Raw genomic sequence first — 71,796 nt, 5'->3', positions numbered from 1 at the left:
CACTTAAGGGACCGTTCATTTTTTATGAGGGAGGGGGGGCTGTTGGGATTTGGGAAGCACCATTTAAAAATCACATGACCCCCCCTCAGCTTAACAATTTTTTCACATGGCCCCCCCTTATAGCGGTCATTTTTTGGGATGACCCCCCGCCAAAAAAAAAATGAACAAACAATATTTAGATTTCAACTTTTTTAATATTTCTCTATTATCCCCCTACTTCAAGTTATTGTGCTCACTATGAAGACAATATTTACAATCCCTATACTACAGAGAGCTGTTGCTTGAAAAACAAATCAAAAGAAAGAGAAGTCAATTTCGGATCTCCTAGTTACGGCTCGCCCTGAGGGTGTGGCATTTGGCCTCTCATTGGCATCTTCCTCATCTGAATTGATGAATGCAAGAATGACGTCACTTGAGTCATCTTCTCCCCCAGAGTCAATGGCATCAATGTCATATTCATCATTGTCACTTTCATCCGTTTCACTGCTGTCAGCACTTGCCCTGTTGTCATTTTGTGTCAATGTCCTGGCATTTCTCAGTGTTGGTTGGCCAGCTCTGAGAGGACTCTTCTGAAAGCATGAATGTCTTACAATTGCCTTTACTTTCTCACTCTTGCTGCTTTTCAAATGCTGCTTCAGCCCATGGTGGTTCAGGTACTTGTTTAGTTCTGGAACACGTAGCTTTTTAAGCTTGGTTAGATCTTCGCACAACTCAGTCCAAGGATAATCCTCATATGATGAGTGCCAGTGAAAGTTGCATTCGAAAATAACAGTGTTAAATACTTCTTTTCAGTAGCTACAAATGCTTTTTGTCGCCAAACGTTTTTTTAAAGCAGAAGGAAAGTTTTTAATATATAAATTTGTATCCTGCCTTCATGTTTATTCTATAGCAATTTTTTTGATAGTCAAACATTATGCCATTTTAAAGTTTTACTATAATATTTCACGTGACCCCCCCTTTTTCCCTTATTTTTTTGGGATGGCCCCCCCTCGAAAGCCATTTTTTTTCGCATGCCCCCCCCCCCCAAATCCCACCAGCCCCCCTACCTTATAAAAAACGAATGGTCCCTAAACACCGGAAAGTAGCTGAGATTGAACTACGCGGACCTTGACTTTGACCTACTTAGGCTTGATTTCCAAGAACTTGGACGATATTTTCGAGTCCCAGGGACTGTAAACTAACTCGAGAAGACCTTGATTTTTAGTGAAATCGACAGGGAACAAATAATTGAACGCTTGGTTATGAGCATGCTGGCGGAAATATAGCCCCTGTTAAACTTACTTAAGGTGGCTGAACACAGTTTTTGATACCTGTGTTTCATTCACTTTTTTCTCTAAAACCCTGGATCCCTCGGTCGTCAAAAATGGCAGCAAGCAAGTTAACAACACAAACTTTTGTTTTTTGATGGTTAAGCTGACGTATGTGCCGTTTCCATGGCAACACGAGCAAATATAACCAGGCCTTTAAAATCGGTTTTGTTTATTTGTAGAAAATCTAGTCATTAGATTTTCTTTACAATTTGCATGCAGCAAGCTTGTAACGATTCTCACAAGTTAACACCATTTTGCTAATAATTTAACAAAGAGATCTTTAATTATGCCTTGTTGAAGGTTAACTGTAATATCTAGAATTTCCTTTGTTAAAGTTCAATTATTTTCAATACTCCAGTTACTTATTTCCTAAAGTATTTTCGTGCCAAATTTCGTGAAATTTTAATGAGTGGTTCTCGAGAAATAAGCGTATTTCCGAGAGTGCAATTTTTCATTCAATCGCAATTTTGTGACTTACTACGTATGCGCTGCATTTAACTGGGTTCTTTCGGCAACAAAGAAAAAGCTGAGAATTGCTGGGTTCTTTGCATCGTTACCTTTTCTAACATATCTTCGTAATAAAATACTAAGACCATCAATACACTCCGTTCAGTTATAGAGAAAAATAGCACAGATAGTGCGGGTGTTGAGTAAATAAAATGATCGCTCTATTGACGGCATGTTTGTTTTTTCCAATCCTTGTACGCGGCTGAATTGCATCAGCAAAAGCACGCGCGAAAACTGTGTTCAGCCACCTTAAACGTAAACACTGGAAAGTAGCAGAGACCGGGCTACGCACACCATGATTTTAACCTACTTAGGCATGATTTCCAAGAGTTTGGACGATATATCAGAGTCCCAGGGACTCTAAACTCACTCGAGAAGACTTTGTCTCTTAGTGAGATCACGAGAGGGGTAAAAATAATCGAAAGCTTGGTTATATTAGCAGTCTGGCCGGAATATAGCCCCTGTTAAACTTACACAGACACTGAAAATAAGCAGCGACTGGGGTGCACAAACTTTGATTTTGACTTACTTAGGGATGATTTCCAAGACCTTAGAAGATATTTTCGTGGTTCAGGGACTTTAAACTAACTCGAGAAGACATTGTCCTTTAGTAAAATCGACAATGGAAAAATATTCCAAAGCTTGGTTATGTGCATGCTGGCCGAAATATAACCACTGTTAGAGAGAAATAGTTTGAAGTCTTTGGGTCTCGGAAATATCGTCCAAGCTTTTGGAAATCAAGCCTAAGTAGGTCAAAATCAAAGTTTGCAAGTCCCGGTCTCTTCTTCTTTTCAATGTCCGAGTAAGTCCAACAGGGGCTAAATTTCCGCCACCATGCACAGAAGAAAGCTTTCGATTATTTTTTGCTTTTTAATTTCTCTGAAAAGCGAGGTCGTTAGGAGTTAGTTTGAAGTCCCTGGTACTCGGAAACTTCATCCAAGCTCTTGGAAATTAAGCCTAAGTAGGTCAAAATGAAGGTTTGCGTCAGCCGGTCTCTGCTTCTTTCCACTGTTTAAGTAAGCTAATTTCGGCCACCATGGACATAACCAAGCTTTGAATTATTTTTCGCATGTCGATCTCAGTAGAGGACAAGTTTTTTCCCAGTCATTTCAAAGTCCCTGGGCCTGGGAAAACCAAGGTCATCACCGGTTAGTTTAGAGTCCCTGGGAATTGGAAATATTGTCCAAGTTTTTGGAAATCAATATTAAGTTGGTGAAAATCAAAGTTTTAGCCGCCCGGTGTCTGCATTTTTTCCAGTGTCTATATGTCGGCCACTATGCACATAACCTAGCTTTTGATTATTTTTCCTTTTTTTTAATTCCACTGAAGCACAAGGTCTCGGCGAGTTACTTGGAAGTCACTGGGACTCGAAAATATTGTCCAAGCTCTTGGAAATCAAGCCTAAGTTGGTCAAACTCAAGATGTCCGCAGCGCGGTCTCTGGTTCTTTCCAGTGTCTTAGTTAGCTATATTTTTGCCATCATGCACATAACGAGGCTTTCGATTATTTTTTTGCTTGGCGATTTCACTAAAGACAAGGTGTTCACGAAATAATTTGAGGTCTCTTGGTTTTGGAAATATCGTCCAAGCTCTTAGAGATTAACCCTAAGGTGGTTAAAATCAAGTTGTGCGTAGCCCTGTCTCTGTTTCTTTCCAGTGAGTAAACAAGTTTAACAGGGGCTGCATTAGCTTATATCATAATCCAGGCGAAAACTTAGCGGGCATGTTTTTTCGAAATCGCTGAGATCTCAAGGCCAAAAATGCTCCAGGAAGCCAAATTGCTTTAACCTTGGTCTAAACATGCAGCCCCAGTGGCATCTTGTCCTTTTGGGTCCCTGCCAGGTGCGTTTTGCCCTCAAGAATGGCCAAAAAGGTTCCAGGAAGCCAAGATAAGATAAGAAATAAAATACATAGAATACTAATATAGACGAATCGCAACCAAAATAAGTCATTAGAAAACTAGAAAATTTTCTCCTTATTTAAGTTAAATTTATTAATATAAAACTGATTCACTTTCTTACTAAACAATGATAGATAATTGATCAATTGACCTGATGGCTACAGGGAGGCCGTTCCATAAATCCACAATGCGATTAAAAAATGAGAATTTAAAGACGTCAGAGTGGTTCTAAAACGACCCAAGTATGGCTTCTGTATTTTTCAAATCGTACTTATATGATTCGAAGCTTACATACGATGGGACGTCAAATTCAGTGTGCCCTTTAGACATTTAAAAAAGAAACATAAATCTAAAACCTCTCTTCTAAACTCGAGAGCCAAAGACCTAATTTTTGTACTAATTCGTCAAACTCCGAATTGGCCTATAGTAATTTGTCCTAAAAATGGCCGCGCGAAATCCCGGTTTCTAGATTCCAGGATTTCGCGCGGCCATTTTTCCTTCCAGGTTTATTTACGGTCACGCTCGACAGACTAAGCGAAAAAGGGACTACTCGTAGTCTATCATTGTCATTGTCATTGTCATTGTCATTATCATCGTTATCGTTATCATTATTGTAAATCTCCCGTTGGCTCCACTTAGATTTTCTAAATCACGGGAGGAAAAACCGACACAGACTCATTTTGAAATATAATGATTGCCTCCGATCGCTTTTCCTTTTATTAGCTTCTACTGGTCTCAAGGAAGACGAAAAAGATTTTTTTGTAGACAATGAGGAAAATTAATTCACATCCTGTTTGAATTTTAACAGAAAATCAATTGAGAGATGTGGTACAGAATCTGAAAAAAGTCCTGTGAGAGTTAAGATTGTAGCAATGTCAGTCAAGGCCACCCGCACATTCGTCACCTGTTCCAGCTGCCATTGGTCTCCACCTTTAAACCACAAGCTATGAACAACAATAGTCCATGAACGTGCCACTTCATCTGTTCTCGTTGTGAAAACAAAACAATTAAGCCGTAACCTGTTCACATTTGCAAGCCGCGCGTAGTTTTCAAAAAAGCAAGAAAAGAATGGGTTTTGTTAAAATAGTACTACTCTTTTTAACGGTGGTAGTGATCTCTTTGGCTTCCCAAGATGGACAACACCACAGAAGATCGTATACCATAAATCCAGGAAAGGTAGGCGATAGATGAACACTAGAACAAAATATCTAAATGTTGTCTTTTTCCTTGCCCATTATATTTTCGTAGGTATTGCGTGATTTAATATACTTTATTTCACAGCCTCAACAACAGTGAAAAAATAAAGTTTATTAACTTTCGTTATCGTTTTTTTTTATGTTATTGAACGAAACGTTGCTGCCTTAAAATGGAACCTTTTCTCACTAGGAATACTGTTTTCATGTTTATCAACTCGAGTGGCGAAAAAGCTGTTTCTTTGTTAGGACTATCTGAATTGCAGGCTGAAACAGTGCTAGCTACTTAGCTGATCTCACCCCATCCGCTAAGCAGAAAGATATTTTACAGCTTGTACTACTTCTACTTATTTTCTCAAATTACCTGACGATATGCTTTCCTTTAAAGTCGAGGGCACAGGTTGCATGCTCTCTCTGATATCAATCATAGAAGTTTAAGGACACATACGGTTTATTCAGTATCAATCATAGACTGAGTGTAAGGACACTTTATACGTACAGTTTATTCAATAGTAACAATTCAATTAGTGAGATCAAGATTCCATGTTTTTCTTCAGATTTTGTTTTGTCCTTCGGCTCGGGCTGGACCGCCGGGTCCTCCCGGGCCTCCGGGTCTCCCTGGAAGAGACGGAAGAGATGGGCGAGACTGTCCCCCTTGCAACTGTGGAGGGTCCGTACTGCCGCCAACATCACCTCCCGTTGAAAGCCCGTGTCCCGGGTCTCCGCCACCTTTGCCCCAAGGCCCAGCAACAGGAGGGTAAGTACAACCATTCTCGGACTCAGTTCCCCAGGATTTGTGTTACAGAGAGCGGTTACTAAGTTACTCCCTACCAGTGGTGAAGAGTTGATGACTTCAGTTTGAGTATATCCTGATCAACTAACGAATAAATCGATAACCCAGCAAATTTTCTTCTACGCTCTCTTTTCAACTTCAACACAGACTCAGGTGGACCAGAGGTTATTCTCTTTTGCCCGTCTAACCTAATCTATATGTTTACTCCACCATTGAGAGGTTATCTGGTGATAATTACTTCGTCCATCAAAATTAAAATCAATTGCGTTCTTGGGCGTATAGCTCTTTCTACCAGATTTATCGGATAAATGAGTAGCTGGAAACTTTGCAAGAAGCATGGAATTATGCTAGAGGGTTGTCAAGAGTGTATCAATACATCTTAGCTAACTAACTTCATATTACAAAGCCAGGTAGTAAGCTAAGCAAACTAGGTGCAACTAGTCGGCTGGGTAACTGTGCTTTGTGTTATCCTTCCCGAACCGGACAAACAGCACGCTTTAACAACTTAAACAATTGTTTTACTTTATCTATTCCTGATGATGACTGGGTATTGTGCTGCTGTCATTGCAGAGAAGTCCCGCATGTTCACATTACAGGACAAGCACGTGACCTTGGGGATCACACGGAGTTAAGTGGCAGTGGGGACAGCAGCCAATAACTTATCGCGATTAGTTTAAAATACACTTTGACGAAAAAAGGCGTAATTGATAAGTTAGCGGAAGACCACGACTGGGCATTTAACAGTCAGTTATATCCACTGTAACGAACTACAAGGTCATTTTGCTGTTTGTCCGGAGCAAGGTCACAATTACCCAGCAACCCGGTAGATCGCGTTTTGGGAGATCACTTTCTTCAATATTAGCCCATGTTTTTAGACAAACAACTTCGTGAGCGGTGTAACTTTTGTCGGACAAACAACAAGCGGGCCATTTATTATTTGAACACTCTCGCTGATTTTGGTTTTGTTTGGTACTATCTGGTTGTAAAGTGTAACAAAGATTTTCGGTTCACTATTGATTATTTAGACAAGGATAAGAAACCTTTCCGTGCAGATTTGTCCAGGAATTAGTTCGCTAGCTAAAGAAATTGCTGGAAGAAAGGAAAATTCCTACACTGTTTAAGTGTTTTTCCTGATAACTTTAAATCAGTTACGAACTTTTAACATTGTCATGATCATATAGGAGATCTACAACATAGACAAAACGTAAATACAGTAGGCTGAAATATTTTCGTTTTTGTCGTCTTACTAGTCTAACAAATCCCCTCGAGTTGAAATGAATCGTTGTATAGACCACGATGATTTTCTTGCCTAATAAAAGGTTCTTGTAAAAGCATTTGACTTTCATTGTGGTATCTTAAGTACGCTACACTCTACAGATCTAATATTATTTAGATTCACAGCAACCATAGATTTTCAGAGAAAAATCATTTTCACGAAAAGCCACAGGTAGTTTTGTTATACCGTCGTTTGTTACAAGTACAAATACACTTTCTAGTGTTAACCGTGAGACTGCTGTTTGTCTTTTTTTTTCTAGCAACAATATTAGCACGACGGGAATGTTCTTGCAGCTACATATATCTTGGTGAAACTAAACGAATTTGAATTTACTCTTTTCTCAAAGCATGAAGACTGAAAGTTACACAATTTAGGACCTGCTAGACATTTCAACAAGACCCTGGCCACACTTTTACTTAGAGTACTTCAGGATATCGGCAATATTGTTATTTCATTTTATTTTATTTTAAACTTTAACGACTCCTCGCAATTATTCTCCAGTGCTATTGACCCCAAAAAAGCCCTTCCTGACTATGCGAGTCCACAGTTACATGTACATTGTTATTCCGAAGCAAAATAACTTACATATCGTATAAATCAAGGAACGTGAATATTCCTACCATTTTTTTTACCATTCGTCCGTAAGAACACCAGAGAATCGAAAAATTCCGGCGTTCAGGGGACTCTGTTTTTAAATTAATAAAGATAAAGTAAATAAAATCTTATGACAAAGTCATTTGTTTTTAAGCCTCTTCGAAATAAGTTAGGAAGGTATAGTTTTTTATATATTATGTAGTATAATCTTTGCCTCTTGCCATTTCTTGCTGCGATCATTAGCCATTGAGCTTACCGCGCCACCCTGCTCCAAACCCAGTTTTCTATGACTAACTTACTGAAAGGTAACCAGGTAGAATGAAATTCACAATATCAACTTTTACTTGATGTTCACACTCAAGCTGATTCGGACGTAGCAATTCCAGAAAGTCGGGGATTTTCCAGATTGGTTTTGTAAGTCCTTCAATTCACTTCCAGCGCGGACGCGTGTAGAAACGTTTTTTGTGTAATTACCTTGCTCTCACAACGAGGAGGCAGCGTGGCCGAAAGGTTAGGACAAGTTCTGCTCTGTTCACTATATAGCGGGAGATATTTCACGGGGTAACCGAGTTCCACTCCTCGGTGACGCTTGCAATTAGCCGACTGGTTTTACTCCTGTCAGCTAGGGTTCAATTTCTTGAGACTGTGTTTGAGCTTGGCACTCTTTTATGCAAATTCGCGTCAACTTAGCCTCTTCACAAACTGATTTTTATCATTAATTATGTAACCTTGATGATGGCTTAAATTCACCGAAACGTCGGTTTCTATGGCTTATATTTCTTGTCTCGTGTATTCCAAATCGTTTCTTATATTTAGTTTTTTATGCTAACTTTGATAGTTTATTTCTGGTATTCGTTTAATTTATTGCCACAACAGCTAATGGGCCATATTCGTATTCTCGGTGTTGGACTGGAACTAGCTTGCAATTGAGGCTCTTGCGGGGGAATATCATTAAAAAGCGATTAGAGTCATTTGCATTTGAAAAGACTCTCCGCATTAGTCTCAGTTGCAAGCTAGTTCCAGTCCAATACCGAGAATACGAATATGGCCTGTTGCCTAAATTGTAGAAATATTGTTCTTTTGCTTAGGCCTACTGACGGTCTTGGTTCCGTTCAGAACCCAGCAAAATCCTGCGATGACGTCTTACATTCTGTTCCAGGCGCTCAGAGTGGTGTCTTTTGGCTCCAAGCTGCTCGCGGCAGACCTTATCAGGTACGTCGCGATGCACTCCTGAGTAGACTTTATACGAAGTATATTTTCATCTGGCATGATACGCATCTTGTCTACACTTAAAACTGTCCATCACGATAAAAAAGAGAAGTAATTAATGAACGATTATGTTATCATTTAGGTGCAACAGAGACTATTAAACCACCTTAATTTGGTAAAATTAAGGAAATCAAATTTGACATCTGTTATCTTGCAGACTCATTGTGAAATAATCAAATCGACATGCCAAGAACAGAACGAAGGCTGGACTCTAGTGGCACGCATCGCAGGCATGTCGGGAGATTTCTCGCCCACTAGTCCGCTTTGGGCCAACGAGGACGTAGTGAGTCCTTGGGATGCCGCTGACCTCACCAAAACATCATCCATGAAAAACCCAGGTTGGTTTTCTGTGGCAAATCAAGTTTTACGCGTGTGTTACAGCGGTCCTCGTAGTGACTGCGCAACCTTTACGCATAATCGTGGTCTGACGCTTACTCAGCTCTTTGGTACTCAGTTCGCAATCGAAGTGCAAGAGGAATACACTTTTGAGACTCTGATGAAAAAGCTTGGAAAACACTTGGACCTGGGGCATTTAAAAACAGTAAGAAATTCCATAATTACTTTAATTCCTAAACTGAATTTCTTTACGTACGCAATTTAAGTCTCATTTGTACGTAGCTGGAAACGCGCCAGTCTTTGGAAAATAAACCTTCTGCATTTAGAATTGAAAAATGATTTATTCTTACTGGATAAGAAAACAAAGGCAATTTGTATGAATTTGTTTTTCAGACGATAGCGAATTAATTTGTTTTCTTCTCTGAAGGAATGGTGCGGTCTTAACTTGGGAAATCTTTGTAACTTGGTGGCAAATCCCAACACGGAGCCTGGGACCCACATCTGTCGTATTGGTTGCATCGGTGACACCAGTCTACCTCGGTCACCTAATGGATGTAACCCGGATGACTACGCCTTAGGGATCGGTGTGTCTAGTTGTAACTCTCCGCAAGGCTGTCACAATCAGGTGTCTACCACAAGTAGTTTGCACTTCAGTATGTACTCACGCTATGGAGATTACCAACAGACGGCCTTTATCTACGTGAAATAATGGAGTTATTTGTTACATCTAGCGAAAAAGACACAATCCGGCGAGTTCAACGCTAACAACAACAACTAGCTTTATTTGCATGATCATAAATACATACAGTGTTGCAAAAGCTTTTGTAAACTAAAACTAAACTGAAACAGTAACGATTTTCATGAACATATTTAACAATTAGATTATCCGCTCTCGATTTCTATGAGGCGATAGTTGATGAGGCCGTAGGCCGAATCAACTATCGCAAATAATGGTTTCCAAATATTTTTCGACGCATTATTGAACTTTACGCTTTAACAAAATCGCACGTATTGAATCGTCTTTGGTAAATTTGCAGTTGTTTACGCGCGCGCACCGGTTTTTCAATAATTTCAAGTTTTTAAAGTCAAGAATCCGTTTATCTCCTTCTTTTAGTCTTCTCAGGAATTTAATTATCCATTTACATCCAAACTTTCTTCCAAAACTTCGAAAAAACTATAAAAACGTCGCATTTCGTGGACGACAGACAGCTACTGCATTCTAATTAACAATTAGACCCGTAGCCCGCAAGGGCTACGGGTCAATAGCCCATGAGGCGAAGCCGAATGGGCTATTGACCCGTGGCCCTTGAGGGCGAAGGGTCTAATTGTTTTAGTATCATCCAACTAGTCGGACAGAAAAGGTAATAATAAAGTTAGCAAAAGCAAGTTGAAAAAATATTTATTTGGGAATAAAACGAAAGAAAGCGTCACGCTCGATGGCGCCAATTTCGCTACTCGATGACTATTACTAATAGTCCCCTAGTAGCGTAGCCAATCAAAATGCAGGATTTGCATTAGTCCACTAGTTGGGTGATACTAATGGCTGATAGTATACGAGTAGCTCAGCTAATCAGATTGCAGCATTTGCATTAATATGCAAGTAGAATTCTACTAAAATAGTGTTATGATATAGCAATCAAGTTACATTGGTTTGATTTCAAAGAAGAATATTGCATACATCAAGTAAAGATGAAATGAATTTTGCTAGTTCAATATTAATGTATGATTTGCAGAGGTCATAAGTTCGTCGGTGGCTTCTAATGGAGATAATTGCTTATAATTTGGAACGATATTTTCTATTCTTCTATAAAATCCATCTCTTAGAGTAGAGTATTCAATGCAATACATAAGAATGTGAGATTCATCTTCAATTTGATTAGATTCACAAATATGGAATTTTGATCATATCTACCAGTTTCAATCCTTAGTTTGTGATTGCCTATCCTAAATTTCACAAGTTCTTTTCTTTCGCTTAGCTTGCTTGTGTGGTCTAAACAAGGGGAGGGTGTATAACCTTTCTTAAAATTGTTGAAAAATTCGAGTTTATTAAAGTATACTTTTTTGGATTAGGTTAACATAATGTTTGATTTTAGCGTAGGTAGATAAGGTCAAAACAAGGTAAATTGTAAAATACAGACCCAGTATATTGGAATAAAACATATTTTTACCAACGCGACGAAGATCTTTGTTTAACAATAGAGTAATTATCCTTACTTTGAAGATATGAGGAGTAATTGATTATTTTCTGATTGATAGCTACAATAAGAGGAAACCTACAAAGTTCAGCTCTACATGCTACATTGGATGCCATATTGCGCTCTCTTCTAAATAACATTTACAAAATTGGAGATATGTTTTTTCGATATGGGAACTGTCCCGATACTTGAAATGAGATTTTGCATATGCACCTTGACTTCACTGCTATATGTCAAAATTGGGGAGATAATTGCGTCGAAAATTTTATTTGCTAGGAATGGAGGTAATTTGCTGAGATTTGTGTGTTTTCTAAGAATGGAAAGAGCGTGAAGGACCTTTTCTTTCAATATATTAAGTGCCAATGAAAAGTTTTCCATTGAAGACATGAGTGTTCCCAAATAACTATAATTTTGAGCAATTTCAGTGGGTCATTGTCCATATAAAAATTAGACTCGACACATTGCTTAGCACGGTTTTGAAAACTCATAATTTGTTTGTTTTTGGATTGATACTTAACGTTAATATCCATGTACTGCAATAGGATGATAGTGTATTAAGGCAATTTTGCAGTCTTATTTTCGATCCTAAACCTTTCTCGATTACTATACATTTTGAACGTGGTAACTGTTCTGGGAAGCTAATGTGTCCTGATTTCTCTTTAAAATTTTCCGTTTATAGACAATTGTATTGAAACCTGAAAACGATAGTATATCCTTCTCAGTGTAGCTACATTTCCCAATTGGAGTAACACAATCTTTTCCTGGATTTCTGAAGTTTCTTGTTTTATCTTGCACCATGCAATTGTTGCCTTACTCTCAAAATGACCGGCGGTCACGACCATAATATATAGATTTAGGCCGGCCTAAAAGCGTAGCTCCTGGACCGGGTTGTTCAGAGCCGGACAAAGCTAACCCAGGATATATAACGTAGAATTTTGACTTGAGTTTTGTAACTTTGTGGTGAGGTTTTCTGTATATTGGCGGTCTGTTTTGAGTTTTAACACAAAACAAAAGCAGTGATAACGGTTAACTTCTAGTCCTAGGTTAGCGTTAACCGGCTTCCAAACAACCCGGCCCTGTTTTGAACAAGTTAGCCTGACATGAGCCCGCGATCCACTCGAAAAACAGCATTTGGTCAGCGGTAAACTTCCAAAGCACACGTGACCTCGATGACCTCTAAACTTGAGCCCGCGATATAACCACGTGATGCTGGTCAGCGGATACCTTGTTTTGAGAGATGTCAGTTGGTCATAACATGTATGTCTAATATCAAAGAACACGGTAAACCAAGTCTGCATGTCCCTGTCTACCTACTATTTGAAGTATGGCCGCCATGTTGCGCGACTCCGTGGTCGTCGTCGTCACTGTTGTGCGTACGCGCCCACGAGCAATACCGCTAGCCATGATAACCATGAGAAAATCCATTCACGGGTTTCCTTTTCTTTCCTATATGGGTATGGGGCTCCGTTTGGCGGCCCTTCGGGCCGCCTGAGCTCCGCTAAAACCCTTGCAAGAGAGATGTTGTTATATTCGGTCGTAATTATGTATGTTGTAGTTTGTTTATTGAAAGAAAATATCAGGGGGTCTAATTTCACGACACAAACACGCAAGCACCAACACCCACACTAATCTGGCTATTGTTTAGATCAATGATTTAAATCCTGGCATTTTTAAACTTATCATGCGGTAACCATCTTATTTATTTCGTTGTTATGTATATATATATTTTTTCAGAGATGGACGTTCCAGCTGTTGTGCACGCAAGCAATGATTTGCTTCGACAACTTGGACTTGAATAGGCTGGAGACCGATTGAGTTTGAAATGATTTTGTGATCGAGTGTGTGAGACAAGTGATAAATCTGGGGAAGGTAAAGAATTTAAAGAAGAGAATAGGACCCTGCCAGAATCATTTCTCCGCAAGAAGAGCTAGAGGCCAAAACCAGCAGGTGATCTCTCATCCTGAAGAAGTCAGTTGAAAAGTCCCGCAGATTTCAGCTGGGATAGAAACACTTTAAAGGTCATGCGCAAGGATTTGTTCTTATCCCATTGCCCAAGGGAGGAGGGACCGAGCAATCTCTATGTCTACAACATCGAGCCGGATAGATTTGATACAAGAGGGAAAAGCATTGTTCTTCCCAAAAGGTGGGAGCATATTTGGACGAGTAAAGGATATGTTATTCTCACTTCCCAATTTCAGAGATCAAGAATTTGGCCTTACTATTGAAACAGGGAACAGGGAAATTGCATTTAAGTGGCAGTCCGCCTAAGAGCGGTCTGGTCGAGCTCCAGCTCGGAAAAAAGTTTGCCTTTTTATTTTGTGGAACGAAAGGACTTGGTGAAGATATCATAAAACCGGGTTGTTTTGTTAAATTACTTGTTTTCGTTTTTGCCACACGCCAAAATGACTTCTGCCATCTGAGGCAGATTCAGGAGTCGAAATTTGCGAGTTTTTCTGGTCGCGCAGCTTCAAAACAAGTACGCATTGTTCCATATTGACGATACCAAAGCATTCAGGTACATTTGAACTGCTTTGCACCAATATTTTGTAAGGATTGGATAAAAGTTACACAGAGCAGGGAAAATCAAAGACACCATACCGGGTGGCTAGTCAGGAGGAACCGAAAATTGATTGAATGCAAGAATGAAATCTCAAAAGCGGTACCTAAACTAAGGTCAAAAAAGGGGATTTACAGCAAAGATCTGACCTTGCCCGTACAGATTCTGAAGTCAAACCTGCGGGTATCATTCTGTGTTGGACGCGAGAGAAGCTTTCTTTAAAGCTTATACACGACAAAAATTTGCAACAAAAGTGCAAAGGTCACAGCTCGTATTGATGGTGGCCTTCGCAAATAATCGATTCAGAATGGTGTTTTAGCAGTCAAAAAGTCTCTTTAGTATTAGAAATGATTCACTTTAACCTTTAATATTCTTTATGATAGGTTTTATACGTAAGTAAGCCAGACAGCTGAACTTGTCGCTTCGAATCTACAAGTAGCTTCCTTGTTGATTACCAATTCAGTGGCGGATCCAGACCTTTAGATAAGGAAGGGGGTTGGGGGGGGGGGGGGGGGGGGAGAGGGGCGGTTTTGTTTTGCTTGCCCTGCTGGCTTTTCTTCCTTCTGTGATTTATTCTTTTTTTACCCAAAATAAGGGAGGCCGGGCCCCCAGGGCTCCCAGCACTACTCCGTCACTGCAATTCTTATTAATTTTCACATGTGACTAACCGATATCGGCTGAAACGTTAACAGCCTGTAAAATAATAAAGTCGTACATTCTTATAAGTATAAAAGGATACATATTCACATTCGAAATGTCACTGAGTAAAGCATCCTAACCCTTCTGCAATGGATTTTTCTTCGCACGCCAATTTGCAGTTGAAAGCGAGCTTGTACCGTGGGAGATCTGGGTTCAAGATTATTATTTCCTAGCCAATCAAAGCACGTGTCTTCCTCTGGCCAAGGCTCCGCGGGCAAAGTGTGACAAGCAAAGATGGCGGCTTTGTGTTTACGAACTGTGTGCAAGGGGCTCCGACTTGTTCGGCCAGGAATGTTTGGTGAGTTCTTGTTCTTCAGTCTAACATTAATGCTTTTTTCCCTGTAAAATCTCCATAAAATAGTGTAAGGCATCATGTCAAGCCCTGTCCGGAAAATCAAATCAAACTCTTACGGCTACTTTAAATTGAAGTCGCTGTAAGCGTTTTAAGACAGCATACCTTGAGTGATGTCATAAATCTAAACGGGTTATCTATTCGTGACAGGGCAGAGTTAAACTTAGTGAAAATGACTCACAAAGCATTTTATGACGAGGGCTGTCCGAAACATCTACAACATTAACTAGAATTTTTACAATGTCTCATCGATCTGTCGCCCCTCTATTGTACATAAATAAGCTTACGAAGGAAGCAGGTAAAGCCTAATTGACACTAGCGACATAACGACATAACAAAATAACGACATGATGACATAAACGACATAATCGCCTTTATGTCGGTAATGTGAATATCAACATAACAACATAAGGCTAGGTGAAAAATGGAGCAGGAGACACTTCTTTTGGTCTTTAAATTCCTTCATAGTTTTGTCATACAATATTGGATAGCATTGAACCACTTTGGCAAGTGCTTCTTCATCTATCTGAGCTGTCAATATTTCTTACTTGGCAACAGTCAATGCTTGCTCAGTCGCCGCCATTTCTAATAATGCTGGTGGTGGACTGGTTTCAACAATTGATTGGTTCTATGTTGTGTAATTGATAAAAGTGCCATTTTTTGTCACTGACTTGTATATTTTAGCAAGACGTTTCAGCTAACTCCTAAGCATTCATCAGTTGTGTTGTTATGTCGATGATGTTCACGCTTGTTCACAGAAACATAACGTCCTAACAACACAGACATAAGGACATGAGGAAAAATCAGCCTTTTCCTTATGTCGTTATGTTCATGTTGTTATGTTGATATTATGTTGTTATGTCAGGATGTTCGCACTGCCAACATAACGACATAACGTCCTTCTTATGTAATCATTATGCTTATATTGTTATGTCACTAACTGTGAACTAGGGCTATTAGCTTACTTTTAAATACAGGGCTGCTCGATCATTCAACTTTCTCCCAGACAGTGTCAGACGTTAAATGAGCTGTAACATTAATCAGCCACGAAAGTGAAGAATGATCATCACAGTAAATTTTCCAATTTAAGCAATTGGAAAGAAGAAGCCTGAAAAAATCAGGGCTTCAACGGGATTCGAACCCGTGACCTCCACGATACCGGTGCGATGCTCTACCAACTGAGCTATGAAGCCACACATTGGGAGCGAGGTCAATTTATTGAGTTCAATTTAAATTGACCTCGTTCCCAATGTGTGGCTTCATAGCTCAGTTGGTAGAGCATCGCACCGGTATCGCGGAGGTCACGGGTTCGAATCCCGTTGAAGCCCTGATTTTTTCAGGCTTCTTCTTTCCAATTGCTTAAATTGGAAAATTTACTGCGATGATCATTCTTCACTTTCATCTACAACTGCAGTTCATATATGAATTATTTCATATAAACTTCACATCATTAATCAGCCACGTTGTGGATAGTTTAAATGTTATTCCACACAGTGCGAAAAATTAGAAATTCTCTATTTTCCAATTGCCCATTATTCACTCTGTTTGGCCCCCCAAATTTTGCATAAACCACAGTTGTGAAATGCTTTTGGGAATATGCAGACCTCCCAAGAGCATTTCACAACTACAGTTTATGCAAATTTTGCTGGGGGGGGGGGGGGGGGAAGGGCAAACAGAGTGAATCATGGGCAATTGGAAAATAGAGAATGGCAGATGACCTCTCTCCTTACATACAACTGGTGCACCTGAAGTTTAAATTAGCCAATCAGGATTCAGCAGGTGGGAAAAACTTTATATCAAATTGCAAAAAGTGACAAATATGAAACATTTTGTGTCTGCATGCTTCTAATTTGGCTCCAAAAATGAGTCAGCGGCAACTCACTCGTAGTTCGTCAAGTGTAACCAAGTAAGATATTAGTTGTGTTATTCTGAACAAAATAGGCTGTTCATCATCAAATTAAACCTGGAATTCTCAAGTTAACTATTAGAAAAGGCCAAATCAACCTTAGCAATGTCTTTATTTTTGTTGGCTGTGAAGAAAAAGACTATCATTGTTTTGTTTCGGTAGGACAGCATATTTATTGTTTTGTTTCAGGAGGACAGTGCAAGCTGTCGCTTAAATACTGCGGGCACAGCTGCTGTATGCAAGGGTTCTCTTGGTAACCAATGAAGAGGATGGAAAACGGATAGGCTATAGACTACAATGTAGATCTTTCCACAAATGATTTTAGTCCTTCAAACAAATGTTCTGCCATACAATGTATACTGAAGGGGAAACTAAATCTGAAATGGTTTTGTAAAAAGGTAATATACAGATCCCTGATTGAAATTTCATCCTTGAATGATGTTGGATTTTGGTATTTACAGTACAGGTTATTAAAAGGCATTGGTGGAAATATTCTTACATTTGCTTGGGATTTGGGTGTAAGTTCATATTCATGAAGAAGGAGCTTTTAACCTTTATGCACAGTACTAAACTTACTGTATTCCACATACAGGTGTATCTAATAGATGGATACAACAGTCTTGTGAAAGCTTCTCAGAAGAGAAAGGAAAGCTTAATAATGGGTAAGCTAACAATTAAGTAAGTGAATGTGCTTGGTCATGCAGCACCAATTAGAGAGCAATATGAGAGGCCCCTAACAACTTCTCTGTAGTTTAGAGAACAGCCAGTAATTTGTAACAGAATTAATACTTGCTGGAGTGCTTGATCTTCATGAAAGCACTGTTAATTAATGTTGTCGATGCATAATAAATTATCTTGTAATCAAAGGTTATATTTTCTGGTTATAGACTTTAAGCATTTGCTTGGCTGCTTTCAGTATGCTTGAATACATGACTGTATATTGCTAATGAAAGTCACCTTCCTTAGTAACTTTTCTTTATTTGTCAGTGATAAAGAAACCAGTACTAGCACCAGTGGTGAGGATGAGAAGCACTTCGGTGATGGTGAGGGAACATTTTTTGATGCAGAAGAACAAGATGCAGACATGAGAAGAAGTATACTTAATGCTGCACTTGAACATGTCCCTGAGTTTGGTTGGAGTTCAGAAGCCATAGAGGCTGGTGCACAAGCTATGGGACTATCTGCCATGGCTGAAGGCATGTTCCCACGAGGAGCTGGGGACTTAGTGCTTCATTTTACTGAAGATTGCAATGTTAGATTAGCTGATTACCTTATATCACAGTCAAGAGTACAGAAGGATCCAGAGGAATCTTCTGCAAGCTCAGGGTGAGTGTCATACCCTACATGTGCAGTATCTCCCCTCGCAAAAATTTTAAATTCCTGGCTGACCTCACCCAAAAGTAAAAAATAATTAAGAATAAATTGAAAGATGATAATTAAAAGAGAATTTGTTACAAAACACAAAATAGAACTGAAGTCAAGAAAATCATAGTTAAACTACAGTGTATAGCTGCAGTAATTTGGATACCTGACCAAGGGCATGAGCACACTCACTCAATCCTCTTTGTGCCCTTGGGCACATGAAGCCATTATCAAAAACTGCCTCTGTTTTCTATCTTTAGCTTTCATTGTTAGCTCTCCCCAGCTGGCTCTGTCTGCCCACATCTTTTTCTCTACTGTTCATGCCCAGGTCTCTTTTGGTCTTCCTCTTGCTCTTTTCCAGGATGGAGTCCATTGCACGGTGACTTGGGGTGGCAGGTGGCTCCATCCTGAGGACATGGCCAATCCAGAGGCATAATTTGTCGTTCAAGATGACATTTGGCCAGAAGATGCTCTGGATTGTGCTCAAATCTTTCCTTTATCATTCTTGGTCCTGTCTATCTTGCTTCACTCATCTTGATTGCCTCCATTCTGTATCTGTCCATCTCCTTTACGACTTGAGCCAGCTTGCCAGTCTGATGCATAATGCATACATTCCTAAGCCAACTTTGATCTTTTCCTATGGCGACAGAAACTAGGCTCTCAAGTTGCTTGTGCTGCGATGTTTCTGGAGCGTCAGCTTTGGTTCTGCTGTACATGTAGGTTTCTGTAACATTTAGTCTTTGTTGGGAGTAGGGTTGTTAGCCCTATGCCCAACCCCCAGCCTGGAGTGCCAGGGTGTCTAATTTTGTCTGGTTCCACACCCTAGACTTGTTCAGCATGGTTGAACCTGCCAGGGGCATGAACGCCCCAGCTGGCATAGCTCTAGGGGTCTTAAAGGTATGCAAGCTACCATATTAATGGCAAGGCATAGAGACCATTGTGGCAGGGGTCTGACTAGCATCCTTCCTAAAATAGAAACAGAGCAATTTCTTTTTCACTGGTAAAATTGACTAGAATTGCTCTTAAGTCACAGTACAATGTTCCTATCTGATAACAAAGTTAACACTTGTTACATGTACAGGTGGGGTATTTGCAACTTCATGTATTTGGATAAACGATGAAGCACTCTCTTGAGTATTTGATAAATATAAAACTAAGGAGAAGACTGAATACTAAATAGATTATACGAATATGTATCCAAACTTGTATGGTTCTAGTTTTCTTTTTCTTTTTTAACGCTTAATTCCAAACCATTGTTTCAGATCTTATTTCCTCTGCTTAAACTTGATGAGTTATTTTAATGAGTTTTTGAAGATCTATTACAGCGTTTCATCTTTCTTTGGAATATTTTTCAGAAAGACTCCCTTCAATGTTTTTTGTGTTTGATTTTTTCCTTCATTAATTCTGTTTCCTATGGTAGGAAATGGGGTCTGAAATAGGGAAAATTTGTATACTACATACAATATATTTAACTTTTTCCTTTTTAACCCGTGGATTGCTCAAGTAAGGTGCGATTGTAGTGGTAGATGAGATTATGCAAATTAAGGTTGGTCGATTATCTGTTAAGTTCCCTTGTCAATTCCACTGTTTTGCGGGGACATACATGTACATGTACATAACCCTAACCCTGTATATTGTTTGACATCCCTAGGTGTTACCCAACTGTGATGGTTTTTGGTTCATTTGTTGTTTGGGAAAAGTGTTAATCTCATTTGTTGATGTGTATGTCATACAATGGTGACATAGGTGTTGCAGAGAAATTTAGGAAAGGGTAATGAAAAGGTTGGCTTGCATGTATGTTTGTCAGCGTTGTCATACAAATTGGTAAACAGTTTTAAAATAACCTTTCTGCTGTGGGCATGAAGTAAGGAGAAAAGATCTTTGTGAAAGTTTGCCATCAGAATGACCTATTTTCAGTTAAAGAAGCTTCGCTTGTTGCATTAAGTTTTCCTCTTTAAAACATAACTTTTTTTATGAAAAGAGTAATTTCATATTACGCAGAGGTTAGCTCATGTCAGTCATCATGTACCAGGAAATTTATGAGTTTGCTCATAGTACATTTTGGCTTTTAGTACTGATCAGGAAATTGATTAAATGTATTTACAATGATCTCATCATCAGTGTGTATCACATGAATTTTGTGGGTTGTACGTAAGCTTACATGTACTTAAAGTGTCTATGACAGATATTTTTTTATGTGCTTTATGGAATCTACACAATATTGTGATATGGAAATTGAAAAATAATGTTGGATATCATCGAATTTTCAAACCAAACAAATAGGAATGAAAAAATAAGTGAAATACATGTATGTATACCATGAATTAGGCAATCAAGAGTAATTCCAATTTTAAATTTTGTAAACATTTACAAAAGATAAGTAGGCTAATGTTCTTGTTTTGATGTCACAGCCTGACTAGTCCCAGGTGCTAATCCCCTGCGGTTTCTGACCCTGGAGGTGAAATTTTACCTTTTTAGATAGCAAATTAATGCAGTCAAATAACAATGATATCCAATTTTATTTTCCAATTTCCATATCACAATATCTTGTAGATTCCATGAAACAAATAAAAAAAACATCTGTCATAGACACTTAAATTTATATAGAAAGATACAGCAACCCAACATAACAACAGTAAAACACCACATTCCTTTATTAGCGTCCTATTTTATGTACATTAAGTATAATGTATTATACTACATGTACAGAACCTTAGTTGTTGCATTGGACTAAACAACACATCGAGTTGTAATTTGCTTATACATTGTTTGGAATAACTTATTGGTACTTTCATTAACCTGCAGTTGACAGTTTACAGTTAACCAAAATGTAACTCTTGAGAATTATTAATATTGTAAGTAACCAATGTATGTTTTAATAGTGAGAATAAATTCCCTTCAGGCGCAAAAGTTCCCGTTTGATTATCCGTGACGCTGTTGAAGTACGACTTAGAATGCTTATTCCTTACATTGGTCAGTGGCCTCAGGTAATGACTTGATTCAATCAAAGTTTAAAAATTGTGGATTTGATATTCTGTTTAATTGGACCTTTTTTTCTAAAATGAACCATTTTCACTACTATTACAAAAACCATGTAGCTCTAGATGCTGTTTTAGTCTTAACTTCCTCATGAACATGATAATACTATAATAATTATTGCACACAAATTAATTAAGAAATAGCTCTATAACTCAATAGAAACACGGAGAACATATTTTCTATTTCTCTTAGAAAACACCGCGACGAAAAAAGGAAAACATCTTGTTAACTTTGATTAAATCAAAATGTAAATTCTCTCTGCTCATGCCGTCATTACGTCAACAGCTCGTGCTAGTTCTGTGTTTCTATCAAGTTATAGAAACACGCTTTTTAACCAATCAGCACGCATATTTTCTTAGGACTGTTTTCTACATTATTATAATTTATGTGAACAGTAACATGATGTTTTGTTAACTTTTTTGAGTGTACAATTATGCCAATGTTGCATTGTAAAAAGTCAATGAAATTTTATTTTTATTGGATTAATAACTCTTTATAATAATAATAATAATAATAATAATAATAATAATGACAATAATCAACTTTATTTATTGAGGGTAGCACATAACAGTAGTAACTGAAAAACCAGTGGCCCTCATATAAATATTTACAGAATAAAAAGATGACATGTTAAAAACTAAAAATATAGAAACTGATTCTCAAATATGCGACGATTATATGAAAAAAAAACAACTGAAATATGAGATACACTAAAATAAACTTTAAATCTGGGTGATTATACCTCTTACTAACCGAGTCCAAGGGCCGTACTGTAAGTTATGGACCAAGTTTTTACCCCATCGATTTATGGCCCAAGCATGAAGTGTGCAGGCTATACATGTAAATTGAAGGGGAAAAAACAAGGATCCGTAACTTAACAATATGAACAGGGAAAACGAGGTTATTAAGATATTTATTATATCTCTACTGCATCTGAGGGGTTCAGTAATGATTTCTATTCACGCAGAACGGCTTCAAATTTCTGACGCACAAAACGATTCAATTTGAAATTGTTGTTAAGTGACTCTTAAGTCGTTAGCAGGTTTTATTTACACAATTTCAGAGGTAAAAGAAAGTTTTAAAACTTTTACGTGTTATAAAAGTTAGGAACACTTAGTGATAAATCATGAAACTTTTTGGCAACAAAAGCTAGCTGGCCATACAGTAAAGTACGGCCTGCTAAATTGACCAATCACAGCATGCTTACTAACTGAGACATATAATAACTTGTTGTAATTATTTGTTTGTAGGCAATGGGTTTGATGCTATTGCCTCAGAATGCTCCAGATGCCACGAAAAATGTTGCATACATGGTGGATGAAATATGGTACCATGCTGGTGATACCTCTACAGATGTAAGTATTCAACATGGTGAATTCATTTGTATTTATAATAATTATTATAATATATTATATTTCATAGTTCTTAGAGTCTATACATTAATGTACATTAATTTTTTTCTTTGAAAAAATGTTTTCTAACAGTAGTTCTGCTTATTGAATAACATTTATTTGATACTTAATTTCTTGTTCAAGATCAGTTTGAACCACCTCTTATATCCACTTAGTAAAGGTTCATGATAATTACCCAGAAGTGATAATGATATAATGCTAATAACTTTTGATATATTGAACCAAACAGTCAATTACTGTAAGGCTAACAGTCAAGTTTCCTCCTTGGATAATCTTCAGCTTGGGTGATTTATTTGTGATGTTTTGCAGATAAACTGGTACACAAAGAGAGGAGTGCTGGCTGGGCTCTATGGTTCCACAGGTTAGTAACTTGCACAATGTGCATATCCCTCTCCCTGCCAATGAATATATTGTTGCCAATTACTGTAAATACACATGGATAATTAGTTCGTATAGTGTGATCGTCCGCGTGACGGTAGTTCTGAAAAGAACTGTTGTTGGCGACTGACGTTTCAACAACCTGAGCGGAAGTCATCTTCAGAGTCATCTTTAGAGTCAAGTGAATGAAGATGACTTCCGGTCAGGTTGTCGAAACGTCAGTCACCAACAACAGTTCTTTTCAGAACTACCCTCACCCGGACGATCACACTATACGAACTACTGATACTCCTGGGTTTAAACCATTTACAAGTGGATAAGCCAGATCTTTTTACTCAAAATGTTCTTAACAAATCATTTTGGTAGCGTCAAAATTGCCACTGTCTACAGACAAGCGATTTTCCAAGTTGAGTGGCTCTAGCCTCTTTGATTTACAGCTACATCTATGAATGTTGAATTGTGAAAACCCACATATCGCAAAAGTACACCCATGATGCGATTTAAGGGATTGAGTTGCATCAAAGTGACAATCTGATGATATTTTGAATCTTAATACTGTTTCAGAACTTTATATGGTTAGTGATAGGTCTCCTGATTTTGAAGAAACGTGGAGTTTTCTTGACAGAAGGATGTCAGATATTGGTTTGCTTATCAGTGCAAAAACAACAGTAAGTGATTGTTTCCCACTGAAAGAAAACAATAGTTTTTGCGAATGTTAGTTACATTTACATTGCCTTGTACTCTTTTGAGAAGTCACATCTTTGCTGTGTGTCAAATACTCAGTCTCAGTAATGTTATAATCTGGGGTTGTAGTGAGAGTGTATACCTAATTTGGAAGCTTTACATTGTGTAAATTGTGCGCATGCTCACAACTACTAAAAAACAACAACATAACAACAACTTGAACTTTTGTTAAAGCGTACATGTACTTCACTTCAGAAATGAATAATTCCACTCTGCACTCGAGAAATGTGGAAAACACGAGCCGCAGGCGAGTATTTTCTACATTTCTGGTAATGGGGCTCATGCAGGGGAATATCACTAAAAGAGATTGATGTCATTTACATTTGAAAAGAATCCCTGCATTAGCGTTAGTTGCAAGCTAGTCCCAGTCCTATACCGAGAATACGAACAATTATGGTCTTAATTGTACATACATTTTTACTTTGTTATTTCGTTTTCTTGGCGCTCCTGTAAATTAGCTTGTGCGTCCTGTAGATTCTGGTTATAAGTCAAATCTATGGGACCCACTAAGTGTGTTGTCCAAGTAAAATAAACTATGTCTTTGCCGTTCTCTTATTGGCCTCGTTACTCACTACTGCTACATGTATCTATTCTGTTGTAGCAAGGTGCGGTTGTTAACAAAACGTTGGCCGCTTCTTTGTGCTTTCGAAGTGTCTGCGAAGAGGATTTAGGATTTAGTTTTGAACGGCTTCTAGACTTACATGTATGCTACATCAATTAGATTATTCGCTCTCCATATATTATTTATTGTTAAGTAGAAGTGATGCTTTTAGCACAAGCGTTAATTTTGTGGAGGGTGTTTTCTAATTACATGTAACAATATGGCAATGTTCTTGTATTGTTTTCTCTTAGTTGGAAAAGGCTGGATCAGATGCAGCTGAACTATTATCTGCAGCCTTTACCACAGTAAGTTAAACTGGATTTACAAGTGAATCTTTTATAGTTCATTTACTGGAAATGCGGCGAAAGATGTGAGAGTATGATTGATAATCGCAGTCGTACACACAACTTAATAAGGTGTCTCGTTACATGAATTTCTCGTGAATTTTTCATGAATTTATCGCGAACCAGATGTGATATGAAAAGCTTATACCAACGCCCTAAAAACTACGATGTGTGGCAAGTAGAATATACAAAAATAATAACATTGTGAAGGTTTGATCTCGAGTAAATCGCAAAAGCATGTCAAATGATACTTTTTGCATCATAAATGGTCCGACAGTTGAACACTGTTTTAATGAAATTGCGTCAAATAATAAGGTCTCTCCTTTGAGACCGAAACATTGCATAAAGTTAAAACTTGTAAGACTGGTATTAAATCAACAGAGACGAAAAATTGCTGAACGCTATTCCAAAAAGCTTCTGTGATCGGACATTCCCGTTGCTTCATCTTTTCAGGGTGTGCCACGTTTTTACTCGTACCACATTTTGACGTCATCTGTGATCTGTTATTGAGTAGACGCACGGCAACATGAAATGAAAGCGTGAAAAAAAAATTCAGGTTTGAATGGCATTCGACCCCATGACCTCTGCGATAACGGTGCAGTGCTCCACCAACTGAGCTATAAAACCACCTGGGAGCTGGTTACGTTGTAATGCATTTTTTACAAACTGTTGTGGAGTAATTTTTAATTGCAACATGGGTTGAATATGATACCAAGAAACAAAAACCTCCGAATTCGAATGTGCTAGCCCCTCCGATGTTGTTTACGCTAAACACTATCTGGTCAAAAAGATAATAATAGTAATAATAATAATAATAACAACAACAACAACAATAATAATAATAATAATAATAATAATAATAATAATAATAATTATACAGGATAACCCCGTCAGTGTAATAAACACTGGTATCAAAGGAAGTCCTGTTATTAGAGTACATAAGTAATATGCTTATATTCAGAAATCGCAACCCAGTTGTATATATTATGATGGTCAGGAAAGTTACTATCCAGTGATCAAATAGATAATACTCTAGCCCAATATTTATCCCCATTGGATAAGGTGCATCCCTTACAAGCTCATTAAGCTTTTGTTCAAGTCTGTGTGAAAAACAATCATTTTTTTGTGGAGATAATTGCATGAGTTCAAAACTAGCTGGCGCGATAAGAGGCTGCTGTAAAATCCACAAACTAATGCAAACCTTTGTCAGAAAATTTGCCAGAGTAGAGTTCTAACTTGCAATTTCCTCTGCAACAAGATCTGATCATTTTCATTTGTGGATTGTTGTATGCACATGATCCCTGGTGAAATTTCCTTTCATTAAGCTGCTCACGTGTGGCATGGCACACATCTCTCAGTTTAGTTAAAAATTCAATTGGATAAAAACAATGAATGATCATGAAACTTTCCTTTTCTCAAGGGATTTGGGTGTCAATCCAATACAAATTGCTACCTTTTCTCTGCTATATCATATCTTTTGCAGTTTAGTTAGGTTTTTAGTTTTGAAAGCCTTCAAAGATCTCTCATCCAAAGACAGTGAGTCCCAAAACATTTTGGCAGCGTGACAACACAAATGTACTCGAAGTAACTGATTATTTTCAAGACCAGCATGCTAAGCTCCAATGCAATTTATATTTTACTATTTATGCCCATGAAACTTCGCCAAACTCACGGAAGCTGAAATTGAACTGTCTGGAATTCTCTTTTTAATACCTTAATCTTTTTGTTGAAATTTGCAATGGTTTGAACTTTTTCAACTCCGATTGCTTAAGGTCTTTTTCCTGTGTTTTTTTATATCGTAATCTGAAAATAAGAATGAAACTAGCCAAGCCTAAATTGAAAGATTGAGATGCACTGTTCAATTTTTCAGTAATATGTATTGCTAAATATGACTGTTTTAATTTGTTATAACATTACATGTTATTGTTACTTTATTTCAGGTGCGTAACATGAGTGGTTTGAACAGTCGAAACAGATGAGATACTGCCTTAAGAGTTCCTGCTAAGATATATTGAAATAGTTCAAAGGGATTCTTTAATCTTAACGACAAGATATTAAACAACGATGTTAATCATGTGGTGTGCTTTTGATAACTGCGCATGCAGGATAATAATAGAGCTCTCTAAGTCCTTTTTGATCATGATCTTATTGGTGTCATCGGTCAGTTATTGTGAAGTGCTGTAGTTTTCATATGGAGAGTCATTTTATTGTCGAAGTTCGTTCTTAGACGCAAGATTAGAATGGCATATATAATGATTTGACTGGTAGTTAATAAATTGTCCCTATTTTCTCGTTACAAGCTTTCCATTGCCGTTCTTAAAACTGTAACTTTAATTTAAAGTGCTAAGGCTACACACATAATAGGTGTTTACTTGTGACAACGGGTAGCTTCAGGCACCCTGCCTGGTTATATCCAGCGTGCATGTCTGTCAACTGCTAAAACCTAAGTCAATAATTTTCAGATAGAGAATGGTGATTTAAAGTAAGACAGATTGGGAATCAGTTTTATTTGCTATAATTTAGCCATTTATATTCCTTTATTTTTCTTTTATTGGACTTACTTAAGCCGAAATACCTTTACGTATGTCTTAACTTAAAAGTTGTTTGATCTAAGAGCATTGAGAAGTTATTGTTTTCACAATCAGTTACTATTGTTTTCAAACAGTCAACTATCTTGTAGCTAATCGCTGGCAGCACCAGCAATATACAGAGAAATATACGTTAAACTTCCATTAAGGTTTCTGGTATACCTTCAGGGGTGTCTCGCGTCTAAGCGATGTGGCGCGTCCGCTTTAAGCTGTAGATACCTAAACCCCCGTATCAAATTAAAGCTTATAGAGCTGGCTATCAAACTATATCAAGAATTTTGAAATAAAATGATCATGCACGGTCGAATTTTTCACGACCACTAAATGCGAGCGCCCGAATCACCTTTTGAAAGCTAGAAGTCAAAGCGAATTTTGTTTTTCTCCAATTTAGATTTTTCGTCGGTTTCAGGACCCAAAGGTGTCTGCGTTTTGCCATATTCACTTGCAGTAAAAAGTTACAGAGCATTTTCGAAATAGGATTTTAAAAAATGTGAAGTGATCGTACAAACATCGGGCTTGGAGAAAAAAATATTTCGACACGTTTTTTGGTTTATATGTTAAACTACCTGCCGTCCAAATTTGAGGGCAATCGAATAAATTCCCTTTGAGTTGTAACTCTTAAGTGTCAGCTTCAAGCGAAAAAAGCTATTCGAGAAAACAGCGCGAAAAATCTCTTGCTTTCCAAACAAACTCCGCCCACAAACGCCTTCAACTGGGTTCTCAGATAACTGAACCAATCAGCGTCGGGAAAGTTTACTACCATTAACCTCCTGGTAAAATTTACGCGCGAATCTTCAAAAACCCCTGTGTTTCGCTATGCGCTCAAGGCGAGGAGAGAATTTTTTCGTAGCTCGGTTTTTCTTGAAGCTGATCTGGCAAAATGGGGAAGACGAAAAAGGATACGAACGCTAGAGTGGTTGGGCGAAGAAAACAAATGAAAAGAAAGCGTGGCGGAACAACTTTGCACGGATAATATTGCAATGGGTGTCAATGGCCGGATTTATACTACAGACGGATCATCCGTCTGGGATGAACTTGGGTAAAGAACGATAGTTCGTCCGATAATTCGTCTGTGTGTAAATACAGGCAAACAGACGGATCATCCGTCTAGACGGTTATCCATGAAAGTTCGTGGGTTAAGACGAGCTATCACGATAATGCGTCTGGACGGATGATCCGTCTGTTTGCCCGTATTTACACACAGACGAATTATCGGACGAACTATCGTTCTTTGCCTAAATTCATCCCAGACGGATGATCCGTCCGTAGTATAAATCCAGCCAATTATGAGTCCGACGATTCGTCGGTAGCCGACTCATCAGAAGAGTCTCTTATAACATCGCTGTTATCGCTGTCAAGTTCCCAAATTTTTACAGAACCTTTCTATTCTCTTGACTCGCTTTTTTGATACGATAGCTATATAGCTTCATCCGGGAGGCCAACTTTTGCTTCTTCACTCATTGATGTATTTTCATTCGTTCTTGGCAGTTTTCGCTTTTTCGAACTTGTCCACGGGGTTTTTCGTGGTCCATGTTTTCTTAGAACCTAATAGAATTACGCCTAATACGAAAAATGCTTTGTAGTCGGAACAACATTAACAATGCTGATAAACTGAGTAGCCAATTTGTGACATCCGTAGGTCGGCTCGGTTGACTGCATACACGTTGTAGGGCTGTCAATCAAGAGGGAAACTGTTACTTCCGGTGATAACCTAAAACTTCTATTTCTCCGCCAATATTTCGTCTTTTTCCATTTTTTTTCTTTTTTCGGAAACTAAAGATTACTCTTCGACCATTACTTTGATCCAAAAATCCAAACTTGAAGAAAATTGCCGATCTGAAGGTATACGGTAACCTTAGGGGGACAACCTCGGTACAAGAAAATGTGTTCCCTTAAAAATTAAATGAAGATGTTCCACTCTATATACATATATATTCAAGTGGTGCTGTTTAAAACTTTAGGTTGATCATTCAGGGATTTTAAGGATTTTGTTGACTGACGTTGCTATTTTAACTAAATTTAGTATTCTTGTCATTGTTGTAAATTTAATGTTAAACTACGTTCTTTCTAGTTAATGCCGTCAAAAAAGGTTGCGGTTGTTCATTGTTGTCAAGTAAAATAATAATATCGAAGTATTATCGTTTGTCTCACGATGTGGTCGCGAGATGTAAATCGACTCATGAGGGGATTCAGGTGGTGAGGTCTTTTGCTAAAGCACGATGCTCCGCTGTGATTGGTGCATTTTGACCCTTCCTGTTTTGGTGAGCTGTTCCCTCGACGGTCCGCTGTTGTGTAGATCTTCTTGTTGTTGTGTTAGTTCAGGTCTAAACCTCCTACGCAGACGCTCTTTGGGCTCGTCACGCGATCTTCGTCACGCGATCTTCCTCTCCAGCGAACATTTATTGCTGAAACAAAGAGTACACTCCTGTCCCTTTGTTCGTAAAGATCAGTTGGAGATCACGTATAAATTACTTTAGAGCCAATTGGCGCCGGGTCGTAAGAGGCCAATCTTTGCCAAAAGGCAAATACTGTTCAAAATAGCACGAGATGTGACTGGGGAAAGAAACTGAACCAGCGTGCGATCTACCTACTACACTCAAACATACACTGGACTGGTTGTGTTTCTTGATCGTGGATATCCATGCTTCAGGGGCGTAGCGTACATTTTTCTTGGAGTACGCACTTACTAGAAACGTTATCGAACGCCGAAGGCGTCAGCCGCTAGGGGGTCTTGGGGCGTGCCCCTATCCCGCAGGAAAGTTTATCTTTCAGGGGCTCGGAAATGATATTTCCAACGTTTTCCTGCGAACAATTTCATAAATTAAAACATGGAAAAACGTTGAGTAATGAGAAGACCTCTGTCAAACAAGCCGATTTGTTTATCAAAGACGCTATTCGTAAACAAGTATAAAAATACATGCTTCTGGAATCTCTACTCCACTATTCCCGTTGATTTTGTTAACTAGATGATGTGAATGGCCTCTTTGAACCTAGGTATGTTCCAATGAACATTATGAACAATTCTACCTGTTCGAGGACGACCCTTGCACGAGTTTGTTGTAAGGGGTAGATATTCTGTTTGACCAGGCAACTTACAGAGTTAGGATTTTGAAGTAATATTAATATCAAATGCGAAAGACCATGTTTGACAACATTTTCAAACACTATAATATAACACTGAAGAGAGTTGCAGATACGATGTACATGTGTATGTGTATGTGTGTGTGTAGCGGAGTATTTTTGACGAGCTTCGAGGTGTTTGAAAGTGTGGCCGGTCGAAACACTGTCTTGAGTGTTCGATATATCTTCTCAATCGGAAAGAAAGCCAAGAAGAAAACGGAGAAATAAAATGGTAAAAAACTATGCTAGTAGAGTACGGATATCCAAACACCCTCACGGTCTTGATTTCCTTTGTTTAACCCTTTATAACAAGCCTACGTAGCTGGCCGGATTTCTCTCGGGAAAGCTTTTTTTTTTATCAGTGGAACCTCTAACTTAAGCGGCGAAGCCACGAGAAGAATGGCGAGTGATTAACTTTTTAATGTGCCTATCTGTATAACATGTATAATTAAAAACTGGATCATTCGATAATGCAATTCGAGCGTTTTCATTGGCTTAGTTAGGGTTAGGATTATAGCCACTGACGATTGCAATAAGTTAAAGGGACAGTGTCACGAGCTACGCATGTGCGAGATTGCTTTTTCTATATGGCCTATAAATTCCTTTTTATAGGGTATATGTAACCGTACTGTGGCCTTTTAGAGCTAAGAGAAAGTAGACTTACATACATACATACATTTTATTTATTCTCAAAACTAAATTATTTTTCAGTCAGTTTGCGTTGAATAATCTTCAACGTTAGGTGTTTCCGGCCTTTAATACGCAAAATCAAAACTAGATGAATGTAGACTCCAGAGAACGTGACGATTTAATGGTCAAGATACGTCGGGTCATGCCTAACCCTAACCCTAAAGGAAAATGAGGATTTGTTTTTCTTGGATCAGAAACTCAAAAAATTATCAATTCTGAGCATGTAATTGTTCAGCGTGTGGTTTCACTATTTTTTCCGGTTAAATTTTAGCACACTAGGAGTACCGAATTTTTCCAAGATTCTCAATATATCAGGGACTTTCCAAAAGACGATTGTGCAAGGAATATGTTGGAAGAAAATTCAAATACGCGGTAGAGGTTAATTCGTGCCGAAATTTTGCCCTTGCACGTACTCTCAGGGACTTTCCAAATCTTCGATCCTCCTCCAAAAACCTCTTGAAAGTACCACCTGTCAAGTTAATAGGCTATGGTCATAGGTGTTTCTCTTTTGTAGCACCTAGCCTATGGAACTCTCTTCCGAACAATATAAGAGGGAGCGGCTCGCTATCAGATTTTAAGACTTGTATAAAGACATATCTTTTTAACAAATTTTATAACTAGACTTTTGGTTAGTTAGTTAATTAGTAGATTAGATAGTTTAGTTAGTTAGTTAGTCAGTCACTTAGTTAAGTTAGTCAGTTTTTATTTAAAGGTTTTAATGATTCCTAGTTTTACTTTCATTTTTACAGCTTAGCTATTTTATTTGTTAGTAATTTTTTATCACTGATGTAAATTTTTAATGTAAATTTTATTTTTTAATAACATTTTTTACTGTAAAGCGCCATGAGCCCTGGATATGGCGCTATACAAATCTATTATTATTATTATTATTATTATTATTATTATTACTCTCTTCTTCTCCTCCAGAGTAATAACCTGGCTTGAGCCCACGATCCAATCAAAAACCAGTAACTGGTCAGCAGTCAACTCCAAAAAAAACACGTGACCTCTATGAGCGCTAAACCTGATTCCGCAATATGGTCATGTGATACTGGTCAGCAGACGGCTTGTGACGACAGCTGTTAACCATAACGTGGATGCCCAAAATCAAAGATGTAGTTATGGTAATGGTGCTACTCTCTTATTTTTCAAGGTATTGGCATGTGGACGTACTGACAGTCACACGCTGGCAACCAAAATTTTTTAGATCAATGGGTTTTGGGTCAATTCAAATTTTCTATGGTATGGGGCTCCACTCGCGCACCTTCGGCACGCGGGAGCTCTGCTATCATCTTTAAAATCTTTAATTTGTCCATGGTTTTGGGGCCATGTTTTCTGAGAGCTTATTGACACTTTATAGTACAAGTATGAAAACACCACCAAAGATTTTGACTCTTTAATATCCAATAAACATGTTGTGGATGTTCTGCAAGTGTGATAAATTTATTTGTAACTATTATAGTAATCTACCAATTATAATTTAATAAGCATTTTACAATCTTGTCAGTTATCTATGTACAAAGATATTATAATATCACAAATATTCTAAATGGTACTCGTCAATGTTACAGTTGCACAAAGATATGTAACAAACTAAGCTGCTGTATATTGTACCAATATATTAAATATCAGTTAATTATCCTTCATAACTGTACATTCTCAATATAATTTAATTGCAAGATACTAATAATTTAATATTTCTCTACAAAACTGTACTATTACTCCTCCATTCTTTTTTTTTTTTGTAATTTCTTCACAGTTGTGCCAATGAGTCAACTGTTTTTGCAATCACTTAGGTGTTCAATTACAACTTCTTGTCATTGGACACGTGTAATAATTACAAGTGTTTAATGACCAGAAGTTGCCATTTGCAAGTCAGTTGTGTACACTTAAATAGCTTCCTTTTTAAGGTTTCCCACTGAGGTTTTTGCTCAACAGTTCTTGAAGACTTCTTACTCTGAAAATTTGTTATCGCTGCTGAAGAGTGCCCAAGCCCTGGCACCAATTCTAATTTGTAAAGTAGGTCAAAATGTCTGGCTTTTTTTCACCGTAATACATTGCTTTTTATTACCTTGTTTTTTTACTACAATGCATCCCACATTTGATCTTCGAACAATAAATTAATTTTAAACAAGGCTTACAAGCAAAGATATTCTTTAAATCAAGATTGCGTTTTCTGTTAACTTTTCCATAAAAAAAGTAAACAGCTCTGGAAAGACTTAACAGAAACTGCCATGGATCTCAGTCCTTGGTGTGCACGTATCTAGACTTCAACAGACGACCTAATATGTTTAAATTAAGGGCTTTCTGTACAATGTAGATGTGTCTGAAGTATGACAAGACACAACGTACACAATATCTTTATTTTCTCATAAACAATAAAAGTATATTAACAAATAGATTCCATGTTGCAGTGCATCTGTTCAGTAATAAATCACAGATGATGTCAAAATGGACCTAAGACAAAAAAAAGTGGCAGTAACCAAGTGTTTCACTGATGTTATTACCATATTTTGACGTCTTCTGTGATCTATTATCAAACAGATGCACGGCAACATGGCAACAATCCGACAGATCATAAGAACCAATCGAAATGCAAGAATAATTTGGCTTATTAATATAACCAAAACACTTCCCCCTTGGTAACTACAAATGCACTAGTTTTCAAGAGAGCTGTGATCACTCTCTGCAAATAAAAATACAAGGGCTGCAAATGGTTGTAAACGAGTAAAGTTTCATGAGGTAAAGATAGCAACCTTTCTGTGACTTTCTTCATGCAGGGTTTTTTTAAACTCCCTTATGTCAAGTCAAATCCTTTTGTATATTTTACATGTGCCAAATTCTTGCACAACATTTACTCCCAACCAGTAGTCTTTCTCGATTATTGTGCTTCAGTCACTCAACAAACATCTGATACCTGATTTTGGGGATGTTGTTACAACAAACTGTGCAACATGAATGTTGGAAGTAATAAAGAAAGTCGTGGATTCAGTTTTGTCACAATGCTGAAAGGTAGCACCCTGCATCTGTTATGTACCACGAAAATCAACAAACTGTGGATGGGTTTTGAATTTTTGTACAGCCACCACTACAACTTTCTTTTGCTGACCTGCCCATATTTCTCTGTGTTGTTGTGAATTGACTGCAAGTGAAGATCAAACTAAAGGTGGTAAAAGGGATGAAGGGGATAAAATAATATCCTAAAGTATTTTGACACATTTATCTGCTTCTTTCCCTTTCCCCATCTTTAGGTTGAATTCATATTTTGTATCCATTGATGCACTTCGCATACAGTCAACTCACAACAACATGAAGAAATGTGGGTGGCTCTGAGCAAAAGAAAGTGGGAGACTGGCTGCTGGACAAAAAAATCAAACCCATTCCATGGTTTGAAAGTACACTAGCTAGTGATCGTACACTAGTTGATAATTCACTGATAAGTAACTGGACCTCATGTCCTATAATTCAGAGAAAAAAACATGATTGTAACATAAAATTACCAGCCTGATCATTCTAAAATTGTAGTCCCTCAGTGTAATTATAATATTGCTAACCATTTTGTGTAAATAATTTTTTGAAACATTTTTCATCTACTTGTTTTCCAGGAAGTGGTTCTCTACATCTAAATAATCTATGAGCTTTGGTGGTAGTGGCAATTCATGAAGCTTATCACATCGGGAGTTTTGTCGAATGACAAACCTGCACAGATGTTGAAGAGAGGGAAGGTCTTCAAACCTCGACACTGGTGTCGTGAATCTGATAGGATGAGGTGTGTCCAGGAAACCTGGACTATTAGAAAAACATAAAACTCCTTTTTGGGAGATTCGTATTGACCTTTTTATGAGCCCCACAACAGTTTTAGTTCCCATTAGACCAGTAGGGGTTAAAAAGCCAAATCGTCCATCCTCATACCTGATCCGGGTGTGGCAGGTCCTTCCTCTGGACCTGAAGCTTACACTATACAAGTGGAACTCATGGCAGCTGTCACGAACGAGAAAAGAACCATCGGGTTTGCCCTTGAGCTTATCCTCGGCCTCATATCGGTTAATAGGACCCCAGTACCAGCTATAATGGGACAGTGTCTCTAGGGATCTAGTAAGTGACAATTCAGTACCAGAAGTAGCTGTTTGGCATTTGGTGTTGTCATGAGAAGGCTCATCCACCTTGTTGGCCTGCTTCTGAGTATTAGCATGTTCACTCTTGTCACTCACAGAGGTTTCGTCAGGCGACAGTGACAATGATTTAGCACGTTCTCGCCACTGCTCTTTTCTGATGATGCGAGAGTGAGGAGGTATGGGAGGTGGAACGTCTTCGTGGTAAGAAAATGCCCTTTTCCGTGCAGAATCCACAAAAGGAACTTCGTGTGCGTCAAATAGGCAGCTTTTTGTGCGTGAATAAGCAGCACAGCTGGCCCCAGCTGCTTCTTTGGGTACATTAAACATATCCTCTCTTGTTTTTTCTTCCTCAAATTTACCATGTATTCCAGAGGTAAATGTTTTTGATCGAGATCGCTCAGCCTGAGAAGCGCCCGCAAACCGACCTTTTGCAAAGCCCGAAAAACTAAATGTTTTCTGCGTGTTTTTTAGAGCAGGTCTTTTGGTAGTTGTGGGTAACTCATCTTCCGAGTCGATGCTTGCATACGCGACCGGCCATGAATCACTCGTTTCATGAGATCCAGCAATATTGGTGAAATCCTCGGTAGACTTACGAGGACGAAACTTGTTCCTGAGCTTGTGTAGAATGTTCTTTTTATCTCCCGTAGCTTCAGTCGGAGCAGAAATGTTAGCTGTCGTTGCGGAACTTTCCTCAGCAGCTGCCCGACGTCTTGAAGTTAAGAATTCTCCATTTCTGTTCGGTTTCCCTTCCTCTGTGTCTTCAATATCGTCATAAATCTGCTCTCCCTCTTCTTTCCCTACCTCTTCCATGTTTGCATGTAATACCTTAGAAAATGAAACATAACTAAAATAAGAACTTTTTACAAGGTATTTAATTCAACATAAACAAAGGGTGCGCAGTATAGTGCTGGTCTAACTTCGCAATATGTCAACCTGTAACTTACCACAGATGTTTGCTATAAATTTACAGCGTTCTGTCGTTGGAAGCGATCAACTCTTTCGGAGGCAAAATTAACGATATTCAACATGCCTTTCTTTGTTTTGCATTGCGATCAAATGTGCATTTCCCTGGAGAAGGTGAACGGTGGGGAAGTGACATACAGAAGACGTCACGTGTAATCCTACACTCCCAAACCGGTGTTTTCAAAAAGACCGCTGGGTACTTTTTTGCGGGAGCAGTCACTGACATCTTGATTTTATTCGATATTATTTTCAACCGCTATGAAGAAGATCCACAAACGATGAGATGCGAATTCCTCTTTGTTTTGGTCTTTTAGTTTTCTTTTGGAGGCAGGTGTCTTCCTCCTTCAGTGATGTAACTGAGAGCGTGGGTATTTCAGTGGTTGATGGATATTTAGCGGCGTTTGGTGATTTCAATGGTGATAAACAAACTGATCTTTTCATCGTGACCGATGGCGGTAAGCTTACTGGTGTATATTTTTGTTTAACACAGAGAGGTTTGTAGTTTTGAAGAAAAAGAAAGAACAAGTGTTAATGGTTTATCGGTAATATTCGTTTCTGTACTGATGTACATTGTGCGTAAAATTAAGCTCCTACAAAATTTACGTCTTAAGCTGAACAAAGAAAAATGGAAGTGGTTTCACACAGTTGTAGAAGTGCTCGATACAAATACATACAGGGCGAAATACAAATTAAGATACAAATAAAGCTACAGTTACTCAAGTTTCACGCTTAAAGCGATCACCAGTTTGAGGATCGCTTTAAGCGTGAAACTCGAGTAACTGTAGCTAGTTTCTATCTTAATTTACAAGTCTTAAGCTATCAGTTTACAAAAATTGCTTTAGTTGTTTAGGCTTAGATGTGCAAAAAAATTAATCAAGAGAACTCTTTGCTCCACCAGCCACTAGTTCTCTGGTTGACATACAAATAACAGCATACTAATAACGTTACTGATATATTTGCTATTCAAGCCCCTTGGCTACTTTTTGATCAAAAGGAATTTCCAATTTTTTTTTGCTGAGGGTATATAGAGTGCTTCTAAAATATGAAACAAGCTCTTCACGAGGGACTTAACAATTATTCCACAAGCACATGCTGGATATGTAATGATTAGCGGTATTTCATATAAGTATAGACATGCGCATTCATTTGGTACCAATACCGGTTAGCCATGTTGGAATAAAACTTAGATCTTGTTTACTAAAGCTATGTTTATCCGATCCTATGTACGTAGGAAAAAAGATGGCGACTGGTACATTTACCCACGGTTTTTAGCACACGAAAACCATAGCAACGTTCATAAAAACGTACAGAAACCTTATAAAATCTTTAAACCTAGGCTACTTAATGTCCTTGGAACAAAGATGAATACTGTAAAAAAAGTTGGCTTTCTTTGTGCCTTATAGGCTGTGGTAGGCTCACAGGGCATTGTGGTAAAATGTACAGCCACCACCTTTTTCCTACAGTGGATTCCATCGTACTCGCAGAACAAGAACATCACAGGATATATAAACGATAACCTCCATTTGGCGCGAAAATATGTACAGATATTTGTCTGCGGACATTATCTGTTCTGAGAAGTGAGTAGTTTGCTCTTGGAAAACTGTGAGCCTCGAGAAACAGATAATATCCAAGGACAAATATCTGAGCTATTTTTAAAACTAAAATAAAATAAAAATTATAATGCCCGAAGAAATTACGTGTATGCCTCAAGAGCATGGTATAATAAAACAAAAGAGTTTAATATGTTCAGTTGTCACAGGGCATAAATAGTTGTTTTGGTCCCAACTTAGACTCATTTAAACCCGAGCTGCTAGGCAAGGGCCAAAATGAGGTCTTTGAAGGGCTCGATGGCCAAAACATATTTATGCCCAAGAACATAAACTCTATTGATATTATTATCACTTAGGAGGGTATTGAGAAACTGAAAAAATATTGAAAAAATGACAACAAAACAGTCCGAACAATCATGCGAGCATTTACATGTACAAGTTGAATTCCTTTATTTGTTTTCCCTCAATGAAAATATGCAATACATCAAGCGAAGCTGGCTAGAAATTACAAAATCTTGGCATGTGAGTTTTCAAGAATTGTAACAGACACAAAAGGAAAGTTCAGGTTAGCTTATTTGTAAGTGTTGAAATTCATTGTATAATTGCCAAACTGTCAGCAAGCTAAAATACATTTTAGCCCACCAGATTCACCACTTTAGCCTGCAAAATGTGCCACAATGCTTGATGAAGTGATAATAATTGCTCTTATTGATATTCTAGCTGCAGTACATGTAGGTTGAATCTCCCCACCTACATGTATGCCAACAAATTGAAGAACATGAAGGATCGGCAGTCAGAAACCATATAAGAGAGCAAAATGATAGGAAGACAGATGACATTGCACAAAGTTTTAAAATTTTTAGAAAGTGTCAGAACAAATTTGACTGTCTTATTTTCAAAGCATTTTTTATCAAAGAACTGAAACCAACACTACACAAACACTGTGATTCAATCTGTCCTAAATTACTTGTTTAGATCAGTGCTTTAAAAGCTTATTAGTATTGTTACATGTATACACTGTTATATTGGCTGCCGCTGCTCTAAGGAAGTTAACTGAGTTTATTTTTTAGAAACCTGGTTACATCCCAGATAACTTAACTCTGTTAAAGGTTGGTTATGATGAGACAAGGGGTTATATTTTATGAGTGGCCACACTGTGACTGATCAATTCTGATTTAGGTTATGAAGTGGCTGAACTCGATTGACATTATGAGATAAACCAACAAAATTACAGACAAGTAAAAACAAACGATATAATTTCCTGACGTTTCAGTGACCTCATGGCGCCATTATCAAGGGTACAAATGAGAATTAAATTAACAAATGCGAGTTCAAGAGTTATAACTAATTTACATAGCGGAGGTGGCTACACAAATACTTTAGCATGGATAGAATCCGTTTGCACGTTCAAACTCGGTGTTAATTGTTTGATGTAAAGCATCTCGTTGACAAGACAATCGAATTTGTTCATGCATTTCTTGAACTCGCATTTGTTAATTTAATTCTCATTTGTACTCTTGATAATGGCATCATGAGGTCACCGAAACGTCGGGAGATTATATCATTTGTTTTTACTTGTCTATGTATTACTAAATCATTATTAATATGAAAATTACAGACTTTGAAATTATTTTCTTGATTCTTTTTCTTTTTTTCCATTTCCTTCAGTTTCTCTACACTCAAGGTAGCAGTCCCTCTTCTTTGACTTCCTTTTTCCTCCACTGTACAGAAATTTCCAAGGCAGTTCTTTCGAACATGATGTTGATTTTGTGTAGACATCAGAATGTCCTCTATCGCCATTGAATGAATTGTCCTCAAATTTGACTCTATCCGAGAAATTAGCAATGATTTGAGGAAATCAACAGGAATCCTACCATACATGACTTTTATACCCTGGCTTTTATAGCGTGCACTTTCAAATGAACACCGAGTCCTTTCAAGCACTTTCCGTATCCTTTCGCCATTTATAACAAAAAGAAACACTTGCTTCCGAGCACGGTACTGATAGAGAAGCGTGGATATTATGGCGTATAGGAACAGGGAAAAGCTATCGCTCCACAGCTGTTATGTTTGGAAAATGCACTGCATTTAAAATTGTCCACGAAGTCGTTCTTTCATCTGCAAGCCTGAAGGTTCCTTGCAAACTTGACTGATCTGGTGTAGCTGATGCACATGAGGAAAAAACTAGAAACCCGCCATAGAAATGTAACTGTTTCAAACTGTTGTTTTAACTGCTGTTACCACTCACCACATTCAGTAGAAGATTATGTACTTGTTTTGTGCATACATGAACAGACAGACAAACACACTGTCTGTTATGACTGACTCACAAAAATGCCAATGCACGGTACTGCATAAGAGACCATTTTTAACCTTAGTTAGTACTAGTTTTTTAATCCTACAATCGTGGACAAAAGTCCTTGGGACACTTATGGAATGTAACGGATTATCTGTGTTTTAGAACTGAAGTATGAAGAAAACGCTGCTATATCCTTTATAAATGGGTTGCTGTCCCCCCTTCCCACCTAACACAATGTTGAAAATCAGTTGAAATTGCACCTACTAATTTTCAACATTGTATGGGGGGTGGGGGGCGAGGTTAGGCAGGTGAAATTGTATTTGCACCTGGCGTGTACGCAAAAGCACCAAAAGTGCAAATTTGTCCCAAGACTTTTGTCCTTGATTGTCTGAATTTCAGTTGAGAAATAAAATGTCACTTTTCAGCGGTTTTCCACAGTCTAAATGTGTTTTCTCTCGACTCTGTGAATAGATCGTAATACAAAGATTATTTTTGAGCTATTTTCTGGTTTATTTAAGCTTATTTTTTTCTTTTCAATTTTTTCCAATGCAAATGCGTGGCGTAAATCGGAATTTGCTCTATCTCATACTCGCGCGTGCGGTATTTGAAAGGACACGCATGGTTAACGCTCAAGGCAGCAACGAGCATAAGGCATTATAGATTATTGTGCATACGAGAAGAATTTCTGTCGAACAGCTAGTAAAAGTCTTTTTTTTTTGAAGGAAAACGGAAGATTTTCACCCCGGGAAGTTGCGCGGAAATGTCAAATGTCGAAGTCATCTGTATCATGAATATGATACATGCAGTATTAAAGCAGGCATTGTGAACTATAATTTCGTCCAAAGGGTACTGAACCAAATATTAGCAAGTTGTTTCCTGCCAGTGGAAGTCATTCCTTTATTTATTTACGAAACAATACTGTGTGACTTTTTTTAGTGTTGTGGACACTTCTTATTTCCATAACTCAACAGTTCTCAGCAACAGTACTCACTTTAAAACCTTAAAATAATACTACCTACTTATTTCCGAAAGCTCACATTTAAGACATGTCGAAGTGAAATGTGTTTGTTAAATCGATCTTTCTAAACCTTTATAGCTGGTAAAAGCTTAATTTTGAGCTCTGCAAGCACGGTACTCACTTTCCATTTGTTAAGAATTGTTTAGAGTCAATTCTTCCATACTGAATCAATTGAGTACCATTGTATTTACTGCCAGCGTGCTGTGACGTGACTTTTGTGGAGCAATTCCGAAACAGTACCATAAATCTCGTGTTGAAAAGTAGTTTCGCTGGTTTTCCTACTTAGTTGATACTTAACATTGACGAAACACTGTTTTTCTTCGCCACTGAGTACCGTGCAATGACCAATAAACGTGACGTCACTACAAAGAGCATAGCGCCTCAGTATACTTAAACGCACTGTAATACCTGTTAAGGTGATCAGTAAGATTGAATTACATACCAAATTTGTCGTTTAAGTACTTGAAGTATCTGCAAAACTGTACATTATAATGTAGACAATTCGTTACGTATCCAAATCAAGCGATGCCGTTAACACTGCCATCACATACAAAAGTTTCTAGATTATTTGAGATCAACACCCTTCCCGATCGGTCCAAAACCACTGAAAAATATGGAAAAGCTGTCTAAAAGTTCTTAGAAATGCCTTTCTCATCTCAGATGTTCACATTCTTGGGTTCTAAATGCATTTAGAGTTAAAAAACATTCTGATTGTGTATATTTCCACAAGACGCGAAAATCAGACAATCATGGACAAAAGCTCTTGGGACACTTATGTAATGTAACGGATTATCTGTGTTTTAGAACTGAAGTATGAAGAAAACACTGCTATATCCTTTATAAACGGGTTGCTGTCCCCCCTTCCCACCTAACACAATGTTGAAAATCAGTTGAAATTGCACCTACTAATTTTCAACATTGTATGGGGGGTGGGGGGCGAGGTTAGGCAGGTGAAGTTGTATTCACGCCTGGCGTGTACACAAAAGTGCCAAAAGTGCAAATTTGTCCCAAGACTTTTGTCCATGATTGTAGTTCTAGTTTTATACCTTAGTTTTAGTCTCACATTTTAAGCTTTTATTACTTCTGTATTTTAGACAGTTAATGTACATTTTAGACTTTTATTTTTTTAGCTGCCGTAAACCTGACCGTGCCAAGTTATCAATTGATCATCTTGTGTTTCCAGATCCTAGGAGCTGGGCTCTAACTGTTCTTCATGGTCGACATTAGAATGAAGCAGAAATTAAAAGTTTTTTAATTGAGATGCATTTATTTAAATAGAAGGGAATTTAATATACCGATTTCGATCAGCTCAGAAACTGTGACTTATTCCAGATGAATTTAAGCTGTGACATGATGATCTGCTAATTTTAGTTCACTGTGTTGGATAGTTTGACTGTTCAGGATAATTGAGAATTATTTATAAATGCAATATATTAATTATTTTTTTGTAAGTCAGTCATTTAAGTACAGCCACAAATCATACATAATATATGTAGTTGTCTAACCTTTAGGGAAACATTTGGAAGTTTTCTTCTGGGATGACTCTGATCTGAAATTCAGAAAAGGAAGAACAGCAATCTCACCGCCCAGGTAATTATGAACTTTATTTTTAATCATTAAAAGGTGTGTTTTCCATGAACAGAGGTATCTCTTCAAGTTATTTTTTAAAAGTGTAAGTTGTACGTTCATCTGATGTAACTATATGCCTGGTGGTTCTGGAAAAATACCTGGTAATTAAACATGGTTTATAGTTTTTTATTATTTTGCTTAATACATGTATTTATTTATTTTTCAGCCAATAATGTTTGATATTCGTAGTACACGTAATCCAGTAAATGTAAATCTAGCCAACAATTTCCGTAGTTAGGATGGTTCCTAGAGTCACATCTGCCTCTGGTCAAACCCAGCCATTCCCCTGCCAATGTGCTCTTGTCACTTGAGCCATATAGTCATACTGTAGTTTCAGATTTCTTGTCTAAATTTTAGGGGATACACTATCCTGAGCGAGCAGTGAACTGGTTCACTTTAAGGCAGACTGAGGCAATTAATCTGGTTAATTGCTAACCCAGATAATTTACCCTGCCAGACACAAACTGACGTGTAGCCATTTTGTCTTTTGCAGCAGTGATACAATTGTGAATGTCAGCCCTTCAGATTTTGATGGTGATGGGTGCCTTGATATTTTGATCTCTACACAATCCCAGACTGCTGACAAGACTATCACAGTGTTTGTGTATTGGGGGAATTCACAAACATTAGGTACACTTGAGCAGCTGTACACCTAGAAATACCTCACTTCTTATTTATTAAATAATATTGTATAATTGCATGCATGTACTGTAGGTTTAACAATGTGCTAATCTTTTTCCATGATCCATGCATTAGTTGGACTATGATATATGTGTCAATGTCAGTTCATACGAGATTTAGCTTTTAAACTTTCAACTTTAACTTAACTTTAAATATTTATTTATGCAGGGCCCCACTGAAGAGCACCTTTTAGTGAATTGAGCTCCCTGTTTAAATATTTTAATCATTATTATTATTATTATTATTATTATTATTATTATTATTATGAATTCTTCAGTTGGAGTTTTCAGCCTGAACTTGTGCCAGACCTATATTTCACAGCACCTTAAGTTTCTTGTGATAGACCAATTAGCATTATTTTAAACGTGAAGGTGCACTATAAAAGGACATAAGCTCCTCCCCCCCCCCCCCCCCCTAATTTTGAAGTCACCCAAAGAATGCTTGCTTCACGCTCTGACAGTGTTCTACAATACCCTCTGGGATCGGATTTGACATTACAAATAGAGCAATTATTCACATAGACATTGCGAACAGTGGAACAATATCAGTTTATAATCCTGCTCTAAACATGATTCCTTGAAATGCAAATACTGGGCCACTTATAAACATATCCCTGAACGCTTCTGAGAACAGAGCATATAGAAACAACAGGAACCATTCAAATTCAATGAATTGTAAATGAGTGGCCCAGTATTCTACAATCTAGCCCCAACCAGTAATAAGCTTCTTAATTAAAGATTCGTCCAATAAAATAGTAATCTGTGAGGTACCAGGACTGTCATTAAGGGCCGTAAGCCGTAACACCTGTTACGGCTGAGTATGCTTGATTTTCCCTCGATGCTACGGGTGAAATTCCCTGTCATTTAGAGAATTCACCCACAAAAAATTAATTTGCTATGGGTGTGGAGAATAAGGCTACAGGTGACTAAAAAATTAATGACAACCCTGGGTACAGTACTAGTTTTTGTTAGATATTTTCATTTTATGGCAAGTAAAGACAGCAAAGACACTTTAATTCACTTACAGATTACCTTTTGTGTATTCAAAGCACCTGCCATTTTGAATTTAACCTGGGCACATCAATGGTGACTGACAAATGAGCCTTGGTCTTCCCAGGGAAGACTTCCTTATATTGCACACCTTTGTGTTTAATAGTCTTGTTGATAATCTTACCATCGTCATTGTGTTAAATGTTTGGTCTTACACCTGTAGATAACAATGGTGCTGTACGCTTGGCAATGAAAGACCAGCCCTTAGTCCTGGAGTAAGTTCTGCAATAGTCAGATGAAATCATTTGGAATGTATTGTGTTCTAAATAGCCTCACACACAAATGACATCACAAAAATGTAACCCCCAGTGTAACTCAGACAAACAAGCCATTCAATGCGCTACTTCTTCAAGAGCAATGTATGGAACAATAGCGCTCGTGAGCACTTTGAACAGTGTGCTACACAAGTGAATGGCCTCTACCTCAAAATGTTAGAGAAAACCCATAACATGTACCTTTATATAATAATAATAAATTACAATAGTACTAATCAATAATTTTTTTAAAATAAAATACGTCAATGTAGAATATTCACAGAACAAAACAATGTGCTACGAAATATTAAACTCCTGAGAGCTGAGAGCTAAGAGTCACTCTGCCAAAATTCTACTGTTCATCCGATAAAATAATTAAACATAATGATACAACAATTGAAGAAAAGGAATTTGATACACCATGTTCATTAACAATTCCACAAGTTTACACTGCAGAAATTAATTTTTGAGTAAATACGACCTAAAAGCTAAATAAAAGTACATGCTCCAATTAAACTCACTTCCATCAATGTTAAAGAAAACAAAGCTTAAATCTAAAATGAATAAAACCAGTATTAAAAATCAGAGTTTTGTCCAAAAAAAGAAAGGAACTAATCGCTCCCTCTGCAGTTTTGACGACAAAATCCGCATTCTTGACATAATAACAATAGTGATAATAATAATTTAATAATGATAATAATAATAATAATAATAATAATAATAATAATAACAATAATGCTGAGTTTGAAGGAGGGCAGCAAAATATGATGAGCTTCTTATGTATAAAGGCTGTTTATGAATACACTCCTTATGTCCATAGGAGAAAAAATATTTATTTATCATTGTACCCTACATTCAGCTGAGTCACTCACAAGAAAACCAGCGAACCACCAAGAAAGAAATACCATAAAGAAATACTGTAAATCCAATCCAATTTGTTGCCTCAAGGTAATGAAACAGTATTACTGGCCTGCTCTGTCAGTCGCAACCCACTGCAGTGAAATATCCCAACTTCCATTTTCTAAAGGTTTTGGGATCCATCAGACTGTCAGTGTCTCTGCAGCTTTGCAATATTCTCATGCAATTTGGATGAAATTAATTATCCATCTTACAATACCTAATAATAGTAATCTATTTATCAAATGCTGATGATGTCACATACGATGGAAAAGTATTATCTACATTGTAGTTTTTCTATGTTTTGTTTGTTTGTTTGTTTGTTTGTTTGTTTGTTCTTTTAGTGCCAATGGTGACCTTTTACCTGACCTTTTTGGTACAGATGAAAGTTCCTCACTCCGGTCATACTGGATTTCAAAAGGGTACTAAGAATGTATCATGACTAGAAAGTAACACTTTTAAACACATTAAAATAATTATTGTCATCACTAAATAGCAGGGAAATATTTTGCTGTAAGTTTGTTTGCCAAAAAGCATTTTTTTATAACCTGCGTGTAAACTTCCAGATAGTTTTAGATTAACTCTTGCTACAGTTTGCTTCCCTGCGATCAGTTGGTTTCTCTTTTGAAAAATTTGAAAATGTTTAATTTTTTTGTGCATATAATTGTACAGATCAAACAGAAGCTTTGATGTACAGGCACAGACCAATTCCAGCAGCAAGTTAGCTCCTGTAAAAGTACCACACTCAAATGCATTCTTAGATCTTAGTGGAGATTTCACTGCAGGTACAGTGCACTCAATGTCTCCTAAATTTTCTGCTTTATTGTTTGTTATTGTGTATACAGTACCAGTATGATGCAATTTGCTGTGTACAGGTGTTATGTTATTGCTGATTCTTACACTGACATTATCTTTTTGCAGAGCAGACAGATATATTTTATTGTCTATGTACAATTATTATAAAATATTATTGTAATTATTAAATTATTAGATTTTTAGGTTAGATTTTTGATTATTGTATATTTAAGAGGACCACAAGTTTATTAGTTGTGTAACTATTAGGTGTTTACCCTCTATAAGTAAAGATTGATTGATTAATTTAATATAAATTGCTTTCTCCTGGATTGTTAGCCAGGGTAACCAGACAAACGTGACTAGCTTATTTAGGGGTTCTCCTAGCAGCACACTTCTTACGCCAAAGAAACTGGCAAGGTGACTCGGCCTATGTGCAGATTTGTATACACATATGTGTATCTTTTTTGTTTCCTTGTCCACACTTGAGTGCAGGTTCTTTGGATTTCATACATGAGACAAAATTATGCCATCCAGGATACTGCATGCACATGTATAAATTTAAAGAATCACTTCTCATTACAAATGTATCTTTCAGCTGAGAACCCCCGGGTGCAAGTTGCATTTAGAATGGTTATTTATTTATTTATTTATTTATTTATTTATTAAGCTTCGGCCTACTATTACACATAAAGAAAAAGAAAAAGAAGAGGAAGCAAAAAAAAAAAAAAAAACAGACAGCAAAACAAAACAAAATGGCCAAGGGAGCCGCTACAGCTTAGCCAATTACAGCGGCCCCCCAACCCCTGGTTGTTAAAATGTTGTGAGCTTACTACCTAAAAAAACCCTATATTGGTTAATGAGATCATGCATCTCTGCTAGGTGTTCTAATAATTAATATTGGTGGATTACCCATTTAATTAGATAGATCTACAGAAAAAAAAAAATTAAAATCGATTTGGCATGTTTCAGATCTATATGTTACCAATGAGGACAATAACGGTGAAGTCTGGATAAATAAAGTAAGTGTACACTGAGATCTGTTCACTAATAATAAAAATGTTGAGAGTTCTTCAATCATGTTGAACAATTTCTTATTGTATTAAGAATTGAAGGAAGGTCATTCAAACATCTCTTGTCACTTTTGAATTTTTTAAAGACCCTTTATACAGAGAAGTATTGCCCAAAGGTTGTCCTTGAAGAATTTCGAAGAATCAAGGGAAATATCCAAAGAATGATACATCTGATAGATATTCCTGTGATCTATTTAACTGCTTGAAAGAGATTATCCCCTTGGTTATGTTGTTGCTTCTGTGATATATTGAATATAGTGCAGCTCTAATTACTAGTTATAACAGAGTTACTAATTTGTTTGTAGGAAGGCATTCTTGTGCAGCCATCTGAATCAGAAATGATCAGGCCTCCAAAAATAACAAAGAAAATAAAACATGTTGGCCAGTCAACATTTGCTGACATTGGCAAGTATCACTGAGTGTGTGCCTTATGGCCAATTTACACGGTACGACTTTGTCGCATGCGACAAGCTTACGGCAGGCCTACGACATAAATTGTTGCATGTAAATCAAACCTACAACTTGCTTACGACTGTTGTGTACATAAAAAAAAATGTCGTAAGACTTTAAAACATGTTTTGAAACACTGCGACAATCGTAGCCAATATCGATAGAAAATTTATTTTGTGGCAAATTTCTACTGAGTAGGAGACGAGGTGAAGCTTTCTTGCGTCAAAATGGCGGACAAACTTTTTGTTGACTGATTCACATGAAGACGTTTCTCGAAAAATACTAAATGGCTTAAAGCGAAAAACATCTCTTTTGACTTTAGAAAGTTTTTTCAAAGCGCAGAACAGCTAAAATATTTTTTTACTGTTTGTTAGAACTTTCGCTCTGAAAACCCAGGTGCAAACTTTTGCATATTTAATTTTGTAAGTGAAAATGTCGTGTACGTGTAAATGGTCTTAAGTCATGTCACAGGCCTGTCGTAAGGCTGTCGCATGCGACTAAGTCGTACCATGTAAATCGGCCCTTAGAGGTTAAATTTTTAACTTTTTGTGAACATGAAGTCCAGGGATGGAGACTTCCCATTGGTGGTAATTTTTCTTAAACATTAATTATGTTGTATTCCTATCCAGTTACAATACAACTTTGATCTTCATTTTCTTTCATCAATTGTGACTGAGTTTGATCTAGCAAAGAGACGTTCTACGTGTCAATTAAAATTGGTGTCACGAAGACCTTGAAAATTTCTCAGCAATAACACTTTGCCGATTGTTTCACTCAAGCATTCTTTGAAGCAGCTGGAAAACATTAATTAGTATTCCTTAGTATTTTGTTTTGTCAAGCAACTGTTAGTCCCCACATGAGCAAACCTTTACATGGTATTAAAATGTCACATAGCCCATAATTTGATGGTTTTCGTCGGTTTACGTTGGGGATCTTAGTTTTCATAGGATGAAAACTGAGATGAGGTCTTGGGTGTTACAGTAGGTCATAGTTTTAGAGGGTCTTAGCTTTCATGACACCCCAATGAAAGTCACCTAATTGTAGCGTATGTTTTTCAGATGGAGATGGAAATATTGACCTCCTGTTACCAGTGTGTACCACTGACTACTGTGAAGAAAGTCACATTTATGTGTACATGTACTCTAGTGGTCAGGTACATCTTCATTTAATTAATATATACTACATAGCCTTTGTAGCTTGGCGGTTTAAGCAATTTTTTAAGCAATTTGAGTGCGAGTGCACAAAGCTTTTTAACAGTTCTACTCAGTGTACATGTACTGCTGCGAAATTTTAATACCCAAAAATGTAAGAACCAGGGAACCTGCTTAGCCAAGCAAGGTCAAGCAGGTTCTTATATCTGGATTAACGCCCAAGTCGCTAGTGGAGGGAAGGTGCCTACGAAGCCCGGGGGCTGCAACCGCAGTCACATCCCCAAGGCGCTAGAACACCCGACTGGCCTGCCCAACCCGCAACCAAGCCACGAGCTGCCCGCGCCAAGCTCCCTACGGGCACCCGTCACACGACAACACATGTACTAACCAAATATACCGCTGGACAATGTCAGCCCCAGGGCTCTCACGACCATATGACTGTTGCAAACGCTACAGAAACGCACCAAACGCTAAACAAACGCTAACAGATGGCCAAGGCACTGACAAACGCCTACAAAAACGCTACTGACCAGACTGGTTCCTGGTCATAAACTATGTAAAATTTCATTGAACTATATCAAACACTACAAAACGCACCAAACGCTAACCAAACGCTCACAGACGGCCAAGACACTGACAAACGCCTATAAAAATGCTACTGACCAGACTAGCTCCTAGTCGTTAACTATGTTAAATTTCATTTAACTATATTAAATAGTTGAATTATGAGCTCTTGTTATAGAGACAACACTACATATACATTCTGAAACCAGTTGTGTTAGGCTTATCATAATAGTAATATAATACAGTTGTGAATAAATACTGTATATTAAGGGACCAAACCCATGTTTATTTATTTTTCTAGTGATCAACAACTAGTATACATATATCTCTTTCACCCTAACCCTAACCCTAAGAACGTACCTAACCTAAATTGCCAATACCTACCCCAAAATACAAGAACCTCTTTTGCCAGACTTCAAAAACTATAGGTTCTTACATGCGGGTTTTTACTGTATCTCAGTCTGCAGTGTGAGTGTTCAGAAGGAACATTTATTTTGTCCTTGAACTTTTCCCTCTCTACAGGCATATACGTAATTTATTTGTAAATAGCAATATTATTCATCAACCTTTAACTATTTATTCCAGTGGACTAAGATGTTATCCAATGATAAGAAGCCTACCACGTGGCAGTTTATCTCACCATCAAATCAGACTTCATCCTTGTTTCCACTAATGACCATCAGAACAGGTTTGTTACTGAACTTGACTGAACACCAACGCCCCCGCCCTGCAGAGCTGGAAGACAATGCTTTACAAAGAAAATACGTCAAACGTATCGTATTCGTAATTGAAAAAAAAAAAGATATTTCTTTCTTATTGAACAGGTGACTACAACATGGACACTTTCAGTGATGCGATTGTAGTGTTGAATGTCAGGGATCCAGGGTGAGATTCACATTAACAATAATTTTAATTATATTGTCAATTAAAAATCACACGAAAATGCATTTGATTTCTGTGCAATTTTTTTTATTTTTCAGTGTGCGTTATTTTTAATATGGGTTTCATGTGCAGTATACCATGTCATTACATAGTTTGCACAGCGCTTAAAACATCCTTGAATATTGAGCGAAAACTATGTTTCATCCATTTTGAATCAGTAATTTAATTGTGATGGAAGCTTGACTACTTTAATGGGCAAAAGTAATGCCAATAAAATTCAGCGAATAACAAAATATATTACAGGTAATTCTACAAGTGAATTAAGGTGTGTTCATTGTGGTCTACATGTTCACGTACACCTTCAATCAGGGACAAAAGTGTTGGGACAAATGTGCACTTTTGGCGCTTTTTCCCACACGCCAGGCGGGAATGTAACTTCACCTGCTAACCTCGCCCCCCACCCCCCATACAATGTTGAAAACTAGTACCTGCAATTTAACCTGATTTTCAACATTGTGTTGGGTGGGGAGGGGGGACAGCAACGCGTTTTTAAAGGATATAGCAGCGTTTTTTTCAAACTTTAGTTTTAAAACACAGATAATTCATTACATTACATATTAAGTGTCCCAAGGACTTTTGTCCACGATTGTTTATCATAATCAGTCTCTACATCCAGGTTGTTCATTTGTTCATCATGCTGTAAAAGTATCACAAGGGTATGTTATACATTGTTTTTCATGTTAAGAGTAAATTGTGATTTTTTGTTAGAGACAAACATTTCAAGAGAGTTGCAGCCTTATTGGAGAACATTCCATGCCCAAGTATGGATGAGCCCTGTTTCAATAGGCGCACCTTTGATGTTCAGTGGCAGGTGAAGGTTCCTTGTGATCTGTGTTTTTTAATGAATCATTTATTGTTGACAACACCCAGATTTTGCCATACTTTCTTAATCTTGACTTACAAAACTGGGTTCCATTTAATTGGCGGCGGTCCACTATGTCTGGTTTTCATGCGGTTCCTCCACCCTTGCAAATTGGAATTTGGAGTGTTGGTTTTTGTGGAGGGAGGAAAACAGAGTACCAAAGAATACTTCGGAGTAATGCGAGAACCAACAACAAACGCAACCCACATATGGCAACAGGCCAGAATTGAACCCGGGTCACATTGGTGGGAGGTGAGCACTCTCACCACTGCGCCGTCCCTGCTCTTAAAAAAATGTGACTGATTCTCTGTAAATCAAAGGAATACTAATCACTCCACACCTCGAGGAAGCAAGCAGACAAATCTATTTCTGATAACCAAAGAAAGGCGTAGTACACTCTGGATTCCTCCAAATACTAAATTCCTCCTGACTACGTCAATAAGTTTATAAATTAGTTTATCTTTTCTTGTTTTGTTGATTTTGTCAATTTATTTATTTAATTCCGTGATCTTGAAGTATTAAAGACAGAAAATGAGATTGACAAAGTTGATGAAACGTATCGTTATTTAATATAACAGGCGTTGAATAAACACCGAATCTATTAAACTGAGTTTTTAATCAATGACTGAGATGTTGAATAAAAAGTTGTATCAGTTTTCCCTTGCTTTCCTTGTTTTAGGAGTTGCCAAATTTAGAGGGAGCTGTATTAGCGACGTTTTTTGATCTGTACGAAAATGTAAGTACGTGTGTTACTTAAACAACATATATAATGGTTTATATAATACGTCAAATTGTTTTCGCATTTTGATTGGCTCTTACTTATAATCTTTATCTATTGGAGGACAGACGTGCAGATGACGTCAATAACATTTTTTGTCTCTCTATTACATAAAACAGAGATTCCATGTTGCCGTGTCTCTGTTCAGTAATAGATCACAGATGACGTCAATATGTGCTAAGAGCATCAGTGACACAGTCGCCTAGCGGCTTGTGTGCCAGGTTTCTCTTTTTGTTTCTTTTTTTGCAATACTACACTTTATTTTCAATTTCACAAAACTAAACTTCCTTATATCACAAGCATTACGTACAAATTACAATAACAATCATTATTACTTACGATACTAACAATATAACAACTTTTTTAACACGATCTAATTCTAAATAACGACAATATCACTAATAAGGACAAAACTAAAAATGATACAACTAACAGATACAATACTGCTACTGTTACTAATACATTATTCTAACAACTGACAAAAGTAAATATGCAACAAAAACGAAAGAGAAGGGAAGGGAAGCGAAAATAATATATTGGGCCGTGAAATACTTAATTAAAACTGTTCAAATGAAAAGGAGAACCTAAATATCATTCCATTAAATTGCTTGTTTAAACAAAAGTTCAAAGGAGAGATCAGGGAATAAAATGACTGGAGTATTTTGTGCCACCTCTGTTGGAATGCGTTTTGTGTTCCCGTAATAATCGAAACGTGTTTTTCTATTTTTAAATTGCATCTAACCTGATTAACTTATTCCATTGAGAATGTTCAAACATTATTGTACTTACAGGAGTAAATGTAATATCTACCAAGTAGTCAACAATGAGTTGATAAAGACGAAAAATTGTTGAACGCTATTCCGAAAGGCTTCTGTGATCGGCCATTCGCGTTGCTTCATCTTTTCTGGGTGTGCCACGTTTTTACTCTTATCACATTTTGACGTCATCTGTGATCTGTAATTGAGCAGACGCACGGCAACATGAAATTAAAGCCTGAAAAAAATTCAGGCTTGAATGGCATTCGACCCCATGATCTCTGCGATAACGGTGTAGTGCTTTACCACCTAAGCTATGAAGCCGATTAAATCTAAATCTAAATATTATTTCGTCGGCAACATCCAGAGGACATCACGCCAACTCTGTAACATTAAAATGATAATGAAAACTAAAACTACAAACGGAACTAATAAAAACTGCATTTAAAAAGGGAGCTGGTCACGTTGTGAGTTCGTAATATGCCCGTAGATGGTGAAGAATACAAATGAATATATGAAAGATCATATATGGAACATGGAATCTATTTGTTAAATAGCTTATGGAAGTTTGGGATACTATTTACTTGGCGCACCTCACTAGTGGGAAGAGTGACATCGTGAGAGTGAAGCATTATTGCGCATGCGACCATGCATATGAATGGCATGCCAGGCTTGGGGTCATGCATTAGCATAGTGGCCTATAAATGGAGTGCCAATGATGGGACCATGTATGGGACCAATGCATAATCCGCCAGTGATGCAACCATGCATATGATGTCAATGATAGCACCATGCATATGAATGGGTGCCAAGGATGCGTTCATGCATCCGCAGAAGGACCTACTTGCCAAACGCTTCCACCATGCATATGCCCAATGCATTAACTCTTAATAATGGGACCATGCGTATGAGGTCAATGATGCAACCATACATATCTCTGGCATACATGGCACGCTTGGGATGCGACCATGCTTTAAGACCCATGAATAGAGAATCACCAAGGAATGCTAAACACATTTTCGTTCTGTATAGGGAAAAATTGGGATTATGGGTGTTACTGAGTCTGTGAAGGATGAGTCAGTGCAGTACCATCTTCATGCCATCCGCAATAATATCTATACCGATGCCTGTTTTCTGAAAGTTGTAGGTAAGATCATTAGAATAAGATCCCATAACTGAACCTGGAAGTCATTTCCTGACCCTATTTCTGGAGCTCTGTGGTAGTGATATCTTCAATTAGTACTTATATTCACTGTAATTGTAGTAGCTCAGTAGCAGCTCAGTAGTAGCTCAGTAGTAGCTCAGTAGTAGCTCAGTAGCAGCTCAGTAGCAGCTCAGTAGTAGTTCAGTAGTAGCTCAGTAGCAGCTCAGTAGCAGCTCAGTAGTAGTTCAGTAGTAGCTCAGTAGCAGCTCAGTAGCAGCTCAGTAGCAGCTCAGTAGCAGCTCAGTAGCAGCTCAGTAGTAGTTCAGTAGCAGCTCAGTAGCAGCTCAGTAGTAGTTCAGTAGTAGCTCAGTAGCAGCTCAGTAGCAGCTCAGTAGTAGTTCAGTAGCAGCTCAGTAGTAGCTCAGTAGTAGCTCAGTAGTAGCTCAGTAGCAGCTCAGTAGCAGCTCAGTAGTAGTTCAGTAGTAGCTCAGTAGCAGCTCAGTAGCAGCTCAGTAGCAGCTCAGTAGTAGTTCAGTAGCAGCTCAGTAGCAGCTCAGTAGTAGCTCAGTAGTAGTTCAGTAGCAGCTCAGTAGTAGCTCAGTAGTAGCTCAGTAGTAGCTCAGTAGTAGCTCAGTAATAGCATTAGTTTGCCTTGACTCGTTCAGGAACCATACCACCTACCATCAATTAATGTTGATCTTTCCAGACTATTTACAGCGTTCAAAATGGCAGTTCAATCTAGCGCGGATGATATATAACACTTCATGACTGCCTACCTCAATGTTTCCGATTTTTTCATGTTTATTACCATACAAGTTGCCAAAAGGATCTAAGGCATTTATGTATCCTTGTAAGAATTTTCTGATGATGACTGCGATCTTTTTAGACAGCAGATTTATGTTTGATTCTTACAAGACTCTTGTAATCTGAGTCACTGTGAAAGGTGAATTGAAAGTAAGCAAGTTGAGAAATGTGGAACAAACATACCGATAGAATAACGAACAGAAAATGTAAAAAACAAAAACAAAAAAAATTGTACACTTTGCATTATAGTAGACTTTATCTGGCAGAAAGGTTGGTGGCTAGGTACCTGATATAACTATGTAGAGCTTCTTAACTAGTCGGGTGGCCATTAAATATTACAAATAAATCCAGTTGTGTACTAGTAGTTGAGCCTCCAGAGTGATCAGTGTCATGTTGTAATAAGCAAACATATGGGCTACAAATGTAGTGCTCACAAAACGTTTTCTCCAAATCAGTTTTAGGAGGTAGGAGTCTAACGTCTTGCGTTAACGAAAACCTGGTAGGTACTGTAAAATAACTTTTGAGGCATACATTATTAACCTTGTTGTAAACAAGTCATGGGGACGCGATGCATTACAGTGGAGACACAAGAAACCTTTGTGGTCAGAAATGATCAATGCTAAGCAACTTGTCCCATGCTTATAGAGACAAACTTCATGCTTGTTGTCCGATTGATTATCTCTGACACTCGAATGAATACATGCCACTTGTTGCATGGACTGACGAAAGTTAGGTTAAATAAATGCAGCTAAGATGTTCTTATTTCTGTTGTGTTTACTTCGATTTGCTCAGTTGTAATCTTATACCATACTATATTCGTATAACACCTCTGCACCGCTTGGCATCGTATTTGGTCCTAGCAAAAAAGATCAGGGCAGACGTACTGACCTGCTTGTGTGAAAGATTGCATCTAGGATTAATTCTTTCTTTCATGGACGTGTTTCAGTAAGAAATTACTGAGTTGGTACACGCGTAAGTCGCCCCGAAAATGAAAATCTCGCCAAATGGTATCTTCATATTTATTAGGATCTTACAGGCTCTAGCAATGAAAAATAAGCTTAATTCCAGAGGTGAACATAAGAATCATCCATTTAGATCGGTCGAGTAGTTTTGAATCTTAACACTATATAATATTCAGCAGCTGGTAGCATGAGGCGTGGTTATGCTGGAAATAAAACATGACACTTATTTGAAGTTCAAAGGACTTTTGAATAGAGCATGTTCTCAATAAACGGTTTTGAACACCTTTCAAAATAGAAAAGAACAATTATGGAGGTTTGTAATCCGGCGGCATGAATGCGGAGTGGTATTACTCTCTTCAAACCCATTGCTGCAATGATGCCACTAGCTGACGAGGCAGACTGGTGCAATGTGTAACAATTGGTCTCCTTTTTTCAGCCCTATGGTGTAAATCAGCTGGGATCATACATTAAGTACACTACCACAAGCACAGACGGGAAGTTAAAGTATGGAAGCGGTAAGTTGATAGGCGCCACTACTGCCCTATAATAAGGGTGATTATTAGTATTCTACTTAAACATTAATGCAAATGCTGCAATCTGATTGGTTGAGTGATCGTACACTATCCATTAGTGTGCAGGAGGTCGTCTACGAAATGGCGACCTTTTTGTGGTTTTTCCAAAGTTTTAGAGGAACAATTTGATGCAAATGATAGTTAAATTTTTACGAAGACTAAAAGAAGGCCATTCACGGCTTGTTGACCTTACATAACGTCAGGACTTTCGCGCCCAAAATGTTTCCACGGACAGATTTTTAAAAACTTGACATGAAGGAAGGTAACAAAAAAAATTAATGGGGGGTGGGGAGAGGGGGGTCACCGTGCTCGTTTTCGAGACAAGGCGCGTTGAAGACCATCCATTTTTAGAGGTTTTCATTGTTTTAAGACAATGTTAGCTTGGGAAAGGGCGCTTTAGAAATGTTGTTGTTGTTGTTGTTGTTGTTATTATTATTATTACTACTACAACTGTCGGTCATAAAAAAGCTACATAAGTGAGATTTAGATCAGGTTAACGTACTCAATTCAACACAACTAAGTATATAAAATACACTTTTGGTGCTGATGTCGTTCCTCGAGGTAGAATACATGTAGGCCTAGAAAAAGAATAAATACTAGCCGAGCCCGTCTACATACAGAAAACCTTGTGACACGCGTACGAGAGCAGAAAAAGCGAATATTTGTAACCTCTCACGGATATATTTTTCCTGTTGTTTGTCAAAATGGATAAAATGGGATGGAATAGATCTGCGGAAAGAAAAAGAGAGTAAATTACAGGCCAAGTTAGCTCACCCGGTGGCCAAAACCTATACTTGCTTATATTTCATCTTAAGCACGTGCTTGATGTATGACGTGGCGTGACGTTGCGACATGAATTTCGTGGGCAGAAAGAATGCATGGTAACAATGGGCGCGGACGTCCTTAACTGCAATTTCAAATAACAATTTCATCCAAGCGATCTTTCTTGGGCGCGAAGATGAATACCACGTCGAGAAATAATTGGAAACCGTTACTTGAAGTTAATTTCAGTTAGAATGCTACTAAAGCAATTAGATTATTACATACTCGCTCTCTCATATTCGCTCTCGCTTTCTATGAGGCAACAGTTGATTCAACCTTCGGCCTCATCAACTATTACTTCATAAAAATCTCAAGCCTATAATCTAATTGTTAATTACGTTTTACTGTAATAGAGCAGCTTCAATGGCCCATCACGTGGCGCATAATGTCATTTTGTGGAGTTGTTAATCTATGATTGTGTTCTACAGCTGCACAACTGTCCCAGTCGGCTTACTTCGCCCTTCAGTGTCCCTACACTGTGTTTGGCTTGGGAAGAACGCCCAATTTTGTCGACGAGTTAGCCGTTGGAATTCCAAGATCGACAGACTCGGTAAGGATAGACATCACTTTAGGTTTCCCCTCTCGCAATTGAAATAAAAGGCGGGGCGATTGGAGAAAATTTTCGCCTCGTTTGTGTGCCTTTTGTAGGCAAAATAGTTATTTAGCCGCAGGGTCACTGCATTAAGGTGGCTGAACACAGTTTTTGATACCTGTGTTTCATTCACCTTTTTCGCTAAAACCCTTGATCCCTCGGTCGTCAAAAATGGCAGCAAGCAAGTTAATAAAAAAAACTTTGGTGTTTTGATGGTTAAGCTGACGTATGTGTCGTTGCCATGGCAACATGAATAAATATAAACAGGCCTTCAAAATCGGTTTTATTTATTTGTAGTTATTAGATTTTCTTTATAATTTGCATGCAACGAGCTTGTAACGATTCTCACAAGTTAACACCATTGTGCTAATAATTTAACAGGGAGATTTAACAATTAGACTCGCAGCCCGCAAGGGCTACGGGTCAATAGCCCATGAGGCGAAGCCGAATGGGCTATTGCGAAGGGTCTAATTGTTTTAGTATCACTCAACTAGTCGGACAGAAAAGGCAATAATAAAGTTAGCAAATGCAAGTTGAAGAATATTTATTTGGGAATAAAACGAAAGAGAGCGTCACGCTCGATTGCGCCAATTTCGCTACTCGAAGACTATTACTAATAGTCCTCTAGTAGCGTATCCAATTAAAATGCAGGATTTGCATTAGTCCACTAGTTGGGTGATACTAAATTTAATTATCCCTTGTTGACGGTTAACTGGAATATCTAGAATTTCCGCTGAATAAGTGCTGGTTATCGATTGGATCGCGGGCTCATATTAGGTTAACTTGTTGGAAACAGGGCAGGATTGTTCGGAAGCCGGTTAACACTGACCCAGGATTAAAAGTTAACCAAATTATAACTTTCTTCTATACAAATGTTTTTTGCTGTTTTGTTTTGTGTATAGGGTGATTATTAAAACTCAAAACAGAAGGCCAAACAACATACAGAAAACCTCACCGCAAAGTTACAAAACTCAAATCAAAATTCTACCTTTTTCTGGGTTAGCTTAATCGGGCTTTGAACAATCCGGCCCAGGAGCTACGCTTTTAGGCTGGCCTAAATCTATATATTGATCGATTTTATCAAAATCAGCACTAATCATGCCTGTACATGTGTAGAGCATATGAATGTTCCATGAATTGTTCATATTCATATTTACATGTAGGCTTACGACCGTTCTTTGTGTTTAATTTGTGCAGCCGGAGAGAAAACACGTGTGGACTTCTGTTATACCGAATTCCCAAGTAATTGTGATTCCTTATCCACCGGATAATCCTTCAAGGTAACAAGCATATTCTGAAACTTATGAAAGTTTATTAAAGATACCAAGTAACAGATGACAAGATATCATCCCACGTATGCACAGAACGGGGACAGTTTTTTTAAACAATCATCTGGGTTTATAGCTCAACCTCACTAAGAAGTTTCAAAACTAAAATAGAAAATTACGCGAACAACCGTGTCCAGATGAATGGATATTTAGAATGTTACGTTGATGAGAGTTACTCACTTCCAAGAACTCATGTTCACGAACCACTAAATTTCATCAGAACTAGCATTGAAAGAAAAGTGTGGCGCTCAGGAAGGAGTATCCAAAGCTGATGTCATTAAACGTTGTTGAGGTAGCTCTCCAACACTCGCCACTCGCCATCTTTCTTTCATCCTACGGTGCTCCAACGCCGTAGAAAAACATTCTATTATCTTATATATGATCCATGTATGTTTCAGTTGGAAAGCTAAGCTGTTGGTAACGCCCAGCAAGCTGGTGTTATTGACAGGTGCCAGTCTTTTGGGCATATGTGTCTTCATCGGTCTGATCATCTTGTTGTTGCATCTCAAAGAAAAGGTGAGTAGATGCTATGTTGGGGTGCGTTAGTGTAGTATAGGTGATTCTCAACACGGATGTGTCCCTAACCCTAAGATGAATGATCAGTAGCGTGAAACTGAGAACTAGAGGGGTGGGAGGTGGGAGGTGAGGATGAGGAAAAAGCAAAGGAAACCACTTTCGTCTAATAATGTGAATCCATAAATCATTTCAATCGTAACAGGCACGAGTAGGCAGTGTGGCGATGTGACGGCCTGTCAAATGATTAAGTAATTTAACTCTTTTCCAAGCACTGCCAAGTAATAAATTGTGGTTTTGCACAAGTTGGAATACGAACGCCTTTTATAGATATCGATTACACCAGTTTAATTTCTCTCACTGTCCGAGAACTGTAAGCCAGCTTAAGACGCTTTTAACATTTTGTTTCAGAGAGAAGACCAAAAAGAGAAACGTCAAGATGCTCACAAGTTTCATTTTGATGCCATGTGAAGTAATTACTCGTATTACTCGTGTTCAATGATCAGTTTTGTCCTGAAGCCGTAATTTCGTAAAGTACTTAAAAGATCAACAGTTGATCTTCAAGACCCACCGTTTATTTTAACATGGTTTGTACTGAAATATAACAAGGGAACCTAGTTGTTGTAATTTTAAAACATGTCTCGGAGAATGCTGTATTTAATAATAATAACTAATAATAATAACTTTATTTAAAGAGGGAAACACTTTACAGTCCTGGACTGAGAAACCTGTGGCTCTCACTTACATTTAGTGGAGTGTAAATTACAATACAGCATCGTTCTTCGCTGTATGTTCAGATCAACCAGTTCGCAGTCTCTCTTAATTGTCGTAGAGTGAGTAAAATATTTTGTATGGAACTTCTGTACCGCAATTGCACGTGAACCACACATATTGATAGGTAATAATTAGTTCAAATAAAGCGCCTAGTAAGCATCCTAGCGCCGTGGGCGGTTTTGAAAATCTCCAATATGTGGTACAATCAAACCTGTATTAGGCGGACACCCTTATGACCCGTGCTAGTGTCCGCTTAATACAGGGTGTCCGTTGAAGACAGGTTCCCTTAGAATTCGTCTTAAAAGGGTCATATTAACATTCGTCAGTATTAAAAGGCCTTGAAAGGGTCAAATAGCATTCTCGTGAACCGTTGAGAACTCTGAAATACCGTATTTCCATAAACAATGACAAGTATATGAGGTAAAGCGATTTAAAGTATATATGAAATAATTCATATTTGAACTGCGGTAGTAGATGAAAGTGAAGTATGATCATCGCAGTAAATTTTCCAATTTAAGCAACTGGAAAGAAGAAGCCTGAAAAAAAAAAAAAAATCAGGGCTTCAACGGGATTCGAACCCGTGACCTCCGCGATACCGGTGCGATGGTCTACCAACTGAGCTATGAAGCCACACATTGGGAGCGAGGTCACGGGTTCGAATCCCATTGAAGCCCTGATTTTTTTCAGGCTTCTTCTTTCCAGTTGCTTAAATTGGAAAATTTACTGCGATGGTCATACTTCACTTTCATCTACTACCGCAGTTCAAATATGAATTATTTCATATATACTTCACATCATTTCACTCACGGGAAGATATGAACTCAATTAATTGACCTCGCTCCCAATGTGTGGCTTCATAGCTCAGTTGGTAGAGCATCGCACCGGTATCGCGGAGGTCACGGGTTTGAATCCCGTTGAAGCCCTGATTTTTTTTTTTTTTTTTTCAGGCTTCTTCTTTCCAGTTGCTTAAATTGGAAAATTTACTGCGATGATCATACTTCACTTTCGTAAAGCGATTTAAGTATACAATAACAGTATCTATATTGATCGAATCATGTGAAGGTTTACTAAATCAAGCCAGAGCAAATGTTCTGTAAAACCAAAACCGAAGAACAAAATCTTGCATTTCTGTGACAGCTCAGTTTGTTGGCAAAGTTAACTGACGGATCTACAAAAACGTGGACAGTAAAATCATGCATTCTTTTTGCAGTGTCCGTTTGATACAGGTTTCTAACAATAGAAATGACCATAAAAGTCAAGTTCAAGGTGTCCGCGTCCGCTTAATAGAAGTGTCTGTTGAATACAGGTATTTTTTACAGTGAATGTGGGAAAAGAAAAATGGGACTTGCACTGTGTCCGCTTATTAGAGGGTGTTCGCTTAATATGGGTCCGCTTAATACAGGTTTGACTTGCCCCCGGTGTGTAATCGAGAAAAAAACCATGTGCATGTGTAGAGCGTTACGTTTATCACGCGTTTACTCACTTGTTTTGGGGAGAATCTTCACAGTGATGGCGATATTCATAGTATAAGAACCAACGTTGTGCTTTACTTACAATAAAGCCGCTCTTGTAAATGTTATTTTTTCCTATACATACTCTGTCCAGACTACAGAAGTTACAACAGCTGCTCGACTGAATAGGCCATAGTCGTGTTCTCGGTATAGCACTGGAACTAGCTTCCAATGGAGGTTCGTGCGGTGGAATATCATTCACAAGCGACTTATGTCATTTGTTTTTGAAAAGACTCCCCGCATTAGCCTAGAACTATTGCTCAAATGCTTTCTCGCCCAGGTGGCCCTACCTACAGTTGAATCAGTCAGTGATAATTTTATACCGTCATTTGGAGCTTGGTTTAGATAAAATCTTTTGTAGAAAAAATATATATATATGAATAAACTGTTGGTGAGCGCGCTTAGTAGACAGTTGAAATACGTAAGAGGCTTGTGGCATTACATAACTAGTCACGTCACTGCTTATAGGGCCGTACAACAAAGTAGAAAACCATGCACAATATTTAGTCAAATATGGCGAACGCTGTTTACACTCAACGAGCTGATTAATGTTTTCAAGGAAGAAATGAACAATTCGACAAAGAAACCATGATAATCATTAGCGCAGCTAACCAACTTTTATGCCAAGAAGTTCAAAGGTGCACCATACAAACACCTCTATTCACAATAGCTAATACGTACATGAAAAATATGAATACGCTTGCCTCTGCAGATAGCATTCACAAGTTATTCGATGTAGTGCAAGCTAAACAAGTTAAATAAACTAGCCAACAAGAAATAAAAGTATAACAAATTGTGCAGGCTTAAATATAACAATACATTACATTATCGTACCCATATGCGGAATTAGCCAATCAGAAGCATTCTCTACTGTCCCGATATATAGACAGTATCCTTCATTTGGCGCGAAAACATGCTCGGATATTTTTTGTCCGGGGACATTATCTGTTCCGAGAAGTGAACAGTTTTACGAGAGCGTTGCTCGAGGAAAACTGTGAACTTTGAGGAACGGATAATGTCCAAAGACAAATACGTAAGCTACCATTTGCGTCAAATGGAGGCTATTGTGTTTTATTATCCTTCAAATATTTTTCGCAGCACGCGCGGTTTGAAAATTGGAGAATATCACTCGGATGTTCCCCAGATTTAGCTGGGAAAAAAATCCGTCACTTCAAGTTGACGCGTTTAGACAAGTTGCGCGCGAGCGAAAATATTTGATGGATTTTAAACTGTGATCAAGTCACCGACCTTCTGGCTGGGTCTGTAGTCCGATTTATTAAATACCTAAACGTATTCATGAGGCAAATCAGGTACATTTGGTCTAACCACGGGTAGCATTTGCCTCGACTACTCGCTAAAATATGAACAATGGCTCGACTAGACTCTACAGACACGCCATCTATACATACTTAATGCAACATAGTAAATACAATATACTAAATAAATATACCTGATCATAGTAGAGCTATGACCTGATAGGCAAGTGCAGGCAGTGCCGTGTGCTGGGGTATGCCGGGGGGATGTTGAGTCGAACACGGTTAACACCCAGCCCCTGCTCCCGGCCCCGTCCCCGTCCCCGTGCCCGTCCCCGCCTCCGCCCCCCACTTTATGGCTCAAGACGTAAAACCTGGGTTTCTTTCGGTTCGATGGGGCCGCCACTTTGGTTTATTTTCACAAGCCTCCAAGGCATTTCCGGATTACATACATTATACTTTACGCCTCGTCACACCCAAGGGAGGTTCTACAGGACAAGATTGTGCTAATCTATGAATTGTCTCGCAACCTATATCCTATACCCTATACCCTATACTCTTTACTCTATACTCTTGAAGTGTTGTCATTGGGAGGCCATATTCACCGTCGGCAAATGCCTTGTTTTATAAACCTTTATACCTTGAAAGTTTTCGTTAATTTTATATTGCTGTAGAATTTGTTCTGTAATCCCACTTGGGATAAACAAATAAATGATGTTATCATTCGATGCAGTTTTTTTGCTTTTTATTGGCCAGGAGCCCACCACGTGACCTGCAAATAACTGCCCACAGTGTGTTTCGCTGTAAATAATATTCTGCTCATGCGCAATTGAAACCACGCTCTCGGTTGAAAAATGGCAGATCACTTCCCTGAGCTGTAAGAGTGCGATTTAAACATGAAATATTGAACTCGGTTATCGCAGAATATTGTGATCAATTATTTGATCAATTATTTGCCTCAGCCTTCGGCCTCGGCAGGTAATTACATTGGTGTGCTGGTCACTGACAAATCACGATATTTCGTCCAATAATAATGTTAAATTTTCCGGTGCTCCTATTGCGAAAACTAGGGGATAAGTTTCCACCATGTCTGCGCAGTGAAAAAATCCGACTATAGATACTTTCAGAAGCTTATTACTGGATTGATAAATTTCAGATACGCTACGAGACTACTGCATGATTGATCGTTGGGTACTCCATGAGGAGTTTGCTGTGATCTTGGAGGGAGTGGCATGTTCAGTTTTGAATCGCGACTGTAATTTTCTCGGAAAGCTATTCACGCTTTCCCTACTGATGCTGATGACGAGAGAGTAAAGTTGCAGTTGCTGGGTTGTTATCGAGAACAATCCAGTAACAGATCGGACTCGAAACAGGTCAAATGTATTGCAGTCAAGGCCCTCCAATCTTTACGGACAACTCTACTGTATAATACGCATACCTGTACATTACAAAGAGCTTACTTTGTCCAAGCTCAGAGAAACGAGAATTCTTGTCATCTCCACTTCCATAATACGGACACGAAGATCCGCCCCTTGATTATTCAATCTACCTTGGTACATTTAAGCAACATTTAACTAAAGTAAATCCTATGTTTTAAACCTAAATTAGATTTTAAAATCCAGTTAACATAGGTTCCTTATTATTTTTTCTCTTTTTTCTGAAATGCTTCCAAAGAGGGCAGCAAATAATTGGCTGTCCATGATACAAGAATGAAATCCTCTGTAAATCCAAGAGATGTTTTAAGTAACAGTTTGAGACCTTGTCGAGTTTTGAATTCCTCCGCTGTCTATGTCTGTAGCATCCTCTCCCGCTCCGACCATTATCATCGTGAATGTCACGCAACACTCGGCTCCACACTGAGGCTTGCTTCTTACACTCTTAATTGCAGTGATGAAGGTGTATATGTAATGTACTGGGAAAGAAAAAGTGATTAAATTACTAACAAGCTTTATTTCCCAGGATTTTCCTCCTCTCGTTTAATTGCTTCGACGAAAATACAGTTCATGGGCAGTCATGAAATCCTCCACAGACACCTTTAGCGTTCAATCTTCCATTGTTGATGAATAGGAAATGATTCAAGAGGGAAGGAGGGATTTAGAGGATCCCCGAGAAAGGGAGAGCTACATGTTCCGCTTAACACCATAAACATTCATCATATATTAATAAATTAATTGTTCACTTTTGATAAATTCTCTTGTCATTTTAAGGAGTTCGCTATAAGTTTCTATGGATAGTCGAGGTATCCCTTGCTCCCTCAATGATAAAATCCATGAGGGGCCCTCGAGTTTGTAACATACAAACCTCTAATCGAGGTCGGCTATTTAAGACTATTAAGCAAATAAACACATTTCGATCCATCTTGAAGATGTTGATATAGCGAGAATTGATTGCATTGGATTTCGAATTTTAATTTATTCTTATACATTCATACATTGGTTATCAGTTCTCTCAAAGTGGTTTTAACAAGACTTAGAAATGGTCTCCCTGTTTTAGTTTTGATTTCGCTGCGCTTTGATTAGTTAATCTAGTTCGTGTACCGTACTCTCTAACTAATCGGAGACAACATATTTTTATCATACGATCGGGATTATATAATCAAATTATCAGTCATATTATTCTCACATTTTGATTGGCTCTTGCTTATAATCTGATGGAGGGAGACGCATTGATGGCGTCATTAAAGTGCTTTTATGTGTTTATTATACCAAACATAAGATAAATCATAGATTTCATGCTGCCGTGCATCTGTTCAGTAATTGTTCTTACCACATTTTGACATCATCTGTGATCTATTACTGAACAGACGCACGACAACAAGGAATCTTTTTGTTAGACAGAAAATAACACAAGTGGAACCGTCAAGATTTAATTAGCAGTATTTAATGTGACGACCTACCCATCATTAGAGCAATAATGGTGACATTTACAGCCACCAGGATGACGGAAACAAAGTCAGATTCCCTGTCGCCAAAGGTACTTGATGAATCCTCTTCTGTTGGTATTTTCAACAGCATTCCAACGTTCATAGTGACAAAGTTGGCGATAAGTGACACTAGCTGCAGCCAGTGTTCAAACGTGTCACTGATTGGTTTGTAATACGGCACCAAAATGGAGTAGATCCCGGATATAATGGCAGCTGCGCCAAGATGACTTCGTGTGTTTGCTCCCATTAGAAAGAGCGTTGAGGTCACCCACACTTTTCTCACTAACTCGATGATTTCCCAGAACCAGCACTGCGATGCGTAGTTTTCATAGAGAAAGCTCAGGCCGTTGGATATTTCTCGACCCTTGCAAATTTGGGCTTCCGCTTCCTCATAAACTTTTCTATGGTGATATTTCCACAGCAAAAGCAAAACTATAACTGGTATAGCAAAACCGAGAAGGAGTAAGAGATAGACTGCTATCACATATCTGTTGTACTTTTTAGTGAAGCACTGGACTGAAAAGTCGGCGCGTAAGAAGTACTGGCACGAGTCGGCGGTGGAGCAAATCCGTTGACATGTTGGCGAGAGAAGATTGAAGATGGTGGTGCACGTCCAGGGGTATGTCACAAAAATCAGCAGGCAAACGACGCGATAGATTTGCGTTTTGTCGGAGGAAAGAGACTCAGCCAGCTCAGCATTGGCTAGCTTTTTACCGTGGATAAGCATCAGTTTCCTTATTTGGTAAATGAACGCTGCTAGAAAAACAATTGCTGTGTTTGACCCTACAACCAGCAATAACCTGGTGTATACGTTTATGGTTAAATTGTCAACGAAGCACTGCAAAGGAAAAATCTCCAACAGGTTTAGTTGAACCATATTGGCATAATAAACAACTGTTAATAATGCACTCGGCCATTCAACGTACGAAAATGTGTTCAATGTACCAGAAGTGACTTGGTAAAAGCCAATAACAATCTTAAGTCTTGCTAGGATCAAGTCAGTTACCGTCCTATTGGAAGCGCATTTTCGTCTTTTGCCCAGAAAGATGCTCACCGCGAGAATAGCAATGATAATGACGATCCCGCTCACTTGTAAAACAAACCGAAGCATCCTGGGACATTTTCGACAACGGTTCAACAGCTGGTAATGGCCTTTACTGCACACTGCGCATAAGGGACATTAATAACCATGGGAACAACTCGACTTCATATCTCCGAGACAGGCGTCAGAGGCTGGGCATTTGTAGACTTGTGGGATTGCCCCTTGAAATCTAAGCTGTTTGTATGAGTTATCAGTGATTGAAAGATCTTCAGAAAATTCTTCATATTTCGAAAGACTTTCGTTTGTTGCCCATTTCCAGAAGAAACCTGGTTGCAGTCGCACTGATTCGTTTTGGCAGGCGAGTCCTTGAAAAGGACATCGTGTACACAGGCCAAATCGATCCAATCGATAAAAGTTCGGGAGACACTTGCACCCTTTGAATCCCGCAAATTGGGTATTTTCGGTACCTGAAAGTGACGCATGGATCCTGGTATCAGCTCTTTATTAATATTATTTTATAACAATGATATTTTCTATTCACTTTAATACAACTTGATGCCAAGAAACTAAAAGTGACCATGAAATGCTTTTATCCATTTATTAGGGTGGACATTAATTTTCAGTTGACTGATAATTCAAAAACGTATTGGCAGCCGTTGCCATAGTGGCTGTGATATTCATTTGCGATCACTTTAAGGTTGACAGTCTGAATATTTGTAAGGTTTCTCGGTAATCTGGATATGAAAAATCATCGTAATTGATAGGCCTTGCCAACAAGCCTGCCTTAAATTTTATACCGCCTTGTACCAACCTTGAGGACATAAAATACACTCTGTGATGGCTCTTCCTGGGGCAGCATGAGGGGGTACATAATGACCTAACGGACAGATTTTACACCCCATGCCATGGGATAGTCTTCCAGTGTAGGCAAACTCATCTTGATAGAAACCGCCTGCAGAAAAACAAGTGTCAAATCGTTCAGCCGGTTTGGTTTAAAACAATGACTGGCCTATCCCAGCAATAAAATAAATAAAATATAAATATCTTAATTGACCACTTACCCAACGCGGGTTTTTAGGGCCAATGCCGGAAACCAAATGATGAACAAGTAATGCAAACGAACATAACATGGTTAAAAATTCCAAATGGCAGGGAGCAGACCAGTTGGCTATTTACAAGCGTGGCCGAGGAGTTAAACTAGGGTCTACTGAGAAACAACTCCAGCTTAGTGGTCAGAGCGCGACTTGAACCCGCAGCCGAGACCAGCCTGGATTTCAAGTCCGGCGCTCTAACCACTTGGCCACGCTACCTCCTCAATATCTTTAAAATCCAATATCCTTAACACAAGTGAACTTTTTAAACTTATATCAGCTGTCCTCAGCTTGGCTAAATCAGGTATCCTCAAAAGAGAAACCCTTTTGTGAGAGCAATCTATATGACCATTTGTAAGTTTATCTGGTTTAAACGCGATGTATGCACTAATTGTTTTGCCGAGTTTCGCAGTGGAGATTCACCTGCCTTTCGCTTTACAAAACAAATTATTACAGCAGTTACCTTATTTGAGCAACCTGTCTTGAATTTAAATATACCACGACTGTAATGATATTTCTATCGTGAAAATTAGAAGCTGTTGTTGTTAGGGTTACCCTAACTCTAACCCTACTCGATAAAGGAATTATTTGAAGACGAAAAGGTAACAAGCATTTGGTAGTTGCTTGATTAGTACTTGTTCTGTATTGTAGAGAGCCACTTCACGGCATTTTAGAGGTCGTATTGCGTTTTCGGATTACCCATTTGTATTTGCAAAAACGTAACGTTTTCTTTTATGCAACAATACGTCACAGGAGAGGGAGCCACCAGAAGGGCATGCAATGCATTCAAATTCAGGCTGATCTATCGACTTTTTGCTAACTATAGCTGTTGGAAAGAATACGTCTATAGACAGAAGGTTACCTGGAGGACATACGGTGCAGCCCTATTCCGCTATACATGTAGGTTGATTTTTGGATTGCGCACTGGCAAGTCGCCGTCAGGTTAGAATACGTCAATCAATTGAAAGTTCAGGAACACATAAAGTGCAGCCCTCCTAATATACCCTGCTTGTTAATTTATAGTCATGGGCAATGTACCAGTTACCCGACGTCAGGTTAGAATACGTCAATAGACTGAAGGACACCTGCAGTGCAGTGCTAATGCATACCGGTACTTCGATTGACCGTGTACCCGTTACCCGCTGTCGGACATGAAAACACCGATGAAGAGAAGGTTACCTGCAGGACATGCGGTGCAGTCCTCCTTTAAACCACTGAATGTTCCGAGAGGACAAGGCCGACACGTGTCACTCCCATTTCCATAGTTGGTGCATTTGTAGCCAGATGATGATGATGTGAGCGTGTCATCAAGATTAATGTAGTTAGGTTCTAGTTGATAATCAAGAACTTCCTTGGAAGGATAGCTGGGATGGAGATAAGGATATTACCATGCTGTACCATGCTTTTTCAATTCCTCTACCAGGTTGTAGTTTATTTAAAATAATCGAAGCAAGAACGAAAATGGAAGCAACCTGCCACATCTTCATCTCCCCCTGATATGTCTTGAATTTACAAGTTCTTTCCTTCCCCACCCGACACAGTGGCAGAAGAATTGATTCGTAGATGTTTCTCGACAAGTTTTTACAAAGGATGGTGAACATTCTTAGATCATGCGTTCTTTACTTTGACTTAAAGATAGGCAAGTGGCTGATGTTTTGATTTTATCAATGCGTGCAGACGTTTGGAATAAGTAGCAACGAAATTCCTTGCTTTGTTAAAATGCTGGTGTTATGAAATCTTAAATAAACAGAAAAATACTTTTCTAATCTCGTTAAAGCATGCTAAAGGAAATCCTAAAATTTTCACGCATCTTTTTAACAAAGTACTATTTCGGCGATCCATACTCGACCCCCAAAAGTAATAGCTGTTTAATACATTGCCATTCAAACGATTTAGTGTGATTTTGATTAGAGATATTGTAAAAATAAACGAAGAACAATCAATTAACAAGCATCTACGGTTTTTACTAAATATCCACTGCTGCTTACAACTCTGCCACCAGGTCACGTGGTCCTGAGAGAAGATAAGGGAAGAGCACGTCTAAAGAGTTGAACATTAGATTCCTGTCAAGTTAAAAAAAAGCATCTTCAAGCACATACATTGATAAGCAGTGACAAACGTTCCTTGCTTAAAGTCCTATAGTGCGCATTGGTACTAATTCGAATTCCTATGTAAGATATTCGATTTCCACTTGATTGCATGAGGCAAATACGCAGGTGTTGTTTTCGATATCTTGTTTCAAAATACTACAAGAATTGTCAATTTAATTATCTAATAATGGTAACACTCAAGCTGTAATGAGCACATATCAGACGTTTATGAGGTCAGCTTTCAAAAGTATCACATTCAAGACCGTTAATTTAAAAACAGTCGACTCTCGTTAGAGCGAGAACCCTTTTAATTTATAGTACACATTTACTTTGACACAATCATATAGTAGACGAACTAGTAAACATTCCAAGATTACAAAATAAATTTGCCTCTATTAGTGCACATTGTCCAATTACGAAAGTCGACTGTATTTAAGATATTTAAGTCTTGAAGTTGCTTACTGAGGTGATACCTATGAAAGCCAACCTCATAAACTTTTGATATGTGCTCATAATCGCTTGTAACGAGAGAAGAACAATTATAAACATTAGTTTGGGATAACATAAGGTGTTCGAAATTCTGTAATAGCAAGGACTTTTTCCATACTTTTCTCTCTAGTTTCAGCCGGGGATACACCTTCTGTAGTTAATAGAGCATGGCAAGAGTATACTGTATTGAGGCGAATGAACAGTTTCCACACAGGTACCACTCGATTTCACAGTCTTTTCAACATTTCGCTTTCTCAATGTTTCACGAAGCTGATCAGACCAACACAAGTTGAGCCGCTACTATGCTTCTATTATATTCACGTAGTATAGTAATGTGGTCTTTGTGTAAGCCACTCTTATCAGTCAGCATCTCATTACTTACAGATACTTCAGATTAGGTGTTGTGAAGAAAGCTTTTTCTTCTACTTCCCGCAAAGGATTGTATGCTAGGTTCCTTAAGATTAAAAAGAGATAACCAGGCGGGCATTAATCTCTAGCAAAGCGAGAATATGGTTTACCATTTTACACACTCCATTACGTTGTTTGTCACTGAACAAAATATTACCTAACTGCCTAAATGCCTTAATAACTTTAAACTTTTTTTCCAAAGTTTAGAAGTAAGCTTAGCTTAATATTTCAGTGTAGATTTCTTGTACTTTCCGTAACTCGTGCTTTGATCAGTTATTGGTAGCACTCTTTATCTGCTGAATCTAAAACGATGGGTCAAGTAAATACCCAGTTAATGATGAACACTTTTTGGTCACTTGCTTGACATAAGAGAATAATATTAAAATCACCCGTAGTTGTAGTCTCAACGGCTGCTGATAGGGAAGCTTAAGGACATAAGTTTTCAATTTACGTTTTCTTAAATGAGACCTTTTCAACCCATTGCCTGGGATA

The 71,796-nt window shown here is 38.1% G+C and overlaps 4 protein-coding genes and 2 pseudogenes across 6 annotated transcripts; 4 read left to right on the top strand and 2 right to left on the bottom strand.

The window, feature by feature from the left end:
- Positions 1–4,518: 4,518 nt before the first annotated feature.
- On the top strand, positions 4,519–11,348 carry LOC110047426 (uncharacterized). Its single transcript, XM_089298441.1, has 5 exons — positions 4,519–4,892; positions 5,467–5,666; positions 8,661–8,784; positions 8,999–9,382; positions 9,605–11,348. The coding sequence occupies exons 1-5, from the start codon at positions 4,785–4,787 to the stop codon at positions 9,884–9,886; spliced, it is 1,098 nt and encodes a 365-aa protein (XP_089154567.1). The 5' UTR covers positions 4,519–4,784; the 3' UTR covers positions 9,887–11,348.
- Positions 11,349–13,108: 1,760 nt separating this feature from the next.
- Positions 13,109–13,640, top strand: LOC149106944 (uncharacterized; annotated as a pseudogene).
- Positions 13,641–14,817: 1,177 nt separating this feature from the next.
- On the top strand, positions 14,818–26,840 carry LOC110047428 (ubiquinone biosynthesis protein COQ9-B, mitochondrial-like). The gene is made up of 9 exons (XM_020753176.2): positions 14,818–14,926; positions 17,479–17,548; positions 17,874–18,212; positions 21,151–21,235; positions 22,538–22,642; positions 23,009–23,060; positions 23,642–23,745; positions 24,674–24,727; positions 26,707–26,840. Exons 1-9 carry the CDS (start codon positions 14,863–14,865, stop codon positions 26,743–26,745), a joined length of 912 nt encoding a protein of 303 aa, XP_020608835.1. The 5' UTR covers positions 14,818–14,862; the 3' UTR covers positions 26,746–26,840.
- A 5,706-nt stretch (positions 26,841–32,546) lies between these two features.
- Positions 32,547–36,404, bottom strand: LOC110047430 (uncharacterized). Its single transcript, XM_020753179.2, has 2 exons — positions 36,224–36,404; positions 32,547–36,104 (listed from the first exon to the last, which is right to left on the bottom strand). The coding sequence occupies exon 2, from the start codon at positions 36,087–36,089 to the stop codon at positions 34,755–34,757; it is 1,335 nt and encodes a 444-aa protein (XP_020608838.1). The 5' UTR covers positions 36,090–36,104; positions 36,224–36,404; the 3' UTR covers positions 32,547–34,754.
- A 32-nt stretch (positions 36,405–36,436) lies between these two features.
- Positions 36,437–62,824, top strand: LOC110047431 (T-cell immunomodulatory protein-like). 3 transcript variants are annotated; one of them, XM_089297522.1, is made up of 20 exons: positions 36,437–36,697; positions 42,621–42,699; positions 43,235–43,368; positions 44,632–44,683; positions 45,964–46,041; positions 46,292–46,404; positions 47,384–47,433; positions 47,790–47,889; positions 48,993–49,087; positions 50,235–50,337; positions 50,474–50,534; positions 51,300–51,402; positions 52,133–52,189; positions 54,019–54,133; positions 55,390–55,433; positions 56,333–56,411; positions 57,719–57,840; positions 59,080–59,162; positions 59,609–59,726; positions 60,135–62,824. In XM_089297522.1, exons 1-20 carry the CDS (start codon positions 36,526–36,528, stop codon positions 60,192–60,194), a joined length of 1,818 nt encoding a protein of 605 aa, XP_089153648.1. In that variant the 5' UTR covers positions 36,437–36,525; the 3' UTR covers positions 60,195–62,824. The 3 variants fall into 3 exon arrangements, with proteins under 3 accessions (XP_089153648.1, XP_089153647.1, XP_089153649.1); XM_089297521.1 differs by having other exon boundaries at positions 43,232–43,368; XM_089297523.1 differs by lacking the exons at positions 42,621–42,699; positions 43,235–43,368.
- Positions 62,825–64,619: 1,795 nt separating this feature from the next.
- On the bottom strand, positions 64,620–70,392 carry LOC149106943 (uncharacterized; annotated as a pseudogene).
- Between the last annotated feature and the right edge of the window lie 1,404 nt (positions 70,393–71,796).

Source organism: Orbicella faveolata, unplaced genomic scaffold (assembly GCF_042242905.1).
Source record: "Orbicella faveolata isolate gen_17 unplaced genomic scaffold, um_ofav_v1 contig_3, whole genome shotgun sequence".
In the NCBI taxonomy this organism is placed as follows: Eukaryota; Metazoa; Cnidaria; class Anthozoa; order Scleractinia; family Merulinidae; genus Orbicella; species Orbicella faveolata.
Note: the sequence above shows the minus strand (reverse complement) of the source record. Positions and strands in the feature narration are given on the sequence as shown.

Excerpts from the sequence above, each read along its gene's own strand:
- LOC110047431 (XM_089297521.1), top strand. The coding sequence starts at position 36,526 with ATGCGAATTCCTCTTTGTTTTGGTCTTTTAGTTTTCTTTTGGAGGCAG. Across the intron at positions 47,434-47,789 it reads GTGAAGTCTGGATAAATAAA|GAAGGCATTCTTGTGCAGCC; the intron begins GTAAGTGTACAC and ends ATTTGTTTGTAG. Across the intron at positions 56,412-57,718 it reads GAAGTTAAAGTATGGAAGCG|CTGCACAACTGTCCCAGTCG; the intron begins GTAAGTTGATAG and ends TGTGTTCTACAG.
- LOC110047428 (XM_020753176.2), top strand. The coding sequence starts at position 14,863 with ATGGCGGCTTTGTGTTTACGAACTGTGTGCAAGGGGCTCCGACTTGTT. Across the intron at positions 14,927-17,478 it reads TGTTCGGCCAGGAATGTTTG|GTGTATCTAATAGATGGATA; the intron begins GTGAGTTCTTGT and ends TTCCACATACAG. Across the intron at positions 22,643-23,008 it reads CTGGTGATACCTCTACAGAT|ATAAACTGGTACACAAAGAG; the intron begins GTAAGTATTCAA and ends GATGTTTTGCAG.
- LOC110047430 (XM_020753179.2), bottom strand. The coding sequence starts at position 36,089 with ATGGAAGAGGTAGGGAAAGAAGAGGGAGAGCAGATTTATGACGATATT.
- LOC110047426 (XM_089298441.1), top strand. The coding sequence starts at position 4,785 with ATGGGTTTTGTTAAAATAGTACTACTCTTTTTAACGGTGGTAGTGATC. Across the intron at positions 5,667-8,660 it reads CAAGGCCCAGCAACAGGAGG|GCCTACTGACGGTCTTGGTT; the intron begins GTAAGTACAACC and ends TCTTTTGCTTAG. Across the intron at positions 8,785-8,998 it reads CTCGCGGCAGACCTTATCAG|ACTCATTGTGAAATAATCAA; the intron begins GTACGTCGCGAT and ends GTTATCTTGCAG.